This window comes from Hypanus sabinus, chromosome 14 (assembly GCF_030144855.1).
Source record: "Hypanus sabinus isolate sHypSab1 chromosome 14, sHypSab1.hap1, whole genome shotgun sequence".
Lineage (NCBI taxonomy): Eukaryota > Metazoa > Chordata > Chondrichthyes > Myliobatiformes > Dasyatidae > Hypanus > Hypanus sabinus.
Genome location: NC_082719.1, coordinates 54,558,515 through 54,630,603, shown reverse-complemented (window position 1 = coordinate 54,630,603; position 72,089 = coordinate 54,558,515). Strand labels below are relative to the sequence as shown.

The 72,089-nt window shown below is 39.7% G+C and overlaps 1 protein-coding gene across 1 annotated transcript; it reads left to right on the top strand.

Annotated features, from left to right (window-relative positions):
• The first annotated feature begins 35,713 nt into the window (after positions 1-35,713).
• On the top strand, positions 35,714-70,603 carry chst14 (carbohydrate (N-acetylgalactosamine 4-0) sulfotransferase 14). The gene is made up of 2 exons (XM_059989243.1): positions 35,714-36,031; positions 68,676-70,603. Exons 1-2 carry the CDS (start codon positions 35,786-35,788, stop codon positions 69,492-69,494), a joined length of 1,065 nt encoding a protein of 354 aa, XP_059845226.1. The 5' UTR covers positions 35,714-35,785; the 3' UTR covers positions 69,495-70,603.
• The last annotated feature ends 1,486 nt before the right edge of the window (positions 70,604-72,089 follow it).

Genomic DNA, 72,089 nt, shown 5'->3' with positions numbered 1-72,089 from the left:
CCATGAAAAAATATTGCTTTAATACCATCCATAAACTCGCAGGAAGCTCAAATCACAGCTTATGCAGGTCAAAAATGATCTGGGACTCAGGTAGGCTGGCATTTACAGGATTCCCTGTGAATGCAGTGCAACATATATCGGCCAGATGGGATGCACGGTGAAAAACCAAATCAAGGAGCATAGGAGATGTATCCATTTGGGTTACACAGAGAAATCAGTGGTAGCAGAACTTTGCATTTGCAATGGCAATTGGATTGACTTTTATGCCACAAAACTACTGTGCTGTGCCAATGGTTTATGGGACCGCCTGGTAAAGGAAACCATTGAAATAAAACTAGAAGGAAAATTTTTTAACAAAGACCAAGGTCTTGCTCTAAGTGAGAACTGGAATTCAATTGTAAACAAGTGGGAGAGTGGAGAACTGATTGGATAAGGACTAAACAATCAGAAGGAATGGACTACAGGGTATAAATACCACTGGACTAGACATGCCCAGGCATCATCCCTGAGAAAGATAGCAGAGTTGGTTATTGAAACATTGGTTATAAATGATGCCTCTACCTGACTGGAAGCTCAATAAGAGTTAATTCATCTCAAAACCCATGTCTGATCTTTGCTTCCTAGGTAAGTATGCTTTCTTCTTCCTCTTGACTAAATGTACTGTACACCTCTATTGCCAACCATGGTTCCTTTGTCCTACCATCCTTTCACTGCCTCAATGGGGCAAACCATCCAGAATGCCATTGTGTTTCCGAAACAACCTCCACATTTCCATTGTATATTTCCATGAGAACATCTGTTTCTAATTTATCTCCCATTGTCTTGCCTAATAGCATCATAATTAACCATCTCCTAATTACCTCTTAATTAATTTCTCTTTCAAGAGCTCTTTATCTCATGTTCTAAATATTTAGTGTTTATTTATTGATTATTATTATTTCTTTCTTTCTTTTTATATTTGTACAGTTTGTTGACTTTTATACACTGGTGTCTATGCTTTTCATGTGATCTTTCATTGATTCTATTATGTTTATTAGATTTATAGATAATGGCCGCAAGGAAATGAATCTCAGGGTTGTATATGATGACATATATGTACTTCAATACTAAATTTATTTTGAGCTTTGAATTTTTGAACTTTAAATACTTTCCAAAACCCAAGCCTATTCTAAAGATCAGGCAGTTGTGGTCACTGTCTCCAAAATGCTTGCCACCAAGAGATCTGTCACCTGACCAGGTTCATTGCCTAGTACTAGATCCAGTATTGCCTCTCCTCTAGTTTGGCCTGTCCACATATTGTATCAGGAGTCCTTCCTGGACACACCAAACAAGTTCCATCACATTTAATCCTCTTGCACTAATGAGGTGCTAATCAATATTAGGAAAGTTAAAGTCACCCATGACAACAACCCTATTATTTTTGCACATTTCCAAAAACAGCCTTTCATTCTGCTCCTCAGTGCTATTACTATTGGTGTGTGTGTGTGGGGGGGGGGGGGGAGGGCATAGAACACTGCTGATAGAGTGATTGCCCCCTTCCTGTTCCTGACCTTTATCAACACTTACTCAGCAGATGATCCCTCCAAGATGTCCTCCCTTTCTGGAGCTGTGCAACTATTACTGATTAGCAAGATCACTTCCACACCTATTTTACCTCCCTCTCTGCCTCTTTTGAAACATATAAACCCTTGAATATCCAACAGCCATTCCTGCCCTTGTGACTGCCAAGTCTTTGTAATGGCACAATACTTCCTTCTACTGATCCATGCTTTAAAGTTCAAAGTAAGTTTATTATCTAAATACTTGTATGTCACTATCTTTCCCTGAGATTCATTTTTGTAGGCATAGTCTATAAATCCATATTAGAATAATAATCATGACAGAATCAATTCAATTGCACAAATAGGGCATTATCACTGTGCAAAAATAAATAGTAATAAATAAATAAATAAACAATAAATGCTAAGACGAGGAAATCTGCAGATGCTGGAAATTCAAGCAACACACACAAAATGCTGGTGGAACACAGCAAGCCAGGCAGCATCTATAGGAAGAAGCGCTGTCGATGTTTCGGGCCGAGACCCTTCATCAGGACTAACTGAAAGGAAAGAAAGTAAGAGATTTGAAAGTAGGAGGGGGAGGGGAATATGCGTAATAATAGGAGAAGAGCGGAGGGGGTGGGGTGAAGCTGAGAGCCAGAAAGGTGATTGGCAAAAGGTATACAGAGCTAGAGAAGGGAAAGGATCATGGGACAGGAGGCCTAGGGAGAAAGAAAGGGGGAGGGGAGCACCAGAGGGAGATGGAGAACAGGCAGAGTGATAGGCAGAGAAAGAAAAAAAAGGGGATGGGGAAAAAAAACTAAATATATCAGGGATGGGGTAAGAAGGGGAGGAGGGGCATTAACGGAAGTTAGAGAAGTCAACGTTCATGCCATCAGGTTGGAGGCTACCCAGCCGGTATATAAGGTGTTGTTCCTCCAACCTGAGTGTGGCTTCACCATGATAGTAGAGGAGGCCATGGATAGACAGATCAGAATGGGAATGGGACGTGGAATTAAAATGTGTGGCCACTGGGAGATCCTGCTTTCTCTGGCAGACAGAACGTAGGTGTTCAGTGAAATGGGCTCCCAGTCTGCGTCGGGTCTCACCAATATATAAAAGGACACACCGGGAGCACGGGAGCACCAGCCAACTCACAGGTGAAGTGTCGCCTCACCTGGAAGGACTGTCTGGGGCCCTGAATGGTGGTGAGGGAGGAAGTGTAAGGGCAGGTGTAGCACTTGTTCCATTTACAAGGATAAGTGCCAGGAGGGAGATCGGTGGGAAGGGATGGGGGGGACGAATGGACAAGGGAGTTGCGTAGGGAGCGATCCCTGCGGAAAGCAGAAGTGGGGGGAGGGAACGATGTGCTTGGTAGTGGGATCCCGTTGGAGGTAGCGAAAGTTACAGAGAATTATACATTGGATCTGGAGGCTGGTGGGGTGGTAGGTGAGGACAAGAGGGACCCTATCCTGAATGGGGTGGTGGGCGGATGGGGTGAGGTCAGATGTGCGGGAAATGGGAGAGATGTGTTTGAGAGCAGAGTTGATGGTGGAAGAAGGGAAGCCCCTTTGTTTAATAAAGGATGACATCTCCTTCATCCGGAATGAAAAGCCTCATCCTGAGAGCGGATGTGACGGAGATGGAGGAATTGTGAGAAGTGGATAGCATTTTTGCAAGAGACAGGGTGGGAAGATGAATAGTCCAGGTAGCTGTGAGAGTCTGTAGGTTTATAATAGATATCAGTAGATAGGCCATCTCCAGAGATGGAGACAGAAAGATCAAGAAAGGGAAGGGAGGTGTCAGAAATAGACCAGGTAAATTTGAGGGCAGGGTGAAAGTTGGAGGCAAAGTTAATGAAGTCAATGAGCTCAGCATGCATGCAGGAGGCGGCGCCAATCCAGTCGTTGATGTGATAGATACCCATATAGGTTTGGAACATGGACTGTTCCACAAAGCCAACAAAAAGGCAGGCATAACTGGGACCCATGCGGGTACCCATGGCTACACCTTTGGTTTGGAGGAAGCGGGAGAAGCCAAAGGAAAAATTATTGAGAGCAAGAACTAATTCCGCTATATGGAGGAGAGTGGTGGTAGAGGGGAATTGGTTAGGTCTGGAATCCAAAAAGAAGTGGAGAGCTTTGAGACCTTCCTGGTGGGGGATGGAGATATATAGGGACTGGACGTCCACGGTGAAAATAAGGCAGTGGGTGCCAGGGAACTTAAAATCATTGAAAAAATTCAAAGCGTGAGAAGTGTCACGAACATAGGTGGGAAGGGATTGAACAAGGGGGTATAAAACAGTGTCAACGTATGCAGAAATGGGTTCGGTGAGGCAGGAGCAAGCTGAGACAATGGGTCTACCTGGACAGGTAGATCTTGGGTAGGAGATAGAAACGGGAAGTGCGGGGTATGGGAACTATGAGGTCGGTGGCAATGGATGGGAGATCCCCAGAGCTGATAAGGTTGGTGATGGTATAGGAGACAGCGGCCTGGTGCTCCTTAGTGGGATCATGATTCAGGGGTGATGGTATAGGAGACAGTGGCCTGGTGCTCCTTAGTGGGGTCATGATCCAGGGGTAAATAAATGCTAAGAACAAGAGATGAAGATTTCTTGAAAGTGAGTCCATAAGTTGTGGGAACATTTCAGTGATGGGGCAAGTGAAGTAGGGTGAAGTTATGCTCTTTGGTTAAAGAGCCTTATGGTTGAGGGGTAATAGCTGTCCCTGAACCTGGTGATGTGATCCCTGAGACTCCTATACTTCCTTCCTGACAGCAGCAGTGAGAAGAGAGCGGGTGGGGTCCCTGATGATGGATGCTGCTCTCCTGTGACAATGCCCCATATAGCGGGGAGGGCTTTACCTGTGATGGAATGGGCAGTATCCACTACTTTTTGTAGGATTTTCTGTTAAAGGGCATTGATGTTTCCATACCAGGCTGTGATGCAGTCACTCAACATACTCTCCACCACACATCTTGAGAAGTTTGTTAAAGTTTTAGGTGTCATGCTAAATCTTCGCAAACTCCTAAATAGAAGCGATGCCGTGCTTTCTTTGTAATTGCTCTTGCCTGCTGGGCCCCGGACAAGTTCTCTGAAATGATAACACCAAGGAATTTAGAGATGTTGATCCTCTACATCTCTGATCCACTGATGAGGATTGACTCATGGACCTCTGGTTTCCTTCTCCTGAAGTCAACAATCAGTTCCTTGGTCTTGCTGACATTAAGTAAGAGGTTCATCAACTTGTTCTTGATACTTCTTGCATTAACACAGACACATTGCAACACATCCAACTGACTGCAATTATGTCCTATCCACTATCTATTGCGTCTACTTTTACACCAACTGCTCTATCCTCTGACCTATCACATTGGTTCGCATTCCCCTGCAAACCTAGTTTAAACCCTCTCCACAGCTTTAACAAACTTGCACACAAGCATGTCAATCCCTCTCGAGTTCAGATGCAACTCATCCCTTTTCCTCAGAAAAGATCCACTATTATGAAACCCTGTCCCCAGCATCAGTACCTCAGCCACATATTACCTGCCATGTCATCCTATTCTTACCTTCACTGGTGTGTGATACAGGTAGCAATCCAGGGATTACTACCCTTAAAGTCCTTCATTTTAGTTTCCTACCTAGCTCCTTATATTCACTCTTCAGGACATCATCTCTTTTCCTACCATTGTCATTGGTACCAACATCTATCACGACTTCTGGCCCCTCACATTCTCCATTAAGAGTGCTATGATCCTGATCTGGGATCTTGCCTGTTCTATTAACTACTGAATTCCGTATCATCGCCATTCTCCTTTTCTTCCTCATTCCCTTCTAAGCCACAGAGCCAGGCATAGTACCAGAGTCGTGGTCGCTACAGCTTTCCCCTGGTAAGTCATCTCTGCAAACAGTTACCAAAGCAGTTACTATAAACTTGTTACTCAGGGAAATGGCCATAAAGATACTCTGAACTGCCAGCCTCTTCCATTTCATTATCTGAAAATCCCCCGGCTGCTGCCGTCTGTAACTTAGATGTGACTGCCTCACTGTACCTCCTATCTATCTCCTCATTCTCCCAAATTATCCATAGGTCATCCAGCTCCAGTTCACTATTACAGTCTGTATGGAGTTTCAGCCGGATGCACTTCTCACGGGTGTAGTCATCAGAGACACTGGATGTTTCCCTGAATCAGTTTACCAATGACATTGATATTCACCCATCCAATTCTATGGGAAGTGTACACTGTTGACCAAAGGCAAAATCTCAAACATGATGTGTAGGCAACATTCTTTTAAATTTATTTACCATTAATTTCCATTTAACTGAGCGCTAGCCCTTCATTTGAAAAATGCCAAGCAGCCCAGATCTGTTCTGCAGAGAGGAACACTGTCTGCTTCAAACTAATATTGCAAAATTGATTCTTTACTTCACTCAAAGCATAATAATAGTTTATTTAAATTGTTTTGTCACACTGCCTGGATGTTGAAGGCCTACTAATGTTCCCAAGGCTTTTTCTAGTTTTTCCAGCATTACTTTAATCATTCAATGTGTATTAGTGACCCACAATCCTTAGGCTTCTGCACAACACTTTACCATTTATCCACAATAGTTTTCAATCTCTATCATACCAACAGCATAAAATCAAAAGCATTTTGAAAACCTTTCAATGTATTTTCTCCCTCTATTGTTCTCACTACATTTGTGTTGGTCAAGTTCATCTGATTTCAGCACTTTAGTACACTGAATTTTATTTCTCCAAAATCAGTGCAGTACTATGATATATTTCTTCATACAGGAATATAATTAACTGATTACACTACTGTAGGAATATAATACAGAATAAAATTTCAAGCCAACAGCAAGTGCAAAGCCAACTAGTTCATACCCTATCAAAATACACAACATCTTTTGGTGTCTGATTTGGATGTAGAAAAGAGGAACGTATAGATTCCTCATTTAAGTAGAATTATTATTAAAATTGGTATCTTAATTGACTGGTGCTAGAATTCATAAGTACTTTCATTTTTGTATTTAATTAAATTTAGATCAGTGAAATTGTTGGAGGTCAAGGTTGCACAATAATAACTCATCTTCCATCTAGGCATATTGCAACCTTCAGAATTCAATATCAAATTCCTAAACTTCAAGTAACTTGCTGTTACTGCCTGTCTTCATTTTGGCTCAATTGTTCCTTTGTTTGTCTATAGGCGCGTTTGTTGGGTATGCCTGACAACCATTAGAAACACATTCCAAAGGCAAAGAAGCTTATTCTGATTTTAACTGCTACTTAACTGTAACATTAAGTGGTCTGTCTCATCCATTCGGAAGTATTCCCCTTGTTCTAGGCACCCCTACCCACTTTCTCTAAGCTAACCTTACAGGTTAGAGACCCTTTGTCTGAAATGAAAAGAACATAAAAGAAGCTTTCAAAGTTGCTAGGATCCATTCTTCAGTAACCAATCACCAGCCACTGCATTTCTTATGGTACTCTTCTTTGCAACTGCAGGCAATACAAAACTTGTCCTATTTCCTTTCCACCATCCAGTGACCCATATAGTCTATCTAGATGAAGCAATTAAACCATTACATTAGTCAGATCACACTACGTAACAGAGTATTCTCAGAGTAACTATGCTACTTCATTACAAATGCAAACTGCTAAGAAACATTTGCCTTGCAACAATTCTGAGAAGAACACCCCTTGTATTTATGAGAATCTATGCTGTCCTTCTGAATGTTATGGAAACTAAACTAGGAGCCAGCCATTTTCACACAAAAATGCATAATGGAAAAATAAATGCTAAATGAAATGCTTGGGATGAAGTCAGGGCAGATAAATCTAGTTGTCTGAAACAAAAAACATTCAGTATTTATTATTAACAAAATCCTTGAAGTTCTTTATCAGAAGCTAGGTTTCATCTTCAACTTTTCCTTAAAAGGAAAAAAAGATGAAAGTGGAAAACATTCTGTAAATCTAGGCCTATTTTGGAAATTGGAAAATTGCATCATAAACCACATTAAACCTTATCCTATCAATGGTTTATTATCATGAACACACAACAGAATAAACACAGTTCTCAGGAAACAGCACATTGTGACGACCCACTTTCTGTACAGGCGAACCAGCTCACAAATAGCCAACGCGCAGGGGGAGACTTTGGTAATGCATCTCTGATGTCATTTCCGCCCGGAGAGGGCAGGCGCTAGGGATTAAATGCCAGCGCCGTGAAGTTTGAATAAACTAGTCTTGAAACGACTTATCGCTACAACATTTTGTTTTTATTCAATAGTTCTAAAATAGGGCATTTCAAAACTGAATGGATAATCAAAATAAAATACTAATTTTAAAGAACACCTGCTTTATTGTGTTAATTAATATTCATTATCATGAACCACTTACCAATCTTCTCTGTGCCATATTAACTAAAAAGATACATTACAACATTCTCATTTTGTTGAAATGATGCATAAATTGACTAATGTTGGGGACAATTTGATTTTATATCCTTCAGCCTGCTAATAATATATGCTGAGTAAAGGGCAAACAAGTACAAAACTATGCATATGTCTCACACAAGTGAAACCATTTTGACAAACAATTGATTCTGAAAATAAATTACTCCTTTATGGGAAACAGGGATACCAATTCTATCTATGCAAAACAGAGTCTTCAGATTCTACTACCAATACAAAATGAATTGAGCATTGTCTGCCATGTTATACTAAACATGAAGCTCTTTTGTTCAGAATTATACGGCGTAAGGAAGCATTACAGAGGCAAAAACAGTTTTCATCATCTGCCTTTAAATTTTAATAAGTCAATATGATGGGCAATGCCATGCACCCATTATTGTGTCGATACAGCTTTGTCTTTTTTTTAAACCCTTGAATCAAAGGCTGGACAGCTCTAAAGTAAATAATGGATATATTAATATAATTTTTAAATTTTATATTTTTTATGAATGATCAGTAATTGATTAGATTTTAGTTCAGAAATAATGGAAACTCAAAAGTAACAGCCAAAGTTGTTCATCCAAAATTCAGATTAGATAAGGTCCATAAATTCAGAAAAGACTTCTCTCTTTTCTAATTCATTATGTATGGTACAGTACTATAATCTGTGTGTCTATTTGGAAGTACTGTATATTTAAGTGTGGCTTTGGCAATGATACAATGTGAGTGTGTGGTCCAACACTTTCATGCTAATCTACTTTAACACAACTCCATATTCATTTTACCCTGGGCAAAAGATTCTGACAATCCTATGTATATCTCTCATAATTTTACAAACTTGTATAAAGTCAGCCCTCGGCCTCGTATGATACCAATGACAAGAAACACTGTCTATCTAACTCCTTACAACTACAGCTCTCTGTTCCAGGTAGCATCCTAATGAAAGTCACCTGCATGCTCTCTTTTGCTAACATATCCTTCCTAATGTGTGATGACCAGAACTGTACATAATTCTCTAAGTGTAGCCTACCATTGTTTTGTACAACTGCAACACGACATCCGAGTTGTTATATTCAATGCCTTGCCCTATGAAGGAAAGCAGTCAGATTTATTTGCCAAGGTCTCTCAGTCCATTAACACACCTAAAGTCCTTGCCATTTACACTGTATGTCCTACCAGAATTAGTCCTCCCACACTAAACTGGATTAAATCCCTTTTGCCATTGTATGTCCCACTGTATCCTTAGGCAACCTTCTTCACCATCCATAACTCCACAAAATTTCATGTCATCTGCAAACTTACTAATCATAGCTCCACAATTTGATCAGTTATTTATAAATTTTACAAACAATAAAGGATGTAGTACTGATCCTTGAGGTACACTACTTATTACAGATGTCCAGACAGAAGTCTGTCATCGCCAATGAACTGGACTCAGAACACTCTCCTCAATCATACTTAATTTCACTTGTGCGCAAGGAGAACAACATGGTCCCTGTCACCCACACTAATCGAAAGCCAGGAAAGAAAAATGCTATTTTTATACAGTATTGGCTCATCAGTTACCGACATTGACTAGTTGGTTAACTGTGTATGTTTAATTTCCTTTGCAAGATCAATAATCCTTCTAAATCGAGGTGTTAAAAGTCAATAGAAGCTAGAAACTGACAACCAATGATACTATGAAGTTAGTAAAGTATTTGTCCCTTAGTTGTTGGGTGTATTTTGCATCCTTCCGCTACATTCTTATCTTGACTGTCTCCAGTACCCCTATTGTGTAAAGGGAAGCTATGTTATCCAAAGGCCTTTCCAGAAAAGGTCTTATTGTGGCGACCCATTTCCTGGCACATCCGAACCGGCTCACAATTAGCCAGCATTCCGGCTAAGGGAGATAGCCTACGGGGGTTTGCGAGCACAGAGCTTTGGAGCCTCTGCGCCACGGGGGGCAGGTTGAGGGAGGCTTAAAAGCAAGGCTGGGTATTTTGAATAAAGTTTTTCTTTCGACTGCAGTTACCGACTCCGTGCCGTAATTTTAGCGCTGCATGTAGCACACCGCTACATTATTCAGATACTTCACTTATCTGGGTTGACTACACACTGCTGAAGCCGTCCTTTCTTATCTTGTCTGCTGTAAGCAGGGATGGCTCTGGCAGTCTCACTTCAGAGGCTTCTCTTGACTGGGTTGACTACACACTATCCCTGGCTATCTTACCTGGACATTCTACTTAATCCTTGCTTTACCACAACTCCCACACATCCACCACTACCCTATGCTTCCAGTCACCCAGCCAAGTTCTAAAAATTGGCAAAGAACTTCAGACACAAATTTACAAGCTCAGCTCCCAGATTTTAAACTAAGATAAATGGGAAGAGACACGTTATTATAGGAACATTACAAATATTCCACAAACTAACTTTAAACTAACTTTAACCCAAAATAGACTGTTTGCAAAACTTGCATTTTATTTTTTTCCCAGATGGCCTGAGTACATGCCCAAGTGGAACTATCTGGATGAACTTTCAGAAGCCCAATAAATATGAATGGACTTTATGTAACACTTTTCAAAAAATAATATTTATATAAAGCTAGCATTCAGTGCAGAAAGGAGCAAAGGATCTGTATTAGCTTTCTGCAATTACGCTACATTGAGTACAGTAGGCTGTATTATCTATTGATAGAATAGCATTTTTCTATCAGGAGAAATTCAAGTGTTAAAAAACACACATATAGTAGAAATTTTCTCATTGCTTATTTCAATTTTCTTCATCAGACTTTCAAAGTGAAATCTTTTTTAATCACAAACAAAATGTGTATTTTTCTTATTGCTTGATTGAAATACAAGGTCCTGAAGTGCTTTGATAGGGCGTGTTGTGTATTTAATGTTTCAGTAATGTTTGAATAATATTGTAGATCTATTGTTTGATTAAGCATTCTTTGTTATTTTCATAATTGATTGCAGGTTATATGTAAAAGTACATGAATGGCATATGCCATTATACCACCACATCACATGCGCTAGCTCACTAAACGTAAAAATGAAATTGCCACAATTCATCCCTGGGCTCCCATGGTTTTCTTTTGAATAGTTTTGGAGTTACAAAATCTAACAGTGGTGATAAGGTAGATTTAAAATGAACCCAAAATGACTACCTACCTGTTGAAGCACAGCATCTTTTTCTTCACAAAGGTGAGAGAGATGTCCTAGCTTAAAAGATTGCAGAACGTTCAAGTTTAAAAAAAAGGCAAAAAATGGGTGAAATACACAGTTGATAAACAGTGAGATCTGGGTGATAACAACCATAAATAAAAAAGAGCTGAAGTGGTGTTTGATTGCACAACGGATAGCTGGCTGATGCATACTGACTGAATTGAGCAGTATTTTAAAGCAAATGGAATAGTCAATGAGAAATGAGTACCAATTTTGCTGAGTGCAATTGGTGGAAAAGCATACAGTTTGCTTAGAAGTTTGACTGCACCAACCAATCCAGTCAAAATAAACAGAGTGACTTCCATAGCAGGCAAGTCACGTAACCATGAAACAATCTCAGTTCTGCAGCCTCTTAAGTGTTGGTTATAGCAGTTGACTCTGGAACTGCAGGAATTTGTTCTGACAGCTCTGGATACCTTTTTTCTCCAAGATGCTCTTAGTATCTTCAGATGTGTTGGCATTCTGAACAGTGTATGACAAGCTGCTCAGTTTACTGATCTATTCCAAGCTGCTAGCCAAAGTTTCAAGCCAATACTTTCATTTTGACCATGCCTAGGAGACCAGCATGTAGCTCCTCAAATATGTTAGCTCTAAGCTTGGATGGTACACTCTCAATCCCCACAAAAAGTAACCTCTGTCAAGAACATTCATCCAGGAAGAGGTCCCAGACTTGAGTTTGTTTCACAGGCACAAGTCAAGCCATGATCTGGAAAGACGTTATCCCACAAGAGAAAGAAATCCTCCACAGGGATATTAAATCTTTAGGCCTGAATGAGAAACTTTAAAATTTACTGCGCTGTGCATTTTATTAGAGCAATTTTTGTATTTAGCACACTTACATTTAGCAAATGACTTCAGCCACTAATCTTTAAATCTGAATATGAGTTGTAGAGTTAATTTAAAATGGAGCTCTGAACAATGGGTTCCTAAAAGCTTTGAATCACAGACCAAAAATACTGATTAAAATTCATTTAGATGTCTGTGGTGTGCGTGCACCAATATAGTAGTTGTATTATATAGTGTATATAGTTGAGGTGCATTCTATAATGTTTGAGTTTATAGCTAAGCAGGGTGAAGTGTGGTGTATTTAGTATTTTAGTAATATTTGAGTAATATTGTAGATACATTGTTTGATTAAGCATTCTTTATTGTTTACATAATGCACTGTGGGTTATATGTAAAAGTATGTGAATAGTGTACGTCATTATGGCACCATTTACATGTGCATGCCTTGTTAAAAGTAAGAACAAAATAGTCATGTTTTATCCCCGAGCTGCCATGTTCTTCTTTCAATTAGTTTTGGAGTTACAAAACATAATAGGGTGGATATGAGAAAATGTTTTCTCTTGTGGAAGAATCTAGAACTAAGAATTACTATTTAAAAAAATAAAGGATTACCACTTAAAATAAGGGGGGTAAAATTTTTCTCTTAGCAAGTCATGAATCTTTGGGATTTTCTTTTACACAGGACAGTTGAAATTATGTCTAATTTTAAGGCAGAGGTAGGTAGGTTTTTGATAAGAGTGAATGGTACCAAGGGTAGGGAGAAATGCAGAGATGCAGTTAGGATTGAGGAGCTAAATGCTCAATTCTTGTATTTGTATATTGACTTAAGCTAAGTTTGTAAACTTCTTTTCAAGAGAAATGATTGCTTCACCTGTTGAAAATTAAATTTTGTGTTGATCACTTGACCATCATCAGACCACAAATTTCAACATAAGGATATTGAAAAGATTGACCTTACAAATTTTCTGCTTAGCTGATATGACATGCACATCATAACTGTGATCCCAACCATTAATCCTGTCAGTGTAAAATTATGCTTTCTGAATTTAGTATGAAGAGTTTACAATAAGTTATGCGGAAAAGAGAACTGCTTCTTCTGTTTAATTAAAATCAAATATTTTACCTCAGTAGAGCACCAGTAAACTTTCTGATGCAAAGGGATGTACAAGGCATTTATTTTGGAAATTATTGAACTTACTTTTATGAAATTTAGAGAAGAGTTTTGCCCATTTCCCCTACTTCATTACACCACATTAATGCTATCTCTGAAGACAATCTTGATTCAATGGATGAGCCATCAAAACCCATTACAATTCTCCCTCTATACTCCATGGAATTTCCCAACAATAACCTCTGTTACCATGTTCCAGAAGGGCTAAGTAGAAGCACAATGTTTCTCGGTATTACAACACCCAGAGGCCCATGCAATTCACTAAACCAGGGGCATATGGGAAAAGATAGTAAAGAGATAATTTTGTTATTTTTTTTACTTCCTTTAGCATTCCTCATATGCAGAGTACATTTTCAACAACCAGTTCATCTTCTAAGGCTCCAATAGCACAGATCCACAAGCTGCAGGTCTTTGCCAATAGACTAGAAATCATCTGGAAACTCCCAGAACGCCTAAGAAGAACTTTTAGCTCACTGCCCAGAGCAGCCCAATATCAGCAGATTGTGATCTCCCAGATTTCTGCAGACAGGCGGTTGGTCTTGGCACGTGATTTTCTCCCTGTAATACTCTAAGTCACCTCCAACAAACTTTGGACTGGGAGTGAAGTTAATCTACAAATGAGCACCTGTTCAATCTATGTTGTCTCTACTCCAGAGCCATGATCACTCCAACTTCAGTCACTGAGCTGCAGTACACAATGTTTGCATGCTGTCGAATTATTCACCAAATACTTCAGGAGATTAGAGCAGAGTTAACATTTGAATGAGCTCTGCTGTTGACATGCTTCATTTGTACAACATAAGCTCAACAGGATACCAGAAAATGTGAACTTCTTTCTGAATCTCAGGAGCTCCCTACCAACAAAAGCAGACTTCAGTGATGCTGTGCCCAATGGCCTTTATAGAGCCAGCACAGCCTTCCGCAATCTGAGAAAAACGCTCAACGCTGACACAAAACCCATGCTCTACTTGCCAGGGATGATCCCTGCCCAACACAATCAAAATGACAGAGGTATTCAGCAAGTCAGGCAGCATCTGTGGAGGGAAATAAACAGTCAACTGTTCAGATCTCGGCCTGAGACTACTTACAACAGCCATCACAAAATACAAGAGAGCTATCAATTAATGCTTCTAGCAAAATCCTCCAAATCCAATTGCAAGATAAGTAGATCAATATCCCCAGCACTGAAGCCCTATTTCCTGTCCACTGTTGCTCCGGTGGCCAGGCACATTGTTTGCATACTCAGAACAAGATTTGTAAAACAGACATTAACCTCTAAGAGAGTATACCAGGTGAACAGAAGAAATTATTTTCAAAGCTCCTGGAAAATGCGTAACATCCCCACCTACTTGTGGGAATCCCTGACCCCGGATTGCTCAGGGCAGAGGAGCAGTACTTGGGATGGAATTGAGTAACACAAGTTAGTTAGAAACCTGTCAAATAGCCATCAAACCACTCACCACTTCATCCATTTCATGCCCTACTTGTTATAGTACCACACGGGTCCTGCATCCCTCATCCAGCACTTTAATATCTACTGAAATATTGTGAAGACAAGGTATTTCAAACTTGAATTCAATTGAATTGACTTTATTTCTTACATCCTTAACATATATGACAAGTAAAAATCTTTGTTACATCCCTGTCTAAATGTGCAATGTGCAATCATAGTAATTTATATTAAATAGAACAGTCAATGTAACACAGAAATACATTCAAATCAGTGTGAGTTAATCAGTCTGATGGCCTGATGGAAGCTGTCCCTGAGCTTGGTGGTCTTGGCTTTCATGTTGCGGTACCGTTTTCCGGATGATAACAGCTGGAATAGATTGCTGTTGGGGTGACTCAAGTCCCCAATGATTCTTCAGGCCCTTTTTACACACCTGTATTTGTAAATGTCCTGAATCATGGGAAGTTCACAACTACAGATGCGCTGGGCTGTCCATGCCACTCTCTGCAGAATCCTGCAATTAAGAGAGGTACAGTTCCCATACCAGGCAGTGATGCAGCCAGTCAGGATATTCTCAATTGTGCCCCCATAGAAAGTTCTTAGGATTTGGGCGCCCATACCAAATTTCCTCCACCATCTGAGGTGAAAGAGGCGCTGTTGTGCCTTTTCCACCATCCAGCTGGTATGTACAGACAATGTGAGGTCTTCGGTGATGTGGATGCCAAGGAACTTAAAGCTGTTTACCCTCTCAATCCATTGATGACAATAGGCATTAGCCCATCTCCATTCCATCTGTAATCCACAACTAGCTCCTTTGTTTTTGCAACATTGAGGGAGAAGTTGTTTTCTTGACATCACTGTGTCAGGGATGACTTCTTCCCTGTAGGCCACCTCGTTATTGTTTGAGATTAGGCCAATCAATGTAGTGTCATTGGCAAATTTAATTAGTAGATTAGAGCTGTGGGTGGCGACATTGTCATGGGTATTTAGGGAATAAAGGAGGGGACTTAGTACACATCCCTGAGGGGCTCCTGTTGAGAGTCAGAGGGGTGGAGGTGAGGGAGCCCACTTTTACCACCTGCCAGCAATCTGACAGGAAGTCCAGGTTCCACCTGCACAAGACAAGGTCCTTATTTCCTTATTATGGAAATAAAAATAAAAATCTTCTCCTCACTTCCACACTTCTTCCACCCTTGCCACATAAGAAGCTAGTCTTATAAGGCAGGTTTTTTCCTTTGATGGAACAAACTGCAATCTGACTAAGGACAGATTTACTATAGAAGACACAATTTTGGAATCACTCTGTACTAAAGGGACAGAGTCAAATATCAACGAAGTGTATTTGCATTATAGGTATTTACAAATTTAGAAGCCTCAACTCAGTCAGCAGGATTTCCTATCTAATAAGCTCTCTGCTGTTTCCGAAGCTCAGAACTGTTCTTGAAAGTAAGATCTTGCAGGATAGATATGGTCCACTGTGCAGCCCTTTACTGGAGAGGGTACAGACAAGATGTACAAGCATAGAGCCTGGATATTGGATAGGTTTGGATTGTTCATTTTAGAGAAGATGCCAAATGGAGACTGAATTGCTAATACACAAAATTATGAGAATCCTTCGAGATGTACAAGAAGAATATTAGCAAAGAGTCATTAACATCATTGGCTGCAAGATCAGAAAAGAATTTTGGATAAATGTTAGGATTCATTTACCAAAAGTGTTACAAAATTCCTCTGCATACTGTAGTTATAATCACAATGAGGTCTTGAGGTTTTGTGAAACTACAAGGCAATAGATTAATCTAGCTACCTGAAGGTGCTGAGGACCTGGTTCAGAAGAGCCCAGGGTGAGTAACAAAAACATGCTGGAGCATATTTACAAGCTTATAGCACAACTGGAATTGTGAAAGTGCTCCCTCTTAATTTCTGATCATCAGGGACATGGTGTTTTCTTTGTTGCTGTACATGGTACAGATCTGGGTCATATCCCATTCCACCATTGTGTCAGTGACCCAAACAATCTTCAACTTCATCTATGATACAAGATCTCTAACAGGTCAAGTCCCCAAACAACAGTGCCCTCATCCTGATGGCCACTTGTATGTGTGGCTGTGCAGAGGCCCAAAGTGTTCAGGCACCATCACTGTGTGTCAAGGTTCTACCAGTCTGTGGTGTTATTAAGGATGCAGTACAAAGGTCCTAGTTGCAGTACAAAGTCCCATTCAATTGGACATTGCCATTCTACCTGTACTTCATGGAAAAGTTCTTTCAGAAAAACAAACTTTGACCACAAGTCCATCAGGACTGTTGGCAAAAAGCATCTTGCAGGCACTTTGGGTAAAGAACATAGTGGATGATATGAGAAGCCAATGCTGCTCTGCAGAATGCATTTACATTACAATTACAGTATATAGAATTAATAACATCAAAAATGTATAAACTAAATGACACAAATATAAAGAAAGTCATGCACTGTTTTTTGTATTTCTTGCATATATTGTTATGAATAAATTTTATTTTAAAATTAAAAATGAATGAAGAGAGCTGCAGTGAAATTCCAGTAATCATGGATTCAATGAGTAAAAATGACTCCTCCTTATCCATTTATTTCTATGATTCTACCAGAATACAAGAAGAAATGGTTAAAATTACAGTTATTTAAAACAGGAGAATTCAGGAAAGAGGAGTTTTTTTGCATGAAAAACCATCATAAATAATGTTCTAGGCAGAGGTTGCGAAGCTATGGCACACGTAACCAAGATGGCACATGCAAACATTTTCTTTTCATGCAGCATACAGTGGTACCCCTCGATTATTTAAACACCAGCATATTAACAAAATCATAATGATTATCTTAAGTGCCAAATGAAGCAACAAATTATTTTTATAACTCAACAACAGTAAGCTGTTTTCACAGGAAACAACACACACAGACTTGGTGCCAGCTAGATAGTTGTGAGAATATGTGACGTTGGATGATATGTTTAGAAATCCATACAGGCCTAGTGTACACATCAGTATTTGGATAGTAAATTGTTGGGGCAGCTGGCATTGGCTTTATTCTGCTTATATTTTTTCTGCTTTATCTGTGAGTGAACACCAGATATCCAGTGACAATAACAGAAACATAGAAAATATGCAGCACAATACAGGCCCTTCGGCCCACAAAGCTGTGCTGAATATGTCCCTACCTTAGAACTACCTAGGCTTTACTCATAGCCCTCTATTTTTCTAAGCTCCATTTAGCTATCCAGGAGTCTCTTAAAAGACCCTATCGTTTACGCCTCCACCAGCCTGCCAGCAGCCCATTTCACGCACTCACCACTCCCTGCGTAACAAACTTACCCCTGACAACTCCTCTGTACCTACTTCCAAGCACTTTAAAACTATGCCCTCTAATGCTAGCCATTTCAACCCTGGGGAAAACCTCTGACTATCCACATGGTCAATGCCTATCATTATCTTGTACACCTCTATCAGCTCACCTCTCATCCTCTGTCGCTCCAAGGAGAAAAGGCTGAGTTCACTCAACTTATTCTCATAAGGCATGCTCCCCAATCCAGGCAACATCCTTGTAAATCTCCTCTGCACCCTTTCTATGGCTTCCACATCCTTTCTGTAGTGAGGCGACCAGAACGGAGCACAGTACTCCAAGTGGGGTCTGACCAGGGTTCTATATAGCTGTAACATTACCTCTCAGATCTTAAACTCAACCCCACGATTGATGAAGGCCAATGCACCGTATGTCTTCTTAAACAGAGTCAACCTGCGTAGCAGCTTTAAGTGTCCTATGGACTTGAACCCCAAGATCCCTCTGATCCTAGACACCGCCAAGAGTCTTACCATTAATGCTATATTCTGTCATCATATCTGAACTACCAAAATGAACCACCTCACGCTTATCTGGGTTGAACTCCATCTGCCACTTCTCAGCCCAGTTTTGCATCCTTTCAATGTCCCGTTGTAACCTCCGACAGCCCTCCACACTATCCACAACAGCCCCAACCTTTGTGTCATCAATGGTAAATATTGTTTATAGTTTTGCACATCCATTAATATTTATAGTTTCCCAATAAACATTTTATTTATTTTAGTAAAACTATTTTAATTTGTTTTTTTGCTTTACAGCTTGTGAGAATGTCAGGTTTACTACCAAAGGATAAAAAAACATACAAGTCATAAACATGAGAAACATGAGAAATCATAAACAGAAAATGTTTATGCTGGAAATCCAAAGCAACACACAGAAAATGCTGGAGGAACTCAGCAGGTCAGGCAGAATCTATGGAAATAAATTTTGTGTGTGTTCAAAACATTCAAATGATGGGAGAAGCAGCAGTATTTTCAAGAGTGGTAGAGTGAAAGATTTGGCATGATTAGTAACAATAAAACATTATGCATCTTATCTTCCAAAACAAAGGTACGTATGACTTTCTCCATAGCAGCATTATGAACCATTATCAAAGCATAAAAATTTACAATGAGGTTTTGAAACTCTGGAATTCTATTCCAGAAACTAAACTGTCTGAAAAATATTGCAATGGCAATATTAACAATATTTTCATCAATGTATTCATGTGATTCATTGTTTTAGTGATGAAATTGATCATCTAATTATATAGACACTGATGAAACTAGTGCTAGATGCATAGCTCTCAAAATAACTAAATACAAGTCAAATATAAAATATCTGTCATCCTTAATTCAGCAACAAGTCTCACTGAGAGTAAAGTGTGTTTGTTTTCCCTTTCTTCCTCTTTTTTGAATATACAACAAAGCTTATAATTTCACATTTACATTTCTTATGTTTATATATGAAGTACAATAACAATACTAGTAAGAAATTATGTTACTTTTCCATTAACGAATGAAAGTCTCTGCTCAAAATTACCAACGCACACAAGAATTATCACCAACTTATGGGTAGCAGGTGGAGATCCTTCTCTACCAAATGAGGTGTAAGGTGTTCCTTCTCTCCACCAGCCTGCAGGTCACACTGGGCAAGGTGTAGCATCTGCTTAGCCCTCCAATCAGGGTCACGTGAACCCATGTAACTAGTTGGTGGATGGTCGTATGAGTAGCTGGTGCATACTACAAGTACTGGTTTTGTGGCCACTGATGCCAAGCAGATAATCTCTAAAGAATATTGATAATGGTTGGGGACACCCGTCTTGTAAAAACATTGCCCAGAAGAAGGCAATGGCAAACCACATCTATAGAAAAATTTGCCAAGAACAATTATGGCCATAAAGACCATGATCACCTGTGTTATACAACACGGCACATAATGATGATGATGATCCCCAATTTGGGCACACACTCTAAAAGGTTTGCCTTCCTTGTTCTAGAGTATTGATCATTGATAGAATACAGTTGGAGGACATTTACTTTTCTTCTGAATGATCCCAATTTTCCTTCTGTTACCTAAATTATTTTAGTTGACTGTCTGCAAAGTATTACTCGATTATAAACAGATCATTGTGCTACTTCACTGCAAGCGCAGATATTGACTTTTACTTCTGCTACCTTAACAACTCCTACCCATTAGTATTGGCTTAAAACTTACCAATAACATTTATATTCATAAACTGAAGAAGATAATGAGTCCAATCTCCAATTTATGAAAAACACCAGGTTAATTTTTAATATTCCTGTTGTCAAATATATTGAAGTTATTGGCACATTCTAGATCTCCTTGGATGTTTATACCTTGGCAGTAAGAACTGCACAAATAAAAATATGCCTTATTTCAAATATTCCTGTTCATTACTGTAGTGGAAGGTAGATCTATAAGTTTGTTTTTTCTTTCTTGGGACTACATTTATCAAGTCCAATGGGAAGTTAATTAAATCTTTCAAAAAAGAAAATCATTGAAGCAATTCAAAGGCAAACGGACTGAGCTCTGAATTAAAAACATCTGCAAGTTTTGACTTTTGAAGAGGCTTTTAGATAGACACACAAATGTGTAGAAAATGGGCACTATCTAGGGTCTGGGCGTTGTGCAGGCAAAAAGGTCTCATTTAGTTTGTTTAGCTTGGCACTAGATTTTGGACTGAAGGGTCTGTTCCTGTGCTGTACTACTGTTCTGTGTTCCATATTCTGAAGATAAAGGACAGTCATAGAAAATATTTAAAAGAGATATTCTAAAAAAACATTTCTAACACTTCTGCAGCTTCCCTTTCATAATCTCAGAAAGCATTGGTCTAAATACTAATATAGTATTTGGTTGCTAAAATTTTCAATGTGTTTCCACAAAATGAGGCTCCTATACTTACCTGCAATGTAGAAATCACAAGATGGAAATAAAGAACTTTGTTGTTTAAGGTACTTTTGCAATAATATCAGAATGTTAACAAATTTTACATAACTGTTCCAAACCAATTTTTTTTAACCTGCCAAAACTCTGAAATCCCAGAATGACTTTGAAACTGTAATTCCACCTTCTCCCTGCCTTATTAATAAAGTAATATTCTAAGAGATGCAGGTATCTCCGGCATATGCAGCAATCGCTTACTTATCAGTGTGATTCTTATAATTATGGTAAGGAAACAGTTCAGTAGTAAGATTATGCTGCAAAATATTCTCTGACATTAGAATCATTACATGTTAAAGCTCCACTAATAGCATACAATAACTCAAACTATTGGAATATTCAACATTGAGGGCAAATTATAATTGCTTATTCCCTAGGGTATGTCACTTAAGGAGTTGTATATACTATCAAGGTGTTATCTTTCAACTAACATAATTCAGTGATAAGTCCATGAGACGAACTAGTTTAATAATTGTTCAGCTCCACTCATTAAAAATGGCCAATTCTTTATAAAGGATGGTTAAAAATGAAACTTGTGTTTCTTTATTTCCATGCACTATAATATTTGATTAAGAATAACGTCCTGCGACATGATTAATCATTCCACCCTCTCCTCAAGATTTACCGATGAAAATATTTAATGTTAAAATAAAGAAGGCTCAGAAAGCTTTGAAAGATGGCTGAGGTATTTAGCTATGCTAAGGATCTGTCTCGTGTTCGTGCAACAAATTACACAGAAAACTGACCGTTGCTTGCCTTCATAGGCAGTACAAGATGTTATTAATTTCTCGTACACCATATTTAATGCACATTGACCAATAAAAACAAACTATTAGCAAAATCACTTTCCACATAGAAAAGCTATTATTTTGCTTTCTGTGTTGATAAAGCTAGTGTATTGGAGAGCAAAAAAAACCTAATACCTTGAGAACAGAGCAGTAGATGTTCTACTAAATGAAATGTGTAAAATGTCAGGGAATAAAACAGCATAATTGCTGTCACACAAAGATATGCTGCTGATAAATTATGTTATTCGAAGCTAACGAATTGCTTTCACACACCCTTCCTCTACCGGCAACGATGTGAACATTATGCACTTTGCTCCATATAAATGAGTCACCGATCACTGAAAACAGATGAAGGGGGTTTAAAATTGATTAATATCAAACTATAATACAGTACTATATTGGTATACGAAATCGTCATATATGCAGACACAAATGCGTATACACACACACATAAATCATATAACACCATCTGCTTTGTCAGTGATCGATCCACCACCTGGTTTTTCACCAACATCCGATTTACGGTGACTTAGCAACTGCTCTTTCCTCTAGTTGACCTTTGTCAGTTACTACTGTCGTTAATTTCTTATACCAACAATGAACGCCTGTCTCACTGAACCATAAACCTGTAATTACTATTTGGTAACCGTACCATAAAATAGAAACCAACTCCATCCATCATCCACTGTTTAAAATAAAACTGTCATACCTTCCAGAAATTCAGTTCCCGTTCATGTTTTGCCTTTTCTCTTTCAACGTTATACTATTGTTTTGAGAAAGCTCTGGAACAATGTGCATTCAGAGATTTACATCTTCTACACTTCCATTGCTGTTTCTGTCGAGGAAGGACCAGAATATAGTAGAGAGCTCAGTCTCCGGACTAATCCTACTCTCCATATATGGAACAAAGCTCAACCCTTCCTCCACGAGGGGAGCGATAGTAGTTGCAGCCAGGCAGTAGCATGGAGTATGATTTTCGTAGCGCTCGCTTTATTAAAGCAACACGCACTTAATGCAGTCAGAGAATGGACATTGAGTGTTTACTAAACTAAATCAATGCAGATTTCACAATGATGCTTTGTAAAGTCCAGTGTAATTGAATATATGGCGCAATAACCGGGAAGAAAAAGGGGTATTTCCGTTTATAATATGAGGATCAAGTATTCTCAATTATTATTTGTCAAAATGTATTTAATGGAGATTAAGTTCTCCTTGTAAATGAATTGCACCAACCACCATTGTATCATTCATTGTGAGATCTAAACGCTTGTGCTATGCTTGTTTTTGTTTGTATTTGTTGCCTTGGGGAGGCGGCTCATCAAGAACCATTCCCAGGCAGCACAGCAGCATCACCTGGGTTTCCAGATTATCGGCAAAGGAGCGACAGTCAGCTGATCCATTTCAGCGAAACACCACGAAAGACGTGCCTGTTGCTTTCCTTACAGCCGATTTTGGTAAGCTTTTATGTTGCTCCACCTAGCGGCAACACCTGTAACTCACAGATCCCTTCTCTCTCCAGGCATTTCATCCCTCAAGCCCTTTGGCAGTCAGTGGTTCGGAGCGATAGGACGCATTTGGGTGGAATTACATCATCTGAAAAGCAAGTGCTAGTATTAATAAATAAAACAGCCAGTGTTAAATAGAAACTGTACCTTTTGTTTCATCCTGGCATCTTATCAACTTGATTTCGAGTTTAGGTACATCACTTCGACCGGATCCAAATTAGTCAGTTCTGCTGTAGGTTGTCCAACCGTAATATTAATTTCATTTACTTTCGCCAATAACACTGTCTGGGCTGCTAGGTATTTTCTGCAGTTCTGACATGTATTTCACAACACACTTCTTAAGAAGGGTCTCAGCCTGTGTGGACTGTTTAGATGCTGCCTGACCTACTGAGTTCCTCCAGCATTTTTTGTGTGTTGCTTTGGATTTCCAGCATCTGCAGAATTTCTGGTGTTCACAACTTTCACTTGTTCCTTTGTTCTCTCTCTCTCTCTCTCTCTCTCTCTCTGAATGTCCTCATTAAACTATCAACCAGATGGTTTCATTAGTAACTATCACCTTGGCAACACTGGCCTCACTGAGGGGCATTGTTCTCTTTAGTCTATCCATCCCTTCTCCATTCTGCTTTCCCACTGGAGATATACAGTATTTGCTCTTTTATTTCTTCTCCTCCCACCACCTAGGTAACCAGATGAGGCAACAATTCACTTTCTCTTGTTTTTCTCTCCAGTTTACTGTATTGAGCATTTATAGCCACTGTAGTTTTCCATTCAAGAATCATAGAAATTTACAGCACATTACAGGCCCTTTGGTCCACAGTGTTGTGCGGACCATGTAATCTACTCTAGAAGCTGCCTAGAATATCCCTACCGCATAGCCCTCTATTTTTCTAAGCTCCATGTACCCAGGGGTGTATCTACGGAAAATAGCGTCTATGGCAAGCACTGAAATTGTTCCCCTGTCCAAACATCTGACATTTAGATAACTTTACCATAATATCAGCTCAAAGATACAAGTCAAGCTCGTTAATCTTTTTTTAAAATGTTTTTATTAGTTTTTCAAAACATTTTACAAATTAAAAACCCCAAATCCCAATGAGGAACATTAAAACAGTGCAAAACTAAGCATACAATAACAATATGCTATAAAGGAAGAGAATTTAACAAAAAAAAAGCACCTAAATTAAAGACAAGTAAGCTTAGTGTCCTCCCCAAGCCCCACAACACAAGAAAAAACAACAGCAACTCCAGACCAACCACAACACAATATAGAGAGTATAAGTCAGGACAGCCAAACTCCCAGACTGTGAATACACTCAGCAACAGAGGATGATAATGCCTTCTACCAGAAAAAAAAGTAGCTGAAAGCAAGGGACCGAAAAGAAAAAAAACCCTAGTCAAGAGGAAGGTTATGAAAGTACTCGATAAAAGGTCCCCAGACCTTATGGAACTTTAGATCTGATTTGAGAACTGAATAATGAATTTTTTCGAGGTCCAAACAGGCCATGATGTCGTTAAGCCATTGAGCATGAGTGGGCAGGGCAACATCTCTCCATCTGAGGAGGATCAAGCGTCTGGCCAGGAGAGAGGCAAAGGATAATATTCGGCATTTGGTCGGAACCAGACATAAATCTGTCTCGCCTCAAAAACCAAACAGAGCAATTAAGGGGTTTGGTTCTAGGTGCTGATTCAGAATACACGATAATGTAGTGAAGACATCTTTCCAGAATTTCTCCAAGCTAGGACAGAACCAGTACATATGGATGAGAGAGGCCACGCCCCTCTTGCATTTATCACAGAGCGGACTAACACTAGGGTAGAATCGAGATAGTTTAGATTTAGACACATGGGCTCTATGAACAATCTTAAACTGTAAAAGGCAGTGGCGAGCACAAAGAGAGGTTGAGTTAACTGATTTGAGAACTGAATCCCAGCTCTCCTCAGATAAGGAGATATTTAAATCCTGCTCCCAGGCCATTTTGATTTTATCCATGGGGGCCCGTCGTAAGGCTGCTAGTTTATCTCGGATGATTGATATTAAGCCTTTACCTAGTGGATTCATGGAAAGAAATAGGTCCATAGCATTTTTCGCAGGCATTTCAGGAAAGTTAGGAATTAAAGGAGCAATAAAGTGTCGGATTTGGAGATATCGGGAAAAATGAGCATTGGGCAGATTAAACTTAACAGAGAGCTGCTGAAAAGAAGCGAAGCGATTATCAATGAAAAGATCTTCAAAATGTCTAATGCCCTTCCTAAACCAAACCTGGAATGCTGAATCGTATGTAGTAGGTAAAAAAAGGTGATTATGAGCAACAGGGCTGGAAATGGAAAACCCCTGGAAATCATAGCATTTCCTGATCTGAGCCCATATACGCTAAGTGTGTCTAACAAGAGGATTAGCTATTGATCTGGGCAGACTACTAAGGAGTGCAGAGCCAAGAAGTGCAGAGACAGATAATTCTTTAGTAGAGCTCAACTCCATCGCCACCCAGTTAGGGCACTCGGGTTGGCCATGGAAGAAAGACCAGAAGGTAGCACAACGTATATTAGCTGCCCAATAATATAAACGAAAGTTAGGTAAAGCCATGCCACCCTCTTTTTTGGATTTTTGGAGATGGATTTTATTAATTCTAGAGCACTTATTCTGCCACAGATATGACAAAATAATAGAGTCTAAGGAATCAAAAATTTAGGAATAAAAATTGGGATAGATTGAAATAGGTATAAAAATTTGGGGAGAACATACATTTTAACAACATTAATAAGACCTACCAAAGACATAGATAGAGGTGACCATTGTACCAGACTCTGTTTTATAGCATATGAAAGATTGGCAAAGTTTTCACGAAAGAGATCTTTAAACTTCCTTGTGACTGTAATTCCACGATAAGTAAATTGATTATGGGCTACTTTAAAAGGGAGATCACGAAATCTTAGTTCTTGTGCTTCTTTATTAATTGGGAGAAGTTCACTCTTATGTAAATTAAGTTTATAGCCAGAGATCTGGCTAAACTGGTCAAGAAGTGAAAACATTAGAGGTAAGGATGTAGACGGATTTGAGAGAAAGAGTAATAAGTCATCAGCATAGAGAGAAACTTTATGCTCAACACCCCCTATCCAAATCCCAGTCAATTCAGGGCAGTTTCGAAATGCTATTGCCAGAGGTTCCATAGCAAAATCAAAGAGAAAGGGACTTAAGGGGCATCCCTGGCGGGTGCCATGTTTGAGATTAAATACTTGGGATTTCTGAAAATTGGTTAAAACAGAGGCAGTAGGACACAGGTACAGCAATTGAATCCAAGAGATGAAACTTTGGCCAAGGTCAAATTGTTCTAAAACTGCAAAAAGGTAGTTCACTCTATACGATAAAATGCTTTCTCCGCATCGAGGGAAATAACACATTCAGGAATCCCAGTTGCAGGAAGCTCGTTAATCTTTTAATTCACAAATTACGGTACTACATGAAAATTATAACTGCACCTTCCTTGCTTTCACCGATGCAAATTGGTCTATGATGTGATCAAAGTCAGTTTTTTCAGTTTCTTCTCTCTCTACACTCAGCAGAGCAAGATCACAGAGTCTGCCTTGACCCATGGAAGCTCTCAAATATGAAAGTATTACTTTTAACTTGCTGAATGATCTCTTACAGCTGGTGATGGAAACTGCGATCGTTAGCATTATCTGAATAGCAATGTGGAGATTGGGGAAGATGCTCCCATCTCCATACTGAACAATAAATTCAAGAAGTTCTTCAGGTCTTGATATTTTCATGTTAACCGGCCTTGATAGCTACATTCCACAATCCAAAATTGCTTCATATAGCTGCTGTCCATCAACATCAGAGCTGTACAATTCGCCCAAATTTTCACACTTCTTCTTTAGGTCGTTACTGTCAGCGCCGTAACCCAGTCCCTCGACATCGAGAAGGAACCCAAACTTGGCGTCAGTGTCATGCAAACGAGTGAACCTTTCGTCCATTTCTCGATGGAGACTGTCAAGTGATCCCTTCATGACTCTTTCCATTTCCTCCTTAGCTGTTAACCCAGTGTCTCTTGAGTTCTCATCAGCCATTCATTTCTTTTGTCTCTGACGTCTTTCAACTTCAATATTCCATTCTTGACAGAGACCTTCTTCGAGTGACTCACCGACCAACACTTCTCTTTCATCATAAAAATGATGCCAGAGGGCTTTCAAATCCAGGGCAGCATCGTGGAAGTTCATGCTAGGAACCTGCAGCCTCTTTTGAATATGGTCAATGCAAATGAGTACTTTGTTCCAAAATCCTAGCAAAATCAGAAAATTGTAACTCAACATACAGTTGTACAGCTGCCTTGTGTCACTTCTTGTTTCACTGGTCTCATTTTCATTGTCTATCATGTCCTGGAGAACTTGAAGTATCTCCTCAAGGTACATGTTGACGGGCTTCACTGCTTCTGTCCTTGCACTCCACCTGGTTTTGGATTCTGACTTTACAACCACATGTACGGTGTTTTTGAGTTTTTCCCAGCGCTGTGTTGAATGAGGTAAAAACATGTAGAGGGCTTTGATGGTTCCAAAAAACGTGACCATCATTGTATCCTGCTTGGCTGCATGAACACCCACCAAGTTGTTGAGTGAGTGATTGCCGTAATTCACAAACACTGCCAGGTTGTTTTTCTCACTTATTCTTTGATGAACACCACTTCTGTGTCCAGCCATCACTGAAGCGTTGTCATAGCACTGCCACCGACTGACAATCTTGTAGCTCCATTTCGTCCTTCTTTAGCTGTTTCATGATGTCTTCAACCAAGCTCTCAGCATCCTACTGGTTTATCTGGATAAAACCAAGGAAGGACTCTCTAACATGGACTGTTTTCCTCTCAAAATCAACTTCCACATACCTCACTACTTCTGACATCCGCCCACAGTTTGCCTGATCAGGAGTTGCGTCCAACATGGCTTCTCAGTAAACTCTGGTGAACAGTGAATGCCATCATTTGGATGAATTCGTTCTTGACACCCGGTGAAAGATAAGACATGGATCCAGGATGACTTTCCAAATGAGTGAGGTGTTCTTTTATGACAAGATCAAAGATGGCCAGTAGTTTCAGTAAGCCAAGGAAATTTCCCACATTGGAGTCATCGTCTAGCTGAAGTGACTCTGTGTCCTCGCAAAGCCAGGTTCTGAGTCGCAAGGAATTTTATGCAGTGAAGGATTCTCGACAAGAAATCATGCCACTTCTGCTTTTCCTTCTCAATCTGTGACTGAAATACTGCATCAATAACTCCTCTGTTTGCAGCTAAATATTTTTTCATTTCTTTCCACTGTGTGAAGCATTCCCAACAATTCTTGGCATTTTCGTGAACACGAATCTGATAATCAAAGACAGATCATATATCTGAAGAAAATTCTTTTTTCACTATCCAAGGATGGCTTGTCTGACTTTAATAGAAACTCCTGCAAGTGGTACCCAAGGCATGTGCCATACCTGCCATATCTTAGATACGCCACTGCATGTATCCATCTAGGAATCTCTTAAAAGACCATATTGTAAGCAACTCTACCACTGTCACTGGCAGTGCATTCCACACATCCACCACTCTGTTATGTAAAAAACTTACCTCTGACATCCCTCCCTGTACCTACTTCCAAGCACCTTAAAACTATACCCCCTAGTGTTAGCCATTTCAACCCTGGGAAAAAGCCTCTGGCTATCCACATGATCAATGCTCTCATCATAAGACCGTAAGACATAGGAACAGAATTAGGCCATCCAGCCCATTGAGTCTGTTCCACCATTCAATCATGGCTGATCATTTCTTTTATCCCCTCCCCCAGTTCCCAGCCTTCTCCCTGTAATCTTTGATGCATGTCCAATCAAGAACCTATCAATCTCTGCCTTAAATACACCCAACAACCTCATCTCCACAGCTGCATGCAGCAACAAATGCCACAAATTTACCACCCTCCTCTGCACTCTGTCTATAGTATCCACATCCTTCCTGTAGTGAAGTGACCAGGACTGAACACAGTACTCCAAGTGGGGTCTAATTAAAGTTTTATATAGCTTTAACATTACCTCACAGCTTTAACATTACCTCACAGCTTTAACATTAACAACACTGTTAATCTGCACAGCAGCTTTGAGTGTCCTATGGACAAGGACCCCAAGATCTCCCTTATCCTCCACACTGCCAAGAGTCTTACCATTAATATTATATTCTGTCTTCAAATTTGACCTATTGAAATGAACCACTTCACATCTGGGTTGATCTCCATCTGCCACTTCTCAGCCCAGTCCTGCATCCTATCAATATGCTGCTGTAACCTCTGACAACCCCCCAGACTATTCACAACACCCCCAACTTTTGTGTCATCAGCAAACTTACTAACTCACCCTTCTACTTCCTCATCCAGGTCAATTATGAAAATCACAAAAAGGAGGGTCCCAGAACAGATCCCTGGAGAACACCACTGGTCACCATCCTCCATGCAGAATACAAACCATCTACAACCACCCCTTTGCCTCATGTGGGCAAGCTAATTCTGGATCCTCAAAGCAAGGTCTCCTTGGATCCCATGCCTCATTACTTTCAGAATGAGCCTTGCATGGGGAACCTTATCAAATGCCTCCCTGGAATCCATATACACAACACCCACTGTTCTACCTTCATCAATGTGCTTTGTTATATCCTCAAAGAACTCAATTAGGCTTGTAAAGCATAACCTGCCTTTGACAAAGACCGACTATCCCTAATCAGATTATGTTTCTCCAAATACTCATAAATCCTGCCTCTCAGAATCTTCTCCAACAACTTGCCGACCACTGGTCTATAACTTCCTGGGTTATCTCTACTTCCTTTCTTGAACAAGGGAACAACATTTGCAACTTTACAATCCTCTGGTACTTCTCCTGTCCCTATTAATGATGCAAAGATCATCATCAGAGCCTCAGCAATGCTTGCTTCCCACATTAGCTTGGGTATATTTCATATGGTCCCGACAACTTATCTAACTTAATACCTTTCAACAGCTCCAGCACATCCTCTTCCTTAATGTCTATACACCCAAGCATTTCAGTCCCATGTAAGTCATCTCCACAATTGCCAGGGTCCTTTTCACTGGTGAATACTGAAACAAAGCATTCATTAAGTTCCTCTGCTACCTTCTCCAGCTCCATGCACATGTTTCCACTACTGCACATGATTGGTCCTAGTATCACATGGCACATCCTCTTGCTACACAAGACCTTTTTCCTAATGGCATACTTATGTGGGCAAATCTATAGAACAGTAACTGTAAAGAGGATCAATGAACAACAAAAGGTGCAAAAGTAAATATAAATACATAGCAAGAAAGAGTCATTAAAATGAGACTATCAATTGTGGGAAAACCAAAAAAAATGAGTGTAGTTATCCCCTTTTGTTCAAGAGCTACATGGTTGAGGGGTAGTAACTGTTCTTGAACCTGGTGTTGCAAGGCCTGAGGCATTTGTGCCTTCTACCTGATGGCAGCAGTGAGAAAAAGCAAGGCCTGGGTGCTGAGAATTTTTGATGATGGATGCTATTTTCTATGGCAACATTTCATGTAGATGTGCTCAATGTTTGGGAGGGCTTTACCCATGATGTACTGGGCTGAATCCATTACCTTTTGTAGAATTTTCTGCTCAAAGGCATTGCTGTTCCCATACCAGTCCATAGCGCAGTCAGTCAATACACTTTCCACCAAACATCTATAGAATCTGTCAAGGTGACATGCCGAATCTCTGCAGATTCAAATGCTCTACTAAAGACTGTTAAGTGATCCAGCAAATCTTGGCACTGGAAACTTGAACTCACCTTCAGACAACCCTGTGGGTCAGAATCAGAATTTTTATCACTGACTATTATGATGTGAAAGTTGTTGTTTTGCAGCAACAGCACAGTGCAAAGACATAAAATATAAACATAAGTGGTGCAAAAAAAGGAATAAAGTAGTGTTCATAGGTTCATGGACCTTTCAGAAATCTGATGGCAGAGGGGAAGAAGTTGTTCCTGACCTAATACTATAAGACCATAAGATATTGGAGCATAATTAGGCCATTCAGCCCATTCAGTCTGCCCCACCATTCCATCATGTCTGATTTATTATTTTTCTCAAACTCATTTTCCTCCCTTATCCCCATAATCTTTGATGGCCATTCTAATCAAGAGCCTATCACCCAGCCTCTGCATTAAATATACCCAATGACTTGGCATCCACAGATATCTGTAGCAATGAATTCTACAGATTCACCACTCTCTTGCTAAAGAAATTCCTCCTCATCTCTGTTCTAAAGAGACATCCTTCTATATTGAGGCTGTGCCATCTGGTCTTAGACTCTTCCACTATTGGAAACATCCTCTGGGCATCTACTCTAATTAGGCCTTTCAATATTTGGTAGGTTTCAATGAGATCCCCTCTCATTCTTCTAAACTCCAGCAAATAGAGGACCAGAGCAATCAAAGGCTACTCACATATTAGCATTTTCCTTCCCAGGTTTCATTCGCGTAAACCTGCTCTGAACACTCTCCAATGCCAGCATATCCTTTCTTAGATATTGGGTTCAAAACTGCTCACAATACTCCAAGTATTCCAGGCTGCTGCTGCTTACACATGGGAGGGAGGGAAGCTGGTGGTGGGGGGGTACTTTGGTGTTATAATATTTAGCTGTCATTCATTCTTTGGGGAGGGCACTCCTCTGTTTTTGTGGACGGTTGTGAAGAAAAAGCATTTCAGGATGTATATTGTATACATTTCTCTGACATTAAATGCACCTTTGAAATGCCCCACATAATCCAAATATGGTCTGATCAATGCCTCATCATTAAATCCTTGCTTTTAAATTCCAGTCTTCTTGAAATGAATGCTAACATTGCATTTGCCTTCCTTACTACTAACTCAGCTGGGGTGGAACATTCTTATTTAGTTGAATTATTGAACAAATTGTTTTTATGAATTATTATGTTATCATGTTTTGCATCTCTTGGTATATTGGCAACAGTGACTTTATTCTTGTTTACTGATGAGTATATAATGTTATTTAGACATCTGTGGGATTAATTTCTCATGTCTGACCTGTTATCTTGTGAAGAATTCCTTTGTATATGAATTGGTTTATTTTCTTCCTTCCTACTTTCATAAAATTTAACAATAACAAGCTTTTCATATGATTGAAAGTTATTCCAACTCTTCCTAGAAAAATCCTTTGCTATTGACTGAAACTATGTCACCTTGCCAATAACTGCATACTTGAGTGAATACTGTGCCTTAGCTGGATAGCACTTATTTCCAGCTGGCTGATCGTTCAGTGAACATCTGACTACTGCATCACATTTATAAGAAATCCTCTAATACTTTCAGTAGCATAAATAATATTGTTTAAAATATGTAAATAATATTTTATTTCTACCATTTCCCTAATCAGATAAGAAAGTCTTTCAGAAAAACACAGTATTCATGAGTTAGACTGTGCATCCACTGCCTTATTTAAAATATCTGCTTTATATTGATTTGAGCATCTGAAGATCTGTACAGATGATCTTCCTAATTTGAATAAGATTAAGGGATTTAATGAGTCATATTCATGATAGCCATGTCAGTATCACAGGCTGAATGCATTTCAGTTACTGTCTATGGTCAGTACTTGCTGGTTCAAATTGGCACAAAAACATGAGTACCTCATAGAACACGAGACCCAATGGCATCACTGGCGCTAACTGAAAGATCAAATTGGCAATCATAACATTCTTATGTAAAACTTAACTGCTGAATCAATTGCTTTCAGGGTTTAGTTGGAAGAGCCATTGGTGCTGAAATTCCACTCCCCTTGAAAAATTTCAGGGCTCATATATTTATAATTTCCTCATTCTACTTTGATAAATATTGTGAAATATCTAACTATTTTAATTGTCTATCTTTCTGCATTACTTAATGTTTTTTATTAACTTTTCAATTTAATCCTGCAGTCCAGGTTGGCAAGTCATCTTCTATGGCACCAGCTCCTACAATCATAAATTAAAGCTCTTGAAAAACAAAATACACTATACTTCCACTTTCCTGTTACCTCTGTGTTTAATGAACAGCTCTTTCTTCTCCACAGGAACTGTTTTGTTTGAAATGTCCATCTTTAATTTCAAATTCTACCACGGTCCTTTACAGAGAACATTTGATTAAAGTCTCACATCTAAAAAAGATCCTATGCTGTCTCATCCGTCATGTGGAATAGCTCAATATTTTGAAACAATCTATACTGTTTGAAACATTCAAAACATGAATATACAAATTAAAAGTGTGAATAGGACACTCAGCCCCTTAAGTCTCCTCCATCAGTTAATAAGATCATGGTTGATATTTGCTGTGACTTTTTGTCCCCTTGTTTATCAAGAATTTATCTGTCACTGCCTGAAAAACATTCAAAGACTCCTCTTTCCAACTAAGAGAATTCCAAATACTTGTGATCCTCTGGAGGATAAAAAATAATCTCATCTGTCTGAAGTGGATGACCATATATGTTTAAACAATGGTTCCCCTAGCTCTAGATTGTGTCACAAGAGGGGACATACTTTCCAAATGCATCTTGTCAAGACCATCAGAATCTAAGGTTTCTATCAAATCCCTGTCCACTCTTCTGAACTCCAGTAGGTAGGAGCCTAGCCTGTTCAATGTTTCCTCCAAAAACTTACTATCCATTCCAGCTATTAGTCTACTAAACCTCTTCTGAACTGCTTCCAGTGCATAAACATCCTTCCTTAAATAAGGGAATCTGTATGGTGCATAGTATTCCACATGTGGTTTCACCACTATGATGTATCATTTACATGTAACATTCCTAGCAAAAAGTAAACTACTGGAGGAACTTAGTGGATCAAGCAGCAACTGAGGTATGAGAGAAATTGCTGGGGCTTCAGGTGGAGATTCTCCATCAGTAATATCTACATTTTTGTATTAATTTCCCCTAGCAAAAAATAGCATTGTGTTAGATTTCCTAATTACTTGCTGAGCATGCATACTTGTTTTTGCAAATGAAATACAAGGAAAACCAGATCCCTCTGTCTCAGAGTTTTGTAATCACTCACCATTTAGGTAACATGTTCTATATTCTTCCTACCAAAATTTACAGTTTCTTATTTTATCACACTATTGCCTGATCTTTGCTTACTCATTTAATGTATCTACCTGCCTTTGAAGCTAGCTCTTTACATCTTCTGCTGAACTTACATTCCTGCTGATATCTGTTTCATCAGTGAATTTAATATTATCTAAACTCATTTAATCTCTTCGCATTTCTGACGACGAGCCTTCGATCTTAAACATTAACTGTTTAATTCCATAGATGCTACGAACCCACTGAGCAAGTCTGTGATTTTCTATTAGAGGCAATACTGTTAGTTCCTTCATCTAATTGATTTTCATAAATTGTAAACAAAAACTGAGCCTTCAACACTGATCCACGTGGCACAGCGTTCAATGCATCTTGCCAAGAAAATAATTTCCTATCTGTGTACTCTCCAATTTCAGTTCGCCATGCATTCTTCTGTCCATGTTATTACCTATGCTATCAGCTCATTTCCTGTAACAAACTTTGATACAGCAACTTATCGAATGCCCTCTGTAATTATATGGTTTATTCACTGCTTTGTCACTATCCACATTAATAATATTTTTCTCTTATTTACCTTGTCCTTTAGTAAATAAGAGAAAAACGGTTTTCATTATGAGTCTAATTGTTTATCTAGCAAGTAGCTTGAAATGCCTGTTTTGTTTTGGGTTACAACAGCTGTTACATTGTACAAATGATCTCCCTTGATCTTATAACCTTAAGAGATCTAGTGAAGTCACAAGATATTGCAGATGCTGGGATCTGGAGCAAGAACAACCAAGATCTGTTCTGTATATGTAGAATCATAGTATCAGAGGCATGATGCCAGAGTAACTCAGCAAGTTAGGCAGTATCTAAGGAGGGGAATAAACAGTTAATGTTTCGGGCTGAGGCCTTTCATCAGTGAACATCACCATCCTTTATCCTTCTCAAATCAATCGAGAACGTGTTCCTCCAACACTGCTTGTCTGCATAGACTCTTCACTCAATTTACAAAATTTCGCCCTCATTCTAACTTTAAGGTACTCTTTGAAGCCACCCCGCCCCGTTGTCCAAGTTGTTGCCCAACTGCCCTCAACGAGACTTCCTTTTGAGTCAATTTGAATGAGACTGTGCACTACTCGAGAATACTATTAAAAGGAACTATGTGCACGAAAAAATATTACATAGTTCTATCTTAGATTATAGCATACAGTTGTATTTTTCTTACAAATAAATGGATGCGTGTTATACTAAAACGTTGAGGTGAACGCCTCGGCCCTGCTGGCTCGCTGGGTGCCAGCGGTTGTTAGGGACCCGCCCAGCACGTGCCGGCCAGTCGGCCGGACAGAGCCGCTTTCGCACATGCGCCGTTGCAGGGTCGTTTCGATTCCCGAGTGTCCAGCCTTTCCCCGCAGCGCATGCGCGTACTCGGTGCGCGATGTCGAGGGTGGGCTGAGTCGGGGAGGGCTGTTCGGTTGGTGTGAGCGGAGCCGGTGTTATGGGAAGGCTGAAGGCGGCCCGGGTGTATCGCAGGACAGTGCTGCTACCCACTATGTTGACGTTCGGTGTGATCGTGGCGTCGGGCGGGCTGTTGCTGATGATCCAGAAGGGCATGCTGGCTGAGGTGGACACCATGAGTAGCCATACATACGGAGCCAGGAGCCGGTCCCGCAGCAGCACCAACTCCAGGCCCAGCTCCGGTGGCAGTCAGGATTGGAAGGGGGGAGAGGATCCGGATTACCAGGTGGGAAGCTCATCAGAGGAGACCACCATTAGTTAATATAAGACGGTTCCGACTGCTGGCGGTCGCTGTTTGTCAGACACAGGGCCATCTTGAAGTCGCTGTTAGGAGTTACTTTTCTCTTAAACCCACCCTATGTGTGCGGCCTGAATCACAGCAACGCAATCCAGAATTTCTAAAAACAAATAATTAAAACAAAGCAAAAGCGCAAATTAATAGATGCTGTACAAATAATAGATATATGAAATAGCTGAAAGAATCTTTAACTTTTAAAGGCGATTTGCTTTCTGGATAATTTTGCGCAACTTTCCCGACAATCTTGGATTTTTTTCCCCATGTGTATAGGGAGCAATCCTATTTGCAAGTTGCCAAAGTCTGCCTTTAACCTCACCTAGTACAGTTTGACTGTCAAGCTCCTCTGTGATTGTACAGTATGTTTTTCCTCCGGTTTGCCTGCCGCAGTACCATGAGTTATTCAATTGTAGCAAGTAAGTTTTCTTTAATATGATGAATGTATTTTGATTTTGGGATGTTTCCTAATAACCGTTGAAAATTGCAAGCAATGAACTTACCGGAAATTACTTGTTAGTAATTTACTGAGAAAGTTGTTAACTTGTTAACTGAGTAAACCACAATACAGAAATCCACAAGATTTCTTTTGTTTTTGAAAAAATAATTTTTCAGAATTTTTTCAACTTGTTTGGAAACAATCAGCATTATGTCGCTTGGTTTCTTGCAAGTGCTGGAATAGAATTTGTGGTCAGTGTTTACATTGTGTGGTCTACCATAACTTTAGTGTTCTTGCTGAAGTGCTGAAGAATGATATAGCAATTTTAACACTACTTGCCATAGTAATTGTGATGCCAGCTATTATTAGTAAATAACTTTTTACTTTTTACTAATAATTTATCTAATTGTGTCAAATGGGATGGAATGTTGATTTAGAGAAAGATGGACCAAACATGGGCAAATGGCTTAGCTTGGTCAGTGTGGACCAGTTGGTCCAAAGGCTCCATTTTATACTGTATGACTCCTCTGTGCAGCTGTAATTTTATGTGTTTTTATGTATCTGGTGTTTTAGTTAGAGTAAATCATGCTGAATATTGTTTTGGTGAATGCTTTGCAAGTATTGGTGACCATGATATTTTGCATTAAATTGTGCCAGGTGGCAGCTGGAGATTGTTGCAATTCTTTGTGATTTTTCCAATAATCTTTGCTATTTATCTGAAGAGTGGATTACATATCACATTTGTGAAGGGGGAAATAATGTTTTCAGGCTGATGACCTTTCATCAGAACTGGGAAAAAGTGTGTAATAATTTGGTTTAAAAAATTGGCAAAGTTAATCCAAACAAGAATGAGGTAATGTACATCAGGAAGTCAAATTCTAGTAGGACATATACTGTAGAATAAATAACAGCAACTGCGGAAGAATTGATGTGCAGAGAGACCATAAAATATAGGGGCAGAATTAGGGCATTTGGCTCACTGACCATGCTCCACTGTTGCGTCATGACTAACATATTATCCCTCTCAACTCCATTTTTCGGCCATGGTCTTTGACACCATTATAATCAAAAATCTATCAACCTCCACTTTAAATATATCCACTTGGTCTCCACAGCCGTCTGTGGCAATGCATTCCAAAGATTCACTACCTATAGAACTTCCTCATCATGAGCAAGTTCATAGCTCCTGAAAATGATGACATGGGTGGAGAGGTTAGTAAAAAGGGAGATTGGAATGACCTAGTTGTTCATAGCATTAGTTAGACTGAACTTGGAATATTGTGTACAATTCTGATTGTCAAACTACAAAAAATAATGTGAAACCTATAGAGAGAGAGAATGTAAAGAAAAGATTTATAAGGAATCTGATGACGGGTCTCTGCTTGAAACATTGACTATTTACTCTTTTTCATTGATGATGCCTGGCCTGCTGTGTTCCTCCAGCATTTTGTGTGTGTTACTTGGATTTCCAGCATCTGCAGATTTTCTCATGTTTGAGATTCATCGGTTTGTTGTCTTGAATGAAGAGCTAATGTTTTGAGGAGAGTTTAGATTTGCCTAGTTTATTCTCACTGGGACATAGACTGAGGGATGACCTTTTCTCATTCAAAGTGAGAGAGAACTTTAAAAGAGATCTAAGGAGTGTACCTTTTTCAGAGGGTGGTGGTTATCTTAAACTGTCAGAGAAGAAGGCTAAAGTAAGTATAACTAGAAGGCATTAGGACAGCTATTTAGATAAGAAGGATACTGGACTAAGGCTTTATGGAAGTCATTTACTAGGAAATTGCCATTTTAATTCCACTTCACATTCCCACACTGATATGACTGTCCAATACCACCTCCAATACTAGGTCAGCCAAATGAAAATTAGAGGAATAACACTTGTTATTTTCCAACCTGGCAGCATGCATGACATCAAATTATCAAACTTCCAGTAACTGCTCCCTCTGACCCTTTCCTCTTTTTTTTTCTCTCTCCTGAGCCCTGTTCTTAATATTACTGTGGGTTACTAATAAAGTACCATCTTCTGGAAAAATGAGAACTTTTATTTAACAACCGCTATGTTTCTACAGTGCCATGTTTCTAGATCTTTCTGTCATTCCTGCGCATGCTCAGAACTCTCTCCAATCATGTTCTTACATGTTATATCACCACATCTTTATTTCCTTAAAAAGAAAAACAGTTAGCAGCATTGACCAGAGCAAATACATAATTTAACATATCTTCTCTCTGGGGGTGGTTTATGAACATGAATGAGTAGACCTTTGAAGTGGTTCAACACACTATTCTTGTGTTTCATTGTTATTTCCATGTTTTGTCTGGTCTGCACCAGCTAACTGAAACTCTGAAATTGGCTCATTCTTGAGCTCTTTGCAATTTCTTCTTAACACTGCTCCTTCTGTTTGGACCATGTATGATCTGGGTTGTACTTCAAGTACTAGCTTTCTGTGTCCATGTGTTCATTTTGTCTTGTATCCTTTCTTCATCTCCTTGGTGCAGTTCAGGTAATGGACGAGAACATCTGTCAAACTATGTTTTCTGCTTTGCTTTGTGTTCATCTTTCCAACTTTTCACTTGTTCACCTCCCTCTGTTCTCAGAAGGCTCTCATCTATTGGCAGATTGGATCTCAAACGGTGTCCCATCAAGAGCTGAGCAGGTGAAAATCCCTATACCCTGGACACTGTTTTGGCCAATGCTGCCGCCCACAGCGTTCACATAGCTTTTTTCTCTTAGATGACGTCTTGTTCTCTGTCAGTTTTGTTGTCTTTTTTTTATTTTTTCTGATATGTTTCTGTTTCCTCACAGCATTTATGTTGCAGCTGTCAATGAAAAGTTCTTTAGCCTGTGACATCACGTTTTCTGAAGCTTTGCAGAGCATCAAAGCTTTTTCCAATTCTAAGTCTTGTTCTCTTAATAGTCTTTCTTTCAGACCAATATCCAAAATGCCACAAACAATTTTGTCTTTAATGAGAGAGTCTGTCAGTTCTCCAAACTCGCATGTTTTACTCTAGTGTCTCAAGTCAGTAACATTGATCAATAGTTTCACCATCTCTTTGCGTACGTGTAAAACAAAAAATCTGTGTCATTTGCACGTCACATTATGCTTCGGTATACAAAATGCTTCAAATTTGTCCATTATCGATTTTAACTTTAAATTATCTCCATTCTCAAAAATAAAATGGTTATATACCTCAATTGCATCGTCACCTATTACGTGGAGTAGAAGCGCAGCTTTCATTTTTTCCGTTTTTCCATCCGCATAGATCATCAATAAATACAATTCAAAACATTGCTTAAATTTTCTCCAGTTCTCAGCTACGTTCCCAGACAATTGAAGTGTTGGTGGAGGCTGCAAACCTTCTATTTGTAAAACTGTTAGCAAACACCAGAACAGTTCAAACTCTGTTTTTCAGAAAATTACCTTTGATTCTCCCATGTTAGGAAATGTATTATTCTTCCAAACCGATTTCTGACACCATGTTGTGTTCTTTATTATTGCTGTGGGTTACTAATAAAGAATCTTCTTCTGGAAGAATTAGAACTTTTATTTAGCAACAAACATCATGTTTTTACAGTGCCATGTTTCTAGATCTTTCTATCGTTCCTGCGCATGCTCAGAACTCTCTCTAATCATGTTCTTACATGTCACATCACCAGAAGCCCCTTCATCTATCTATTGCCACCCACTCCTCCCCTCCCCACCCCTCCCCCTAAATTCCATGCTCCACTCTCCTTTCCTATACCAAGACTGGTTTAGAAAGGCATCATTAGTGTAGGTGTGAAAGATGGGCCAGTTCCTGTGCTGCGCTATTCTATCTTCTGTTAGAGCAGGTGTTGTAAATGGAATTAGTGCAGTTGGGCATCATACTTGGTAAGAATGAGATGAGCTGAAAGGGCCTGTTATTGCACTGAAAAGTTGTGTTCTCATTCATCTCTTCTATTACCCTGAAGACAAATTGTCTAAGATTAACAAATCCTCACCCAAACCACACTACAATATCAAGCTCTTTCACCGGTAATCAGCATTTTTTCAAATGTGTGAAATGTTGGAAATGATACTGCTTTATTGTCCTTCCCTGATGGCACATAAAGGATGGTATGGATATCCACTTCAGCCTGGCTGGTCATTCAACTAGCTGATAGTCCTATACATCTCTTCTCCATCAGATATTCTGCCAAAAACATTGTTGTCATCAGTGAATTTCTCGATGGAGTTTGAGCTGTGCCAAGCCACAGAGTGAAATAACAGCAATATAAAGTCATTATTTAGGTCATCCTAGTAAATATCAAAATAAAGAAATGGGGGTACACTGAAGGAGGAAATGTAAATGTAAATTGATTATTTTATCCTGATCTTGTTCATGTGGATAAATTGTCAATAGTTAAGAGATAGTTTAGCGAGTATTGGAGATGTAGAAGGCACCTCTAGGTATGCAAATTGTGAGACTGCAGTTTTTGGACATCATCCAGTGCCCACATTTGTTGTCATCGGTGATTTGTGGGGTCGATGTCAGAACCCAGAAGTTGAGGCCTGATAGCTGGAGCCATGACTCCTAGAGTCCACTGGACAAGTCCAAGACCCAAAGTCTGAAATCCGTGAGCCTATTGGAGGTTGGAGGCAGCCTGTCCTGCAGTTGGAGGACTATGTGTGGGTGTTGATGGGATAAAGGAATGGGACTTGTTTTGCTGCTGTTGTTTTGTGCTTGTTGTGTTCTGTGTTGCTCTGATGAGCATTGTGGGTGTTGGCGCTAGTGTGTCAAGCAGGCTGTCCCTAGCACATCCTTGGGTTGTGTTGGTTGTACATACAAATTGCATATTTCACTATATTTTGATGTACATTTGATAAATGAAACTGAAGGACATATGTTCTAGCAACTTTATTGAATTCCTTTTGAAGTAACAGATAGGGTAGACATTGTGTACTGTTGTTACAGTAAATGTATTATGATTACAACGTGATTTCTGTGGATTCTGTTACCTGTCCTGCATATCCAAATCTTCTGAGTGCAAATGAGACAAAAATAAAACAAGACAATGCTGCATGCTCAGTAGGTTCAGTAATTTCTATAGAAAGGTGTTATGAGTGATGAGCAGACCTGATGGACAATGGGGTAAAGAGTTAACCATCCCCCCCCCCCCCTTGAGAACCATGAACTATTACTGTTGCTATGCTGATCATGAGAAAGAGAGACGAAAAACAAGCAAGAACATCGGCGACAGATAAGAGAGAGGGGGAAATTGCTGATTAACCGTATTGTGACTCCTTTTTTGAATTATTTACTGTTTTGCTGCAAGGACAATAGTTTGCTCATAAACATTCCTCGGTGGACTGAAGGAGTGGCCTTATTTGATGGACACAATCATTCAGGAGTGATGGATAGCTGAGTCCCCGTGAGAGGGATAAAAGACAGGTCTGGAGAGACACCCTCCAGACACACCAGTGGACACTGATTGAGTGTTGGAACCCACAAGAAAGGTGGGGGCTTCGAAGACCGAACCAGGTGGTCAGTCATTAAGGCTATCAGTGTAAAAGCAGGGCCGGTGGGGACTTGTGTGTGTGTCCACTCATGCCAGAGTGACGAGTCCACCACAGAATGGTCTAGCAGAAGGACAGAGAGGTCATAATTGAATGACCACACTGATACGATGGATTAAGAAAGCAAAGGAAGATTTGTCTGCCTGACTGTAGCTGTTACATCTCTCTCGCTTGCGCGCTCTCTCTCTCTCTCTCTCTCTCTCTCTCTCTCTCTCTCTCGATTACAATACAACAGCTATAACTACATCAGCATTCATGAACTGAACTTTATACTTTTCTATGACAATTTATTTACCCCTAGACATCGATAGAGCTTGTTTATTATTGATTATTATTATTCCTACACTTTTAGGTTTATTACTGCTAACTGATTTTATATGTATATTTGCATTATTGATATGGTTTTGCTTATTTTTATTAATAAACACCTTTAGTATAGTACCACCAGACTCCCAAAGAATTCTTCTTTCTCTGCTGGTTAGACACCCAGTTACGGGGTACGTAATAAAGGATTTAATAATGTCTGTAGCTGAAATTTAATGTTTGAGACCTTTTGTCAGAACTGTTAAAGAAATTGAGTTGCTTTTCAGTAGCAGAGGTGGGGAGAAAGAGTGAAACAAAGTCATTATCTCTGTGGTCATACCAAATGAATTGATTTGATCTTTAGAATTCGATTTTTAGATTTGATTTAGAACTGGTACATTACTAATACCAGAATTTTGGCTATGCAGGGCAGACTATACTATGGAAAAAGGAAAATTGAACCAGTTTCGTAGATGTCTATCTGAAATGGCCAGTTTTGATACTGACAGAAAGAAAGATTGTTATTTGAAATTGCAGAGTTCTTTTATTAATCCACTTGGCTGCAATATGATCAATGGAAGATGAGGTTTTCGGCAAGCTTGAGCTTGTTTCAACAGTGTAGGAGGCTGCAGACAAGTCAGAGCAGGATGGAGAATTAATGTGGACGGAAATTAGAAAGCAGTTTTACTCCTGTATAATCAATGTCAGTCCTCCGCAAATAGAAATGTGCAATCTGCTTTTTTTTGCTCCAATATAGGAGAAATCCTGTGAGCATCAAATTCAATTTTGAGAAAGGGCAAGTGAATCAAGTGGATGGTGAAAAAGAAAAAGGTGAACTACAAATGAGGATTGCAAATCCTGTAGTTGCATGGGAAATTGCTGTGAGGTGTGAAATTGTTGGTGGGGCCGAAGAATGAAGTAATTTACCTTAAACGCTGGAAGGAATGTGTCTGGTGGTAATCTTGCTTGAGCTGGCAGAAATTGTAAAGGATAATTTGTTGAATGAGGAAAATGGTGAGGTGGAAGGGTGGACCAGGGGAACTTTTCTTGGTGTCCAGGAGGAAGATCTGGTGAAGGTTGCAGAAATGTAGGAAATAAGTGAGATACATTCAAGGGGTCAGTCAAGTATGGTGGGGGGATAGCTACAGTTCAAGGTGAAGGAAGAAATTTCATAGTGGAAATTCAGAAACTGAGGCAGGTGGAGGAATTGGGCAGCTGAATCGCTAGGAGTTAAAGTTGACATGATGTGACCTCTAAAATCACTGCTTGTATCTATTTCCACACACAATTTGAACAGTGGAATCTTGAAATGCTATTCAAATGTAGCACCCTGATGAAGATTTTACTGCTAATGTTGTAGGTTATTTCATTTAATGGCTTTCTGTAGAAACAGTGTGTTCTGCTGGTAGTGTTTGGGTTACCATTCAAGATGAGGGGTTGTGATGTTCATGCTTAGGAATGTCATGTGATCCAATCAGGATGGTGGAATAGGGAAAAGGTTCTAGAGAACGCTGGGTGGAGAGGTTTTGTGACGGACTCTGAGGTGGTTCAAGATCTTTTTTGGTGGAAGATGGAGAGAGAAAAAGCTCGAGGGAACTGGCCATAGGAATTGATCGAAAGGGAATGTGCAATTTGATGGAGTCCAAGAGCTGGAATCATACTGGTGATCAGTGAATAGGAGTTGGCACTTTGAGTCCATCAGACACATCAGCTTTTGGAAGATTTGAGCTCCAACCTGTGCACATTTGACTTTTAATTATGATGGCCCTTTTGTTTTTTTCTTTTCTTTGATAATGCTTTGGTTAAGTTAACATTCATAAATACAGTGGCATGCAAAAGTTTGGGCACCCTGGTCAAAATTTATTACTGTGAATAGCTAAACGATTAAAAGATGGCCTGATTTCCAAAAGGCATAAAGTTAAAGATGACACGTTTCTTTAATATTTTGAGCAATATTGCTTTTTTATTTCCATCTTTTACAGTGTCAAAATAACAAAAAAGGAAAAGGGCCCGAAGCAGAAGTTTGGGCACCCTGCATGGTCAGTATTTAGTAAAACCCGCTTTGGCAAGCATCACAGCTTGTAAACACTTTCTTTACCCAGCTAAGAGTCTTTCAATTGTTTGGGGGATTTTCACCCATCCTTCCTTGCAAAAGGCTTCTAGTTCTGTGAGATTTTTGGGCTGTCTTGCACACACTACTCTTTTGAGGTCTATTCATAGATTTTCAGTGATGTTTAGGTCAGGGGACTGTGAGGGCCATGGCAAAATCTTCAGCTTGTGCCTCCTGAGATAGTCCATTGTGGATTTTGAGGCGTGCTTAGGATCATTATCTTGTTGTAGAAGCCATCCTCTTTTCATCTTTCAGCTTTTATTTTACAGACGGTATGATGTTTGCTTCCAGAATTTGCTGGTATTTAATTGAATTCTTTCTTCCCTCTACCATTGAAACGTTCCCCTTGCCACTGGCTGCAACACAAGCCCAAAGCAAGATTGATCCACCCCCATGCTTAACAGTTGGAGAGGTGTTCTTTTCATGAAATTCTTCACCCTTTTCCCTCCAAACATAGCTTTGCTTATTGCGGTGAAAAAGTTCTATTTTAACTTCATCAGTTCACAGGATTTGTTTCCAAAATGCATCAGGCTTGTGTAGATGTTCCTTTGCAAACTTCTGATGCTGAATTTTGTGGTGAGGGCGCAGGGAAGATTTTCTTCTGATGACTCTTCCATGAAGGTCATATTTGTGCAGGTGTCGCTGCACAGTAGAACAGTGCACCACCACTCCAGAGTCTGCTAAATCTTCCTGAAGGTCTTTTGCAGTCAAACAGAGGTTTCGATTTACCTTTCTAGCAATCCTACGAGCAGTTCTCTCAGTTTTCTTGGTCTTCCAGACATCAACTTGACCTCCACCGTTCCTGTTAACTGCCATTTCTTAATTACATTACGAACTGAGGAAACGGCTACCTGAAAGCGTTTTGCCACCTTATAGCCTTCTGCTTTGTGGGCATAATTTATTTTAATTTTTAGAGTGCTAGGCAGCTGCTTAGAGGAGCCTATGGCTGCTGATTGTTGGGATAAATTTTGAGGAGTCAGGGTACTTATAAAGCTTTGAAATTTGCATCACCTGGCCTTTCCTAACGATGACTGTGAACAAGCCATAGCCCTAACAAGCCAATTAAGGTCTGAGACCTTGGTAAAAGTTACCTGAGAGCTCAATCTCTTGGGGTGCCGAAACTTTTGCATGGTGCTCCTTTCCTTTTTTTCACTCTAAAATTGTACAATACAAAAATAATAATACACTAATCTTGCTTAAAATGTTGAAAAGAATGTTTCATCTTTAACTTTATAACTTCTGGAGATCAGTTTATCTTTTACTCGCTTAGCTTTTCATAATAACAGAAATTTTGACTGGGGTGCCTAAATTTTGCATGCCACTGTATACATTATAATTGTATGCGGTGTACAGTCTGTTATTTCTTGCCGACGGGCAATTGCATGGGGGCAATAATTACACAGTATTCACACAAATCGGGGTTCTGGTGGGCAAGACATCCCAACCTCTAGTTTGGTAGGACCCAAGTCATAGCAACCCTAGATGTACGGTGCTTGAGAAAGGCGGTTTTCTCATTGAGGGGTGTATCGCCGGTTTGGGGGGCGGGGTGTTATGTGGTGACCCACTTCCCAGCGCACTCGAGCCGGCTCACAAAGTGGCGCGTGCCGGCGTTGAGGCCGGTCCCAAAGAGGGCGCCAAGCCTGCTTCACCAGCAAGGGGAAAAGCCCGCGAGTGGAACGGGACTGTGAATACGCACCTCCTATATCATTCCCGCCCGGCGAGGGTGGGAACAGGAAGGCTTTAAGTGAGGCCGTGAAGTTTGAATAAACCTCTTTTGCAACTGCAGCTCACTGACTACGTGTCGTTATTTCAGCGCTGCGTGTAGCATACCGCTACAATTGGTGACCCCGACGGCCCAAACGATATTTGGACTGGAGATGAATGACGTCGCATCTGTTCACGCAGTTTCGTTAAAACTGCCAAGCTTCTGGACGCTGTGACCTCACCTATGGTTCCAGCAAGCAGAAGCCCAATTCCACATTCGGCAGATAACCTCGGATGCCACACGTTACTACTACGTGGTGAGCTCCCTTGACCAGGAGACAGCCGCCCAGGTTGAGGAGTTCATACAGTCGCCCCCGGAGGACAGCAAATACACAGAATTCAAAGCCCTGCTCATAAGGACTTTAGGACTCTCACGGCGCGAGCCAGCTGCCCGCTTACTGCACCTGCACGGTTTGGGGGACAGGCCACCATCGGCTTTGCTGAACGAGATGCTGTCCCCGGCCGGAGGGCACAAGCCCTGCCTCATGTTTGAGCAGGCGTTCCTGGAGCAGCTGCCCGAGGACATACGCCTGCTACTGTCCAACGTGGATTTCAGCAACTCCCGGAAGGTGGCGGCCCGGGCAGACGTGCTGTGGAAAGCCAAGAAGGAGAGTGGGGCATCCGTCGCACAGATCACCAGGCCACGCTCCCAGCAGCAGACCAGCCCAGGCCCAGCCGCAGAGCCCACTAACCCCAGAGGTCAGAGTGAGGAGACCAACAAACAATGGTGCTTCTACCACCAATGGTGGGGCACAGGAGCCCGCCGCTGTAGCCCGCCCTGCAAGTTCCTGGGAAACGCCAGGGCCAGCCGCCGCTAATGGCTACAGTGGCTGGCCATCAGGATAGCCTCCTGTATGTCTGGGACAAGCAGTTGGGACGCCGCTTTTTGGTTGATACCGGAGCAGAGATCAGTGTCTGACCTCCGATGACTTACGACACCTGCAATAGAGAACCGAGTCCCACCCTGAGGGCTGCGAATGGCAGCACAGTAAGGACCTACGGTACCCGTACGGTGCGGCTACAGTTCAGCTCCAGCCAGTTCATGTGGGACTTCACACTGGCCGCCGTAGCCCAACCACTCCTGGGAGCGGATTTTTTGCGAGCTCACAGCCTACTGGTCGACCTGCCAAGGAAGAGACTGGTCCACACCGAGACCTTTCAAACGTTCTCCCTGAGCGAAGCCCAGTTACAGGCCCCACACTTAGACCCCATCATGCTGTCCGACAACGACTTCACCAGAGTCCTGGCGGATTTCCCATCGGTTCTGGCGCTGCAGTTCACGGCAGCCATGCCCAGACATGGCGTACAGCACCACATCCCGACACAAGGACCACCCCTCCACGCCCGTGCTCAAAGGCTTCCCCCGGACAAGCTCCGACTGGCGAAGGAGGAGTTCAAGAGGATGGAGGAATTGGGGATCATACAGCGGTCTGACAGCCCCCCCCCACCTGCACATGGCACCCAAAGCAACAGGGGGCTGGAGACCATGTGGTAACTGCTGCAGGCTGAATGAGGCTACAACACCGGACCGCTATCCTGTGCCACACATTCAGGACTTTGCAGCAAATCTGCATGGCGCACGGATCTTCTCCAAGGTAGACCTCGTCCGGGGATACTATCAAATCCCAATCCATCCGGATGACGTCCCCAAAACGGCACTCATCACCCCGTTCGGCCTTTTCAAGTTCGTCCGCATGCCGTTTGGCATAAAGGATGCAGCACAGACGTTTCAGCGGTTAATGGATGCGGTGGGACGCGACCTGGACTTCGCTTTCATCTATTTGGATGACATCCTCATAGCCAGCAGTAGTCGTCAGGAGCATCTGTCCCACCTCCGTCAACTCTATGCCTGACTGAGTGAATACGGCCTAACAATCAACCCGGCCAAATGCCAGTTCAGGCTCGACACCATCGACTTCCTGGGCCACAGGATTACAAAAGATGGGGCAACCCCTCTGCCCGCCAGGGTAGACACGGTCTACCATTTCTCCCAACCCAGGGGTCAGCAACCTTTACCACTGAAAGAGCCACTTGGACCCGTTTCCCACAGAAAAGAAAACACTGGGAGCCGCAAAACCCGTTTGACATTTAAAATGAAATAACACTGCATACAACGTTTTGTTTTGCCTTTATGCTATGTATAAACAAACTATAATGTGTTGCATTTATGAAATTGATGAACTCCTGCAGAGAAAACAAAATTACATTTCTGCATGCAACAAAAACATTTTGAACTCAGAAAAAAAGACGTTGGGTTGAAGGTTACTTTTAAGTAAAATACTCAACGTCTATTTGAGTCCTCCTTGTATTTATGAAAAACGCCAAACTTAAATTTGCCGCCAGCAGCAAAAATAACATCAGCCAGCTGTCAACCTGAAAAATAAAAGGACTATTTCACTGAACAATGAAAACATATTCATATACGTAAAATAATAGGCAATTAAAATATTTATCATACTTGGTCAGGTTGACTCACACCTGACAATGCAGTCGTATTCAGTAGGGATGGATCGATGCTTAGGGGAGTGACCGGGAAGGATAATGTGTTTTTTTCCTCACAGAAGCGTTTCCCAAACGATGTTTGCATTGCGATGATTGCAGAATGTAAATACTCCGAACTTATCATGTCGTGACCTTGTTTGAACTCTCTCAAATTGGGGAAGTGAGACAATGTGCTTTTCTGTAAATCTCTGGCAAGCAACGTCAAGTTGCGCTCGAATGCCAAAACATCCTCCAACATGTGCAGGGCTGTACGTCCTTACCCCGTTGAAGAGCTGTGTTCAGCGTGTTCAGGTGCGCTGTCATGTCTACCATGAAGTGTAGCTTTTCCAGCCACTCTGGCTGTTCCAGCTCAGGAAAGGTGAGCCCTTTGCTGCCCAGGAAAGTTTTCACTTCTTCCAGACACGCGACAAAGCGTTTCAGCACCTTCCCTCTGGACAGCCAGCGATAAAAACACGTTGTAGCGGTGTGCTACACGCAGTCAGTAAACTGCAGTCAAAGATAGCTTTATTCGAACTAAACAGCCTTGCTTTTAAGCCTCCCTCAACCCGCCCCCCCATGGGCGCGGATGCTGCAAAAGACACGTACTCACAAACCCCCGTAGGCTATCTCCCTTAGCCTGAACGCTGGCTAATTGTGAGCCGGTTCGGATGTGTCAGGAAATGGGTCGCCACAACGTCTTATTTAGATTGTACAAGATCACCATAATCTTCAAATTTAGATTTACATTTCAAAAACTAACAAACTAACATAAAATACATTTTAATTAAATACTGACCATGTAGCGGTGTGCTACACGCAGCGCTAAAATTACGACACGGAGTCGGTAACTGCAGTCGAAGGAAAAAACTTTATTCGAAATCTTCAGCCTCACTTTTAAGCCTCCCTCAACCTGCCCCCCATGGCGCAGAGGCTCCAAAGCTCTGTGCTCGCAAACCCCCGTAGGCTATCTAATTTGTGAGTCGGTTCGGATGTGCCAGGAAAAGGGTCGCCACAACCAATTATTTCCCAAAGCAACAGGGAGCCGCAGCACAGACATAAAAGAGCCACATGTGGCTCTGGAGCCGCGGGTTGCCGACCCCCGTCCCAACCCAACACAATCAAAGGCTTTCAGGAATTCGTGGGTATGGTGAATTTTTACCACGGCTTCCTCCCTTCAGCAGCCCGAATCATGCCCGACTGTTCGCCCTGATGTCGGGTAAGGGCAAGGACATTACTTGGGACGAGGAGTCCGCCGCCGTTTTCATTGAAGCCTTGGCAAACACCACAATGCTAGTGCACCCCAGAACAGATGTCCCTACGGCCCTCACAGTGGACGCATCTAACACGGCAGTCGGTGGGGTGCTGGAACAACTTATCGAGGGTCACTGGCAACCCCTGGCGTTTTTCAGCAAATACCTACGACCACCCGAGCTCAAATACAGTACTTTCGACTGGGAACTGTTGGCGCTATACCTGGCAATCCGGCATTTCAGGAACTTCTTAGAAGGTAGGCCCTTCACTGTGTTCACGGACCACAAACCTCTTACCTTTGCGTTCACAAAAGCATTCGACCCCTGGTCCTCCTGCCAGCAGCGACATCTGTCCTACATCTCCGAATACATGACAGATGTCCGGCATGTCTTGGGAAAGGACAATGTCGTGGCGGACGCTCTCTCCAGACCTAACATCTAAGCCCTGTTCCAGGGGTAGACTATGAAGCGCTGGCAGAGGCGCAGCAGGCAGATGAGGAGATCCCTAGTTTCAGGACTGCAGTCTCCAGTTGGCAGCTCCAGGACCTCCCCATAGGCCCAGGTGAGAGGACCCTACTCTGTGACGTCACCACCGGCGAACCCCGCCTCGTTGTCCTGGTAGCCTGGCGGAGGCACGTTTTCGACTCCATTCACAACTTAGCACACCCCTCCATCAGGACAACCGTCCGGATGGTAGCCAACAGGTTTGTTTGGCACGGACTCCACAAGCAGGTCAGTGAATGGGTCAAAACGTTCATGCACTGCCAAACAGCCAAGGTGCAGCGGCACACCAAAGCCCTGCCGCAGCAGTTCCACCCCACCCACTGGATTTCGACCACATTCATGTGGATATCGTGGGCCCCCTGCCAGTGTTGCGAGGAGCATGGCACCTCCTGACTATCGTAGACCGGTTCACAAGATAGCCAGAGGCAGTCTCGCTCACCGACACCACCTCCGAATCCTGCACCCAAGCACTGATTGCAACCTGGGTATCTTGCTTTGGTGTACCGGCCCACATTACCTCCGACAGAGGCGCCCAGTTCACGTCCAGCCTGTGGTCAGCTATGGCCAGCCTTTTGGAGACACAGCTGCACCACACAACTGCCTACCACCACAGTCAAATGGACTAGAGGAGCGTTTCCACCGTCACCTGAAGTTGGCTCTCATGGCCCGCCTCAAAGGGCCTAACTGGGTGGACGAGCTTCCCTGGGTCCTGCTTGGAATCCGCACGGTGCCCAAAGAGGATCTGCACACCTCGTCGGCTGAGTTGGTGTACGGCGCACCCCTGGTCGTCCCAGGAGAGTTCATACCAGCCACAAGGGGGCCAGAGGAAGGACCCGCAGCAGTCCTGGACAGACTACACTAGAGGCTCTGTAACCTGGCCTCCATACCCACTTCACAGCATGGGCAGAACCTGACCTGCGTACCCAAAGACCTGCAAAACTGTAAGTTCGTTTTTGTACGACGGGGCGGACATCGGGCACCGCTACAGTGGCCCTACGAGGGGCCGTTTATGGTGATCAGAAACAATGGGTCCACATTCGTGCTGGACATTGGGGGGAAAGAAGAGGTTTTCACAGTGGACCGACTCAAACTGGCCCACGTGGACTTGGTGCAGCCGGTCGAGATTCAGGCACCGCGGCGCAGCGGCAGACCTCCCAGAGTCCGACCCAGATTGAGGACTTTGGGGGGTGTATCGCCGGTTTGGGGGGGGGGGTGGGTGTTATGTGGCGACCCACTTCCCAGCGCACTCGAACTGGCTCACAAAGTGGCGCACGCCGGCACTGAGGCTGGTCCCAAAGAGGGCGCCAAGCCTGCTTCACCAGCAAGAGGAAAAGCCCGCATGCGGGACGGGACTGTGAATATGCACCCCCTGCAGCATTCCCGCCCGGGGAGGGCGGGAACAGGAAGGCCTTAAAGCGAGGCCGCGAAGTTTGAATAAACCTCTTTTGCAACTGCAGCTCACTGACTACATGTCGTTATTTCAGTGTTGCGTGTAGCACACCGCTACAGGGCTAACAAGTTGCCTCTATAGATAACGTCCAGTAAAAAGGGGTTTCATAAAAATAATTCAGACTGTATCAAATTGGGGATTTGGACGTTTTGGAGTAGGACTGCAGCACAATAAAGCAAATCTGATTAATTACAGAGTAGGCATATAATTGCCAAATTAGCTTCAGTGTAGTAATGTTGTCCATTTGACAGTAAGAAACAAAAGGTCACATAGTCATTGAGGAAAGAGTGAGGTGAAGAAAATAGAGGCACCTAAAAGCAAAGATACAAGATAATTTATTTTTAAATCATAAGCAATAGTGCTGACGGTTATGGAGACATAGAATTGGAAGAATTGTGTTGAACTTATGGAACCTCTATTAAGTGCAGCCTAATTATAGACTGTGTTGCTCTCCTTTATGAGGACGCCACAGGAACTGATGACTGAACAAAATATCTTTGCGTCGTTCTAGTAAATACTGGAATGATGTTACAAACTACCAGGAAACAGTGTTTCTATAGAAAGTCTTGAGATGATAGGACAGGGCAGACACATTAAGTATTTCTGTTATGTCTAGAATTATATGCTGGAAATGTAAGATCATGACTAATCCAATAGTCAGTTCAGTAGAAACTTATTTATGCAGAATGGTTAAGGTCTGAAGCATCCTCTGTTGGAATATTTGTGGAGTTGGATGGGATGAACCTTGAGTGGAGCATGAAAGTCAGGATAGATTAATGGAGCTGAGTCACATGTATTGGTGGCTGGCATGGTGGGGAAATTTCATCACATTAGAAAATGAGTTCTGGAAATTGAGGGATATGAAAACACTTTATTTCCGAATTGCCATATTGTAAGAAAACATTGGAATTCAAGAGTGCTCTCCTGAAGTTTTTAAACCAAATTTATGTTGCAGTTTTAAAATTAACCCTCCTTTCAATTCTCCTTTCAGCCTACAATTTAGGTATCAAATGAGGATCCCATGGTCTCTGCAAAGTAACTAGATTTCAGTTCAAATGAAACATTAGTAACTTATAAATTTTTTAAATCTGTCAAATGCATAAACAAAACTTGAAAGGTCTGAAATTGTAGCACAACTTTTCTTTGAATTTATCTTGTATTTTTTGAAGTTTAGGAGTGGGAGTTAATCTCCTGTGCAGATTTTTGGAATCATTGTATTTTACTGCCAACATTGTTACACATCTGCTACTTTTTTTTTTCTTTTCTTTTTCAATCTTTTTATTAAATTTCATATATAAAAAAAACAACACATAATAATGAACAGATTACAAATTCAATAAACTTGAAATTACATTAGTAATAGGATAATAATATCCTATTAAACATCAATCGACAAAAGGTACATAAATCAATCAAGTCTATATAAATATATATGAAAAAAAAAACAAAAATAATCATCGAAAAAAGAAAAAAAAATTGAAATTATATATGAGAAAAAATATATATTGAAAAAAAAATACTAAACTAAACTAACATGGGCAATAATAGCACTTTATAAATATATAAAGGTGTCAAGAAAAGAACTCCGGAACTCCATACCTGAACAAGGATAAGTAGAGAAAAGGATCTGAAATAGGCCAAATTAATTCATATGAAAGTGTCGAATAAATGGTCCCCAGGTTTCTTCAAATTTAATTGAAGAATCAAAGATAGTGCTTCTGATTTTTTCCAAACTCAAATAAGAAATGGTTTGGGAGAACCACTGAAATGTAGTAGGAGGATTTACTTCTTAACAGTTTTGTAATATAGACCTTCTGGCAATTAATGTTACAAAGGCAATCATTCGTCTGATTGAAGGGGAAAGCTGATTGCCATCTTCATTTGGTATACCGAAAATAGCAGTAATAAAATGGGGTTGTAAATCGATATTCCATACTGAGGAAATGACATCAAAAATGTCCTTCCAATAGTTATGTAAAGTGGGACATGTCCAAAACATGTGAGTCAATGAAGCCACTTCTAAGTGACATCTGTCACATTGAGGATTAATATGCGAGTAAAATCGGGCAAGCTTATCTTTAGACATATAAGCTCTATGTACAATTTTAAATTGTATTAAAGCATGTTTAGCACAAATAGAAGAGGAATTAACCATTTGTAAAATTTTTTCCCATTTATCTGTTGATATATTACATCGAAGTTCTTTTTCCCATTCTTGTCTAATTCTATCCGATATTTCTGGCTGTATCTTCATAATCATGTTATAAATAAAAGCTACTAATCCCTTCTGACAAGGATTAAAAGTAAAAATCAAATCTGAAAAATCCGATGGAGTTGAATTAGGAAAAGACGGAAGAATTTTATGTAAGAAATTTCTAATTTGTAAGTATCTAAAAAAATTAGATTTAGGTAATTCAAATTTGTTGGATAGTTGATCAAAAGACATCAAAGTACCTTCAAAAAAAAGATCACGAAAACATTTTATACCTTTCCTTTTCCATATACTAAAAGCTTGATCTGTCAATGAAGGTTTGAAAAAAAAATTACATAAAATAGGGCTGTCCAGAGCAAAGTTTTTCAGATTAAAGAATTTACGAAATTGAAACCAAATTCGTAGTGTATGTTTAACAACAGGGTTAGATATCTGTTTATTGAATTTGGCTAAATCAATAGGAAGAAGAGAACCAAGAACGGAAAATATAGAATATCCCTTAACCTCACTACATTCCAAATTTACCCACTGTGGGCACACAGGTGAATCCAAATCTAGTTTCCAGTACATTAGGTTACGAATATTATTCGCCCAATAATAAAATCTAAAGTTAGGTAAAGCTAGACCACCATCTTTTTTAGATTTTTGTAATTGCCGTTTGCTTAACCTAGGATTTTTATTTTGCCACACAAATGAGGAAATTTTTGAATCAATATTATCAAAAAAAGATTTAGGAATAAAAATTGGTAAAGCTTGGAATAAATATAAAAATTTCGGTAAAATCATCATTTTAATAGCATTAATCCGACCAACTAATGATAAAAATAAGGGAGACCATCTTGTAGTAAGTTGTTGAATTTGATGAAGCATAGGTAAAAAATTCAGTGCAAATAAATCTTTATATTTCTTGGTGATTTTTATACCTAAATAGATAAAGTTATCAGTAACAACTTTAAATGGCATCCTATCACTCAATAAGGTTTGCGCGTTTAAAGGGAATAACTCACTCTTATCTAAGTTTAGCTTATAACCAGAAAAGCTACCAAATTGAGCCAACAAGGATAAAATAGCAGGAATAGACCTACTAGGATTAGAAATATATAACAACAAATCATCAGCATAAAGCGATAATTTGTATAACTTCTCATTATGGGTAATACCAAAAATATTAGGAGACTCACGAATAGCAATAGCTAAAGGTTCTAATGCAATATTAAATAATAAAGGACTTAAAGGACAACCTTGTCTCGTACCACGAGATAATTGAAAAAAAGAAGATCTATAATTATTTGTAAGAACAGAAGCAACAGGTTTATAATATATTAATTTAATCCATGATATAAAATTAGGACTAAAATTAAAGTTTCTCAATGCATTAAATAAATATGTCCATTCCACTCTATCAAAGGCTTTTTCAGCATCTAATGAGATAACACATTCTGGGGTTGTAGGTGATGAAGTATAAATTATGTTAATCAATTTTCTAATATTAAAAAGGAATACCGATTCCTAATAAAACCAGTTTGATCTTCTGAAATAATCTGTGGTAATACCTTTTCTAATCTAATGGCTAAAATTTTTGTAAGAATCTTAGAGTCTACATTTAATAATGAAATAGGGCGATAAGATGCACATAAAGTAGGATCTTTATCTTTTTTAAGAATTAGAGAGATAGTAGCTTCATAAAACGATTGAGGTAGTCTCTTCTTAACAAGCGCATCATTAAAGATTTCACATAGCCAAGGAGAAAGCAATAAAGAAAAAGTTTTAAAAAATTCTACAATAAAACCATCGGGACCAGGAGCTTTCCCTGAATTCATTGATGAGATAACCTCTCTTATTTCATCCATAGAAATAGGAGCATCAAGCAAGCTACAATCTTCATCTATCAGTTTAGGAATATTCAAGTTATTAAAAAAATTATCCATCGTAAACCGGTCACCGTCAAATTCTGATTGATATAAAGATTTATAAAAATCTTGAAAAGTGTTATTGATTTCTTTATAATCAGTAGTTAAATTACCGTCTTGTTTACGAATTTTAATAATTTGTCGCTTAGTCGAAATAGCTTTTAATTGATTAGCTAACAATTTACCAGTTTGATCACTATGAATATAAAATTGAGCCCTAGTCTTAATTAATTGATTCTCAATTGAAGAAGATAATAATAAACTATGTTCCATTTGAAGCTCAACTCTCTTCTTATAAAGTTCTTTGGTAGGAGTAACGGAATAAATCTTATCAATTTCTTTAATTTTATCCACCAATAAAGCTATATCTGAATATCTTTGTTTTCTTTTACCAGCGGAATATGAAATAATTTGTCCACGAATAAAAGCCTTGAAAGAGTCCCAAAGTATTCCTTTATCAATCTCTTCATTATAGTTTGTTGAAAAAAATAAGTCAATTTGTTGTTTTATGAAGGTAATAAATTCTGGATCTTGAAGCAAAGTAGCATTAAGTCTCCAAGATCTAGTATTGAAAGAAGAGTCCGGAATCTTGATAGATAACTTCAAAGGCGCATGATCCGAAATAGCAATAGAATCGTATTTACAATCAATAACATCTGTTAATAAACAATGATCAATAAGGAAATAATCAATTCTAGAATAACTATGATAAACATGTGAAAAAAATGAAAATTCTTTATCTTTAGGGTTCAAAAACCGCCATATTTCAGTAATTCCAGAATCAACCATAAAAGAATCAATAAGTAAAGCTGATCTATTCGGAAGAGTTCGAATAGGTTTAGATCTATCCATCGAAGGATTCAAACAACAATTAAAGTCTCCACCCATAATCAACATATATTCATTCAAGTTAGGAAGAGAAGTAAATAAACGTTTAAAAAATTCAGGACAATCAAAGTTTGGAGCATAAATATTAACTAAAACAACTTTCCGATTAAAAAGTGAACCAGTTATCAACAAAAATCTACCCTGTGGATCCGAAATAATTTCATAATGTGTAAACGAAATTGAGGCGTCTATAAAAATAGACACACCCCTAATTTTAGCGGTACAATTTGAGTGAAATTGTTGCCCTTTCCAGAACCTAAAAAAACGTTGATTATCCTCCCTCCTAATATGGGTCTCCTGTGCAAAAATAATATTAGCGTTCAATCTATGGAATACTTTAAATATTTTTTTACGTTTAATCGGATGATTTAAACCATTAGTATTCCACGAGATAAAGTTAATAGATTTATCCATCATACCAATATTAATTGTGTGTATCATAAAAGGTTAAAAAGACACATAACCCACAATTTAGGAAGAAGGAAAATTGATTCAGGAGCAACCGGAGATCCTGACACCTCAACAATATTAACAATTTAAAGTCAGCCCATAAACTAAAAGCAAAAAAATAAAAAGCAAAAGCGTGAAAAAAGATCCCTCCCCCCTCCCCCCACCCTTTGAAAGAAAGCCAAGCGGCAGGCGCATAAACTAATACTAATATTACCCCCATTTCAAGATGGCAGCTCCATAAGAAATTTTTTTTAAGAAAAAACTATATAACACCCTAATTAAAATATAGAGTTGCAAAAAAAAAAATATATATATATATATACCTACATATATATACATACATACACATACACACACACATCAGTCAAGTCAAGAAAAAAAACCAAAATAGTAAAACCAGAAAAATCATTAATAAAAAAAAATGAACATTAAAGTTTAAAAATGTAATACACCTTTAAAAAAGAAATTCCATATTCAGATACAAAGATGACGTTTCACAAGCCAAGACTTATGGGAAGAAGAAACGACATTTTGAGAAAGCCATATTACAAAATATGAATATAAATTCAGCAATCAAAAAAGTTATCAAAATAGAATTTTTTTTTTAAAAAAAAGATTTAATAGACACTATAACATATATAAAAAAAAGACTAAAAAAAAAGAATTCAAAACCTTTGTTCCATTTCTAAATACAGGCAAGCAAATAAACGCTTATAAAAAGTAAAGACTTATGGGAAGAAGAAACGACATTTAAAAAAAATAATTCATGATTACAAAATACAAACGTGTATAAAAAAGGATATTATAAAAATTAAAACAGCATCTATAAGCAATAATAATAGTAGTAAAAAAAAAACCCAGACCTATAACCCAAAATAAAAAGTTATAACCCAACTTCCAGGGTTAAAACTTAAAATGAAATGGCATCCTCTCTCCAAAAAAAAATCTTCAATGTAACTCATAGTTCAAGTTGCACTAGAGGAACGATATTCTTCAACAGATTTCTTCGCTTCTTCAGGAGTGTTAAAAAAGTGTAGACTGTTGTCGGGCAGCACAATTCTAAGCTTCGCTGGATACATTAAAGCTTGTTTAAATCCAATCGAATGAATCTCTGCCATCACTGGTTTAAAAGCGATCCTGGCTTTCATTACTTCATACGAATAGTCCTCAACAATTCGAAATGAGTAATTTTTGTAGGAGATCATACCTTTTTTACGAGCTAACCGAATTAGAAGCTCTTTCTCACGAGGATAATGAAGGCGAACAATCACCGCTCGTGGTTTATCAGGCACAGACGAAAACCTCGCAACTCTATGAGCGCGGTCGATAACAGGTTCATTTTTCAAACCTTCACCACCGAAAATTTCCCACAGTAATTTAGAGAAAAATTCAGTTAAATCACCGGACTCAACTTTTTCGGGAATTCCGATGATGCGCAAATTCTGTCTGCGAGAACGATTTTCAAGATCAGTAATTTTAAACTTATACTGATCTAAAGTTTTAGCAGTCGACTCTATCTTCTTCTCTAACACTTCAATTGTACGTGCTTTTTCACAAATTGATTGTTCAAGAGTCGTGATCTTATTTCCAAGCTGCTGAACCTCTAACGCCTGCGACTGAAACTTAGTTTCAAGCGATTTAACAACTCCTTCAAGATCGGATATTTTCGAAGTAATCCTCCTTTCCAAATTTAACAGTTTACTGTCCAATTTACCTTCTAGTCTGCCTTCCAGACCCGCCAGTTTAGTATCCAGTTTAGCATCCAGTTTAGTGTCCAAAAGACCAGAAATTGCGTCGATGGATACAGGATCCTTAGCCGATTTCTTACTTGTAGCCATTTTAGGTTCGACAAGATTAGATCAAATATTATTTTAGGAAAAAAGGGTCAATCAAAGGTAGCAACTCATATAATTAAGTTCGAAAAGATCTAATTAAAGGGTGATTATAGTTGAAAAAATAAAGAGCGCCTAAAAGGCAGATGCTTACGTCGCCATCTTGAAACTCCACCCCCTACTTTTTTTAGACATTTTTTCTTCTTTCAGTTCAGACAAAGAATCAAAATGAAATTTCTGCAATTGATGCCTGACCTGAGTGTTTATTGCATCTATGTTAAATTTGTTCATTGCTGAAACTAAATGTAGTTTCTCAACTTGTGCTGCTTAAATTCAACTAACTCATGTGATACAGAAATTGAAGTTGTGATATTTGAATTATTCAGTAATCCACTGAAGAAATTCTAATTTTTTTGTTTGAATTGCACTGCCACTTCAGTTGGCGCTGTACAGAAACAATCAGGAGATTGACAACATGTGTAATATTCAACAAATACAACAAATGTGCAATTAATATGAGTAACTGATTCTATAACTCACATTGGGATAACATTAAATTCTGTTCACAATGTGTAAATCAAATGCCTTAATGTTGTTACTGCTGTCATGTTGTGAAATAAGACCATTGTAGCCACGTCAAGAAGGCACAACTAGTCAGTTAATATGGTTTTGTTCATGTTAGTTGAAGGATTTAATGTTGGCCATGATTCTGAGAGCTCTTTTGAATAATATGGATTATTTTAAGACCTCCTAAGGCAGCAGATGTGGCCTCTGTTTAATGTCTGGAAGATGGAACCTACAGCTGCAGTCTGCAGTTATTGCTTGATTTTTGAAATTTAATTTACAAACTTTTACTATCATTCTATTAACTCAAACATATATGCCCTCAATTTACAAACTTTATAACAAGAAGCATGCAATCTCACAACATAATGCGTGTTGTGCTTAGAGCCACATAATTTTATCATTTTCAGTATTGTTAAAGGTCATGGAGCTCTGCAAGTATTGTTAGGATCTATCACAGTTTATTCTTTGCATCTATCAACATGGCTTCAGAAGGACCTTGCAGTTCTGTGGATTACAACTCTTCTAAGAAGTCAGTGCAAGCTATAATTAACAGAATTAAAAAAAAATGGGTGTTGTACATTTTTGCAGTACCCACTGTGCAAGTAATGCTTAAAAACATGAGGAAAAAATAAAATAGTTAGTATTATCAGTGATACTCTGGGAAGGGCATTGTTTTATGAAGAGTTGGGAAGGGCATTGTTTTATAAAGAGTTGGGAAAAGTATGGTTAAAAGATCATAATCAAATGTGTACCTGAATTTGATGATTCAGAGGAAAAGCAATCTGAGGAAAAAAAAATTAAGATGGACAGTTGGTTTGATTGCATTGAATCAAATTGATTATGGTTTTGAATAACATGCAAGCTTGTCTAATAGTTATTTTGTATGGGAGACAGTGCAGTAAAATTTTCTCAGTGAAATTAGGTGAATCTTCAAGGAAGATGACTTTTCTATTTTTTAATATGGATAGGACTGGGTTTATTTTTGGGAAGGGAATGCCCATGTGCATGTATATGTTGGGGAATGAGAAAACTCCTGACCTCAGGGCAGCGAAAGATTGTATTGCTCTTTTCCTTGAGTGACTATAAGCTTAAGTTTTCTAAGTAGTCAAAGGGACACTATAAGTTTGACATTAAAAAAAATGGATCTTTAGCATTGACATTAAGTAAGATAACAAATCATTGCATGGTGTCATTGCCCCAAAACACTTAGAGGATGTCATGAATGTTACTGGCAGGTAGTTTTTTGACTCTTGCATTACTTCATTGTTACAAACTAGGGTCTGGGGTACCTCCCTACATTTAAGGCTAATTATCTGCAGCAAATAACATGGCATGTAATTATTAGAACCAGACAGCAATGACAAACTGACCTTTTGAGAAATATAGAAAAGGAATAATGTTTAGACATACATTGGGTACTTTGAGCTTTGTGGGATGACATACTCCTGCAACATTGAATAGTACATGGAGGAGATTAATGGCCTCTGAATGCACATCTCCTATATGTTGACAAGTCTAAAAATCTCCCAGACGATATAGTCAGTTTTTTAAACTGGATGTCATCAGGAAGAATTCAGAGTAAGGTTTCCGATGAATACCTATCTGCTAGAACTTTGAGCAACAGAGGTCAGGAAGAGCATGAGGGCATTGATCTAACACCATAGCTCCATATTTTAGAAATAAGCACTGATGTTCTACGTCAGAAAGTGTTGTCTTTGAAGAGCCACTATATGGTGTGTAACATTAGATTGTTGCTATTTGATATAAAATGCTGTACTTAAAGGATTGCATGAAAAAGGAGAGTTTTCCAAATTTTCATTGACACTCTATCTTCTTCATTGGCCACCCAGGAATTGTTGCAGGATCAAGTTGGAGAAATCTCACTTCCAAATTAAAATAAAAGATTCAGTGCCCCTTCCTCTGCCTCTTTCCATCACATCTCATCCCACCTCCACCATTCCACTGCCGGGCAAAGCTAACAGATACAACAGTTCTGTTTAAAAGGCTGGTAGAATATGGAGGGATAGGGAACAAGTGCAGACAAAAGCAAATAAGTTTATTTTGGTATTGTTTGGTGCAGATATTGTAACCAAAGGACGTATTTCAAATTCTGTGTTGTACTACCAGGTGCACTTTTATTATGAAGGTGCAAGAAATGAGATGGCACTTCTCAGTACACTTATGGTAATGTTTCTCCCCAATCGCTTATCAAGAACCTGCTTCAGGTTATGCTTTTCTGCCCTTTGAGGAAGAGTCCCAAAGACTTAAAGGCCTCAACTTTGCCTCATCATTGCCTTAAGTAGGCAAGCCCATATTCTGAGACAGTGGCTTTTCAGATTCTTCCACAAGATTTTTCTCCACATCCAGTTCTCGAGGACCCTCAGGATCTTCAATGTTCCACTTGGTAAATATCTGAAAGGATGTGTTTTATTACTTTGAACTTTACAATATCACCATAAGAATTATTATTTTGGCACCTCTGATTTGCCTTTTTTTCAAATACTATAATACATAGGAGCAGAATTAGGCCATTTGGTCCATTGTTTGGTCCGCCGTTCAATCATGTCTGATTTATTTACCCTCTCAACCCCATTCTCCTGTCTTTCTCCCTCTAACCTTTGACACCTATACTAATTAAGAACCTATCAACTTCTGCTTTAAATATACCCAATGACCTTGCTTCCATAGTTGTTTGTGCCATAGAATTTCACAGATTCACCATCCTCTGGCTAAAGAAATTCCTCCTTGTCTTTATTCTAAAAGGGGTGTTCTGAGCCTGTGCCCTCTGGTCATAGACTACCGCACTATTGGAATCGTCCTCTGTATATCCACTCTATGTAGTCTTCCATTAGTTCAGCAAGTACAAGCCCAGAGCCATCAAATGCTTCTTGTATGTTAAACCTTTCATTGCCGGTATCATTCTTGTAAATCTCATCTGGAGCCTCTCCAATGCCAGTACATCCTTTCTTGGACATGTGGCCCAAAACTGTCACATTAATTGAAATGTGATCTGACAATGCCTTGTAAATCCTCATTTCATTCTTGCTTTTATATTCCAGTCCTCCTGAAATTAATATTAACATTGTATTTGACTTCCTTACTACTAACTCAACCTACAAGGATTCCCAAGTCCTTTTGTACCTCCAATTATGAATTACACTACTCATTTAGAAAATAAGTCAACAGAATCAATGGAGTAGAAAGCTCAAGAAGAGATCATACAGTATGGCCAAGTGAAATAGGAATTGATAGGAAAGGAGAGGGGAGTACTGAATTAAAAGTATTATATATGAATGCACTAAGTATAAGGAATAAAGTAGATGAGCTTGAGGCTCAGTTGGAAATTGGCAAGTACGATGTTGCAGAAATAACTGAGACATGGCTTCAAGCAGACAGGGCCTGGGAAATAAATATTCAAGGATATACATCTTATCAAAAAGACAGACTGACTGGCAGAGGGGGTAGGGTGGCTCTGTTGGTGAGTAATGATATTCAGTCCCTTGCGAGGGGTGACATAGAATCAGGGGATGTAGAGTCAGTATGGATAGAACTGAGAAATTCTAAGGGTAGAAAGACCCTAATGGGAGTTACCTACAGGCCTCTAAACAGCAATCTGGATGTAGGGTGTAAGTTGAATGAAGAGTTAAAATTGGCATGTGGCAAAGGTAATGATACAGTTGTCATGGGGAATTTCAACATGCAGGTAGACTGGGAGAATCAGAATGGTACTAGACCCCAAGAAAGGGAGTTTGTGGAGTGCCTCTGAGATGGATTCTTAGAACAGCTTGTACTGGAGCCTACCAGGGAGAAGGCAATTCTAGATTTAGTGTTGTGCAATGAACCGGATTTGATCAGGGATCTCGAGGTAAAGGAACAGTTAGGAGGTAGTGACCATAATATGATATGTTTTAACCTACAATTTGAGAAGAAGGGAAAATCGGATGTGTCAGTATTACATTTGAACAAAGGGAACTATGGAGCTATGAGGGAGGAGCTGGCCAAAGTTCAATGGAACAATATCCTAGCAGGGAAGACAGTGGAACAAAAATGGCAGGTATTTCTGGGAATAATGCAGAAGGTGCGGGATCGGTTCATTCCAAAGAGGAAGAAAGATCCTAAGGGGAGTAAGGGGTTGATGAGGGAAGTAAAGGGCAGTATAAAAATAAAAGAGAAGTATAACATAGCAAAGATGAGCGGGAACCAGAGGACTGGGAAGCTTTTAAAGAGCAACAGAAGATAACAAAAAAGGCAATACGCCAAGAAAAAATGAGGTACGAAGGTAAACTAGCCAAGAATATAAAGGAGGATAGTAAAAGCTTCTTTAGGTATGTGAATAGCAAAAAAACAATAGTTAAGACCAAAATTGGGCCATTGAAGACAGAAACAGGTGAATTTATTATGGGGAACAAGGAAATGGCAGATGAGTTGAACAGGTACTTTGGATCTGTCTTCACTAGGGAAGACACAAACAATCTCCCAGATGTAATAGTGGCCAAAGGTAAAGGATGAACTGAAGGAAATTTATATTAGGCAAGAAACGTTTTTGGATGGACTGTTGAGTCTGAAGGCTGATAAGTCCCCAGGACCTGATGGTCTGCATCCCAGGATACTTAAAGAGGTGGCTCTAGAAATCGTGGATGTATTGGTAATCATTTTCCAATGTTCTATAGATTCAGGAACAGTTCCTGCTGATTGGAGGGTGGCTAATGTTTTCCCACTTTTCAAGAAAGGAGGGAGAGAGAAAACGGAATTATAGGCTGGTTAGCCTGACGTCAGTGGTGGGAAAGATGCTGGAGTCAATTATAAAAGAGGAAATTACGACATATTTGGATAGCAGTAGAAGGATCAGTCCGAGTCAGCATGGATTTATGAAGGGAAAATCATGCTTGACTAATCTTCTGGAGTTTTTTGAGGATGTAACTATGAAAATGGACAAGGGAGAGCCACTGGATATAGTGTACCTGGATTCCAGAAAGCTTTTGATGAAGTCCCACATAGGAGATTAGCGGGCAAAATTAGGGCACATGGTATTGGGGGCAGAGTACTGACATGGATTGAAAACTGGCTGGCTGACAGGAAACAAAGAGTAGCAATTAACGGGTCCCTTTCGGAATGGCAGGCTGTGACCAGTGGGGTACCGCAAGGTTCGGTGCTGGGACCGCAGCTGTTTACAATATACATTAATGATTTAGATGAAGGGATTAAAAGTAACATTAGCAAATTTGCTGATGACACAAAGCTGGGTGGCAGTGTGAAATGTCAGAAGGATGTAATGAGAATGCAGGGTGACTTGGACAGTTTGGGTGAGTGGGCAAATGTATGGCAGATGCAGTTTAATGCAGATAAATGTGAGGTTATCCACTTTGGTGGCAAGAACAGGAAGGCAGATTACTATCTAAATGGAGTCAAGTTAGGAAAAGGGGGGGAAGTACATCGAGATCTAGGTGTTCTTGTACATTAGTCAATGAAAGCAAGCATGCAGGTACAGCAGGCAGTGAAGAAAGCTAATAGCATGCTGGCTTTTATAACGAGGAATTGAGTATAGGAGTAGAGAGATCCTTCTGCAGCTGTACAGGGCCCTGGTGAGACCCCACCTGGAGTTTTGTGTGCAGTTTTGGTCTCCAAATTTGAGGAAGGACATTGTTGCTATTGAGGGAGTGCAGCGTAGGTTCACAAGGTTAATTCCCGGAATGGCAGGACTGTCATATGTTGAAAGATTTGAGTGACTGGGCTTGTGTACACTGGAATTTAGAAGGATTAGAGGGGATCTGATTGAAACATATAAGATTATTAAGGGATAGGACACGCTGGAGGCTGGAAGCATGTTCCCGCTGATGGGTGAGTCCAGAACTAGAGGCCACAGTTTAAGAATAAGGGGTAGGCCATTTAGAACTGAGATGCGGAAAAACTTTTTCACCCAGAGAGTGGTGGATATGTGGAATGCTCCGCCCCAGAAGGCAGTGGAGGCCATCTCTGGATGCATTCAAGAGAGAGTTAGATAGAGCTCTTATAGATAGCGGGGTCAAGGGATATGGGGAGCGGGCAGAAATGGGGTACTGATTGTGTATGATCAGCCATGATCACAGTGAATGGCGGTGCTGGCTAGAAGGGCCGAATGGCCTACTCCTGCACCTACTGTCTATTGCCTTTATTTCTTGAGCCAAATTGCATGACCATGCACTTCGCCACACTGTATTTCATTTGCTACTTATTTGCCCATTTACCTAATATCTCCTTTTGCTTCCTCAGCACTACCTGCCCCTCCACCTATTGGTGTATCATGTGCAAACTTGGCCAGAAAGCCATCAATTCAATCATCAAGGTCATTAGTATTTAACTTGAAAAGTAGTGGATCCAACACTGACCCTTCTGGAACGCTATCAGCCAACCAGAAAATCCCCCCTTTATTCCCTTTCTTTGTCTTCTGCCAGTCAGCCAATCTTCTATCCACGCTAGTATCTTTCCTATAATACCATGGGCTCCTTATCTCAGTTACAGCAGCATCATGTGAGGTACCTTGTCTGAAAATCCAAATAAACTATGTCCATTGACTCTTTTGTTTATTTTCTGTTATTTCCTGAAAGAATTCCAACAGATTTGTCAGATGAGATTTCCCCTGAAAGAAGTTGTACTTCTGTGTGCCTCCAAGTACCTAGAAACTTGATTCTTAATTTGTATTTTTTCCGCCTTCTCTTCTTAAAGAGTAGAGTGACATTTACAATTTAACAGTACTCCAAAAACTCCAAAATCTAGTAATTCTTTAAAGATCACTAGTAAAGCCTCTACAATGTCTTCATCTGTCTCTGTCAGATCCCTGGGTGTGGTTCACCTGGTTCATTGCGAATTATTTACCCTCAGATCTTTCAACTTCCCAAGCACTTCTTGGTAATAGCAACTACACTCACTTCTGCCCCTTGACACTTGAATTTCTGACATACAGCTGGTGTCATCCGCAGTGAAGGACTGCGTAAAATACTTATTCAATTTGTCTGCCATTTCTTTGTCCTCCATTTCTACCTCTCTGGCATATTTTGCCAGGGTATCATATTACAGTGGAGTAAAGGGAATTAGAGGGGCATGAGAGAGTGTTGGTCAAAATGGGTTGGAAAAGAACACTGGGAGAGATAATGGCAGAATTTCTGGAAGCAATTTGGAAGGCAGAGAATATATACATCCCAAAGAGGAAGAATTATTCTAAAGGCAAGATCACACAACCATCGCTAGCGAGGGAAGTCAAAGGCAACATAAAAGCCAAAGAGAGGCTTTTATATAATAGAGCAAATATTAGTGGGAAGTTAGATTGGGAAGATTTTTAAAAACCAACAAAGCAACTAAAGAGTCATTAAGGTAAACAGAATATGAAAGTAAGCTAGCCTGTAATATTAAAAAGGGTACCAAAAGTTTCTTCAGATAAATGAAGTGTAAAAGAAAGGTGAGAGTGGATATTGGACTGCTGTAAAATGATGCTGGAAAGGTAGTAATGGGGGACAAGGAACGGCAGACAAACTGAATAAGTATTTTGCAGCAATGTACAGCACCCCTTCTCAACCTTTTTGCCCTTGAGGAACCCTTGAAATAATTTTCAGGTCCCAGGGAACCCCTGCATAAAAATGATTATATCTACAGCTCACGGTACATTAGTGTGCTCAGTAAGTTGTAGATGTAACAATCCAAAAATAATTGTCAATGCTCTTTTGAGAAGAGAATAAATTTTTAGCCAATCTTTCTTGGGGAAAAAAATAACAAGTAGTTAAGCTTAGCTTTTTTTTGATTTTTTTTTCTTGAAGTTTTTCTTTTCCTTTCATAAATTTTTAAAACTCTTAAGACAAAATACATTTCTGTTAAATAACTGGCTTAAGCCAAAGTGGGATTTAATTTTTCTAAAGGTAGACTAGGTAGATTTAATTCAAATAAAGGTTGTAAATTTATTTTAATTAGTGCTATTTACAACATGAAAATTTATTGACAATGTTGAATAGTAAGGTTACTAAAAACCATGAGCCAAACGCAAAAGACTATATATAATATAGTCTAAGATTTTATATAAAACTTGGAATAAACATTTTCTTACTAAGTGATATGATGAGGCTCAAATATAGGCTAGCATGTGAAACCTGTGCTTGCCTTTTGCTGCACAGATACTCAATTCTGGGTTGAACTAGTGATAAGCACACACTGATTTCACCTTCAGCTGAAATGAGACTATTTCTATTGCTCTTGATGCTGTTAAACAAGAAAAAGCTTACTCACATACGAGGGGTGATTGATAGCTTCGTAGCCTAAGGTAGAAGGAGTCAATTTTAGAAAACCTAGCACATTTATTTTTCAACATAGTCCCCTCCTACAGTTACCCACTTAAGTCCAGCAGTCGTGGAGCATACAGATCTTGGACCTCCAGAAAGTGTCCACAGCACGAGTGATTGATAAGTTTGTGGCCTAAGATAGAAGGAGATGTGTTATCCAGCTCTCATTACGTGCACATGCAGGTCAACTTTTTGAGGGATTATGCAGAATGTTTGAAGTTAATTGGGTATTAAGCTCTCAGTGACTTCAATCATTGGCTCTGTGATACCTGCAAAGTCAACTCTGCCGATTTCTAGCTCATCCACCTTACTTCATATACTGAGTTTTTGTTTGAACTGCTTTATCTGAATCTTGAGCTCTGGATGCAATGTTTTCATTTTGATATTTAAGGAAAATTTGTGACTTTTTGCTAAATGTTTTACAAGGAAGAAGCTACTTTTACAAACTGAGGAATATTCACAAGGTAGGGAAGTGTCAGCATAGCTTAACTACTCTATTTTGTATATGGGTAGGGGAGGGAGTGGGAAATATTCTATGTTTTGTATCACCCTAATTTCATTTATTTTTCAACTCTTAGATTATTCAAGAGATTCGGAACAGGACTCTGCAGAGTGTTTGTAAACAGAAGACAATGCCACAGAGTATTTTGGATTTGACCTCATCCCAACGACGGACTTTGCTGAAACACATTCTAGTTAATGATGAATACAAGTTCTTATACTGTTATGTGCCCAAAGTTGCATGCTCTAACTGGAAACGTGTTATTAAAGTTCTGAGTGGTGTGTTGGATAATGTGCACGTTCAGATCAAAATGGACCACAAAAACGACTTGGTCTTCCTTGGAGATTTAAAGAACAGTGAGATTAAATACAGGCTGAAACATTACTACAAGTTTATGTTTGTTCGAGACCCAATGGAGCGATTGTTGTCAGCTTACAGAAATAAGTTTGGAGAAGTGGTGGATTACCAAAGGAGGTACGGAATGGAGATAGTGAGAAGATATAGGAAAAGCATTGGACAGTCGAAGGGAGATGATGTTACATTTTCAGAATTTCTTCAGTATTTAGTGGATGAAGATGTAGAGACAATGAATGAACATTGGATGCCAGTTTACAATCTCTGTCAACCATGTGCTGTAACGTATGACTACATTGGTTCTTATGAACGATTGCATAGTGATGCACACCATGTACTTCAAAATATTGGGGCCACAGACAGTGTTGAGTTTCCTGAAAGACAAGCATGGTATAAACCTGTCACAAAGGAGATCTTGCATTACTATCTATGCAAAGTACCTCAAGAACTTCTGCTTGAACTCCTACCAAAGTATATTCTAGATTTTTCATTATATGCGTATCCTCTCCCAAATGTTACACATGAATATTGCAGGCATTGAGAGCAATGTCTGTCTTGATGGCTAAGAATGCTTGGCCATTTATTTTCTAAATGATACTGATTGTATTATTGATATTCTTGTGACATTCTATTGTTGCTTTTGATTGTTTATATATATATATATGCATAAAATATTAGTGTGATGGACTTCCCCAAAACCTCTTTTTTTGCTTTTCTCCTCCCCCTGCCAAAAAAGTGTATGACTTGAATATTTTCTGTGTTAAATTTTTAGATTAAATTAATTTGTATAATTTCTCCAGGGTCAGTATTTCAGTAACTGTTTTTGCTTTGCATGACAATTTGAGACACTTTAAAAGATGTTTTTCAAGCTATTTTCATACTTCTGTTTTTACTGAGCTCTGTTCCTTTTTCTCCTAACTTGTTTAGTTTCACTCTTAAAAGATTTTTCTATTCTCCTTTTCAGAAACTGCATAATATTTTCCCAGTGTGTGGATGTAATTCCACTATCAGTGGAGTCCACTGATCACATAGGTATAGACTGCTCGTTTATTTTTTAAAAACACTATTCTTTACTAAACGTGAGTAAAGTTTGCTTTGCAGTTGCTTGTTGTGAGGCCAGACTTGAACCTCAAACCACCTCTTGCAGATCAGTTGACAGAATGTTACTTAAGCAGTGGGAAATTCTCAACTGTAACAATGGCAGTACCATAAAATCTTAGAAAACAAGCACATTTTTCCCCAGCACCTGACTCTTATCTTTGAGCTGCTTGTTTTTATTTTAAAGGAGCAAGGGTCAATTTTTGAATCAATGGAATTTCTTACACTTGATAACTTTGTAATAATAGAATGACAGAAGCTCAAATGTTGAATTAATTGTTCTCGATCGCCTTGTAAATATATGGATTTTATGCGTATTTTTAAAACTGTACATAGAATGCACCAGGCTTATGATGTTATTTTGTTAATTGTATGGGACACCACATTTTTCCTTGCCTTCCACAGAAGTGGAAGGTCTGTTGTATGTATTGTATAAATTCTAAAGGCATAAGTAGCTTGGAAATGAGTTCATTAGGAACTGGTACAATTGATAGAACATTTTTGAAAAAAAGATATATTTCATTTAAGTCAAATAAAATATTTCCACCTTGACTGCTATGTTGTCTCCCTTGTGTTATATTTAAAACCCAAACATTTAATTAAAAGTCAGTGTTATGACAGGATTTGTTTCTACAACTTAAGGCTGTACTTCATCACCATCTCATAAAGCAATCAATGTGCTTTGTTTGGGTATTGGCTGAATCCACTGACAATTGTGTTGTTTGGCAAGCACAAATTCCTATCTATAGGAAGAGAATTAAAACAAGAGGGATTAGTTGAATCTGCAAGTGGCCAATACAAGAATACAATGCACAGTTTGGTTTCCATTTCATAAGGGTACTGGGTGAGAATGCAGTTCTAGCATTCTTCTACCGAAGGTTAATAGAGAGAGGGATGGTGTAGAAAGCTGACAATATGATTATACGTTAATTTGTTAATGCTTGCAAAGAACGGTTTATTTCTCAACTTTAATCAACTCCCAAATGGTATGTTCAATTTAGTAAGTGATTCCAGTTAGTAATATAGTGAAAATAAATGAATTGTTTTATAGATACAAGATTCTGCAGATGCTAGAAATTCAGAGTAGCACACAAAATGCTGGAGCGACTCAGCAGATCTTGCAGCATCTATGGAGAGGAAAAAGCAGTTGACATAAACTCAGATCCTGATGAATGGTCTTGGCCCAAATTATCGACTGTTTATATCTCTTTATAGGTGCTGCCTGACCTTCTGAGTTACTCCAACATTTTCTGTGAATTGTGTTTTATGTCAGGATGAAGCATAATTCTGAAGAGTTTGGCGGCACTCTATTTTGAAGGCTAAGCCATATCCCAGGCCATAATGTATGTTTATAGATGGTATATGCTTAAGGCTTCTATTTTATTGGTTGCATCTGATAGGAATCAATAAACCTCCCCTGAAGATTGATGTGAGGTCTTCACACCAATTAAATTTAAACTTTATTTTGTCAGCTGAACATAGGTGATTTTCTGCTTTGTTGTTTTAAATTCCTCTGGAACATGCTTGAGCACAATGGGTAGTTCTGCAGCATGTAAGATTTTTTTGATTGTTTCAAGGGCCATTATTTTCTTTCGTGAGGAAGGTGATGGTGAATTGCAGCCTTTGTGAGGAAGCCATTGCCAGGATGGTGATCTTTTAAGTTTTTGACCTGGCAGTGATGGAAAACTGATATATTTCCAAACTGGGATAAAGTGTGTCTGGAGGTTTTATGGTATTTAACCTTTTGGTTATAGAGCTTGTAGGGTTTGAAAGGTTTTCTTTCAAATGTATTTATATAGGTAAAAATAATAGCATATTTAATGTCTGTCCTTAATTACCAGAAGCTCAATACAGGGGCACTCAACAGCAAATCAATTAAGAAGGCCTAGAGTCCTGCACTGCATAAAGTGGCTGGGAAAAGCTGGCAGATTTCTATTACTGTCCTCCGTGTTTCAGGAAGATAAATGATGAGAGCAGAGGAGCAGGGAAATAGATGGGATGTCAGATCCTGTTCAGAAAAATCTTGTAGACCTGTCTG

Excerpts from the sequence above, each read along its gene's own strand:
- chst14 (XM_059989243.1), top strand. The coding sequence starts at position 35,786 with ATGGGAAGGCTGAAGGCGGCCCGGGTGTATCGCAGGACAGTGCTGCTA. Across the intron at positions 36,032-68,675 it reads GAGAGGATCCGGATTACCAG|ATTATTCAAGAGATTCGGAA; the intron begins GTGGGAAGCTCA and ends TTCAACTCTTAG.